This window comes from Melozone crissalis, unplaced genomic scaffold (genome assembly GCF_028551555.1).
Source record: "Melozone crissalis strain CALT ecotype California unplaced genomic scaffold, PUWL_Pcris_2 ptg000019l_1, whole genome shotgun sequence".
Taxonomy (NCBI): Eukaryota; Metazoa; Chordata; class Aves; order Passeriformes; family Passerellidae; genus Melozone; species Melozone crissalis.
In genome coordinates this window covers 26,448,389-26,513,161 of record NW_026535797.1, presented here as the reverse complement: position 1 = coordinate 26,513,161, position 64,773 = coordinate 26,448,389, and the positions used below count along the sequence as shown (strand labels likewise).

Here is a 64,773-nt window from a genome sequence, read left to right as displayed (position 1 = left end):
CCTGCATGGAGTAGCATACAGATCTAACTGTGCTTACACTGAAGTGGAACCTTAGAGAATATTTAAAATAACAGTGGTCCTAGACATCCATATTGTCACTGTTACCGTTATCACTGTAAAACTGCAGAAATGAACCACTGACAATCAGGATAAAGCTCTTGACCTGGGACTCTAAATAAGCAATTAGCCTAAATGCTTCAAAAGGTAATTTCAGGGTGTAGAAGGAAAGTGTCCGAAGGAACAGAAGACTCTAACTGGAAGAGTACTGAGCTAAAAGCCAAGGCTGCTGAACTTGGCTGCACGGAGTCAAGTCACTTGTCACCTGTGAGACTGATTTAGTTGGAAAAAATCAAAAGTAAACACAACAAAGTCCATCCTCCTCTGATTCCTCAAACAGACCCTGGGGTAGCTTCTTGAGAACATGTTTCTGCACAGGACTGTGAGCATGGGAGGAGCAGCTACCCAGATGATGAGGAAATGGCTGAAGGATGCTCCTCCTGTTTGGGATGGATATCACGTTGCGGTAGGCGGTAATGGGTTGGGGGCAGATGTGACTTTGGGTCGTTGCTGTGCTGCAGTCAGGAGTATTGGAATCTTGGCTCTCGCTTGATGAGGCACTTTATTTGATTAAAGTTTCCCTTTTAATCAGAGATATGGTCATTTCCTGTCTCTAAAATGGAATCTGGCTCTGGGGGTCATGTCTGGATAATAAAAGAACTGGTTCTCTTGTCTCATGGGAGTTGATATCGAATTTATTACCATCAAGAGAAAGCAGAATTATACTTGTAAAATGTTGCATAATAAATTTAGCTTCCTTAGTAAATCAAATCAGCGGATACCCTTATCTGCAAGAGATGCGTCATCGCTACGTGAGCTTCTTTGACTAGACAGAACTAATGGGGAGAAAATGTACCTTCAAGTGTGGTCAAAGTTGATGGACCCACAGTAAATTAAAGTTAAAAATGTCTCCTTGGTGTTTGGCTTAGAAATGTATAATTATATTTGGGAAGGGACTTTAAGGTGAAATGAGATGACTTTTAAAATTTTGTGCTTTTATGCCAAAGCCCAGAGATGTGACAATTATTTAGTTTGAGAGGAGGAATGCGGAGAAGGTGATGTACTTCATTTGTCCTCCAGTGCAGACCAGGCGGGTTTGGAAAGCCACTGTAATATCAAGGAGATAGATTAGAGAAGATTTTGGGTCTGTGTAAAGAACAGGGATGACTGCACCAGGGCTTCTACCTCTTCCTTTGTTCTAGAGGCTGTAGATGAAGGAAAAATAGCTCAGGATGACTGGCAATAAAAAGGAATTTATTATTGAATCTAAAAGAGCCCATGGCTCAGGAAGAGAAATAATACTCAGGATCTTCAAGATTTCAGAAAATATCCTAGAAAATATATGACATATATGAGTATACAAACCTTTATATCTGATTATGGTACCAGTTTAAATTGAATGTAAGGGTAAAGTGGGGTTTAGTGTGACCAGTTGATCGCATTTCTAACACTCAGCTTAAAAAGGAGACCTACCTACATTGGGAATTTTGGAAAAATGAGAGAGGTTTCTCTCTAAAGATCAAAATAAATATATAAGTAGTTTAACAGATAAAAGTACTTGTGTACAGTCTGCTCTTGCTTGTCCTGCTACCTGCTGAATTGATAGTCCTTGTGCTTTGAAATGACAGTTGTTTTTGATGCTATACCAGGGCAATTTTACAGAGAGAGAGAGAGAAGCAACAACTGCTGTGATGCACTCTGCTGTCAGGAATGGAACTGAGTTAATTGTGCATCCTTAGGAGCCTTTCTTTCACAGGAGAAAAAGTTTTTGCTATGAGGTGTCCAAACACAATGAGTCAGAGAGTTAAGAGTCCTCCAGTTCTGCAAAATATTAATACTCCTAATAGCCTGAGTACTTAATGTCTGCAGTGGAGAGCTTGGCCTCTTCAGGATATGGCAATACTTTTTAACACTTAGGACTGAACTAATTATGTGTTTCTTTTTTGATTAGAAGACCTGCTAATCTGATTCTGCCGAATAGGAGAGGCTCACCTACTTTGACAAGTATGTGACAATCTTCAGAAGTGTAGTAGAGGAAAATGGAAGAGATAGAAGGTAAGGTCCATTTTCAACAACTTAATTTCAAATGTATTTTTGTTCAGAAAGTGGTCAGGCTGTCAAATAGCAGCCAATAAATTCTTGTCATGAATGTAATTTTTGAGAAAACAACAGGTATTCTGCATGATCCATTAACATACTCCTGTATGTCAGTAGTAGCTGAGGTTCCTGCTCTTCCTGTTGAGCTCTAAAACCTTTGTTGCCAAGGCAGATGGACACACAGTACAGACAGAAGCCCATGAAGCACACAGAGGAGCTTTGGAGAGCAGAGAAAAGAGGGGAGTCCTGCCAGTGGCTGGTGGTGCCATGAGGTGGCACTGGGCAAAGGCATGCCAAGCAGGGCTTGGTGCCCCTGGCCCTGCTTTGGATTCCAGATGGGCTCGTTGGCAGTTCTGGCTGGACAAGCCTTAGCCCCTCCAAGCATTGGTACTTTTGTGGTTAGCAGGATTAGCCACCAGGCACAGCCTGCTGGGGAGACCACGTGTCTTGTAACTCTGTCAGAAGTTCTTGTGCAATACAGGTGAAATGTGGGATGGAGGCTGTACATGAAAGTGTGCCCTTCCACTTCTGTAAAAGCTGTGTTCAATAGGAAAACTGATTTTTATTAATGGTTGTCATTCTTTGAGGAGTGGTAAAATGATCAGGGTGGGTTTTTTAAATTAATGTTACACCCATACTTCATGCTGCTTCACTCTTTGGAAATAGGGCTTAGAGAGAAAAGAAAATAGCTGAAAATAGGGAAAATAAGAGAAAAAGCAATTCAAGGATTTGTGTCTAAACTTACGTCAGTTCTAGCAATAGTTGATATTCTTGATAGTTTTTCATTTAGAATTTAAAGAAAGCTAGTAAATGATGGTGTATCTTCCAGCTCTAAAAGTACAGGGTATTCCCTATGACAAAGTAATTTCTGAACGTGTAAATAGCTCAGTGAATGGAATTTCCACTTTCCCTCTTAGAGAATACTTATCTGTCCCATAAAATTCAGGGACGGAATAGTCTCCTGATGTTCACTCTGAAATTTCTTTTCCTGTTTTGTTTCTGCTAAGCCTATGTCTACCATGTGCATCACCTGAAACCACTTTTTCTCTTCTTTATATCCTTCAAACATTTGTTGTGTTAGTCCCAGACTACATGGGGATGACAAGTGGCCTTGGTCTTTGAGATGCAAGAAGAAGCTATAAAATCTGGGAAGATGCTGTTTCTCCCAATGACTGCTTCTCTTCCTAGTCCTTGTTCACCATTTTTGTCCTGTCATGTATTTATCTGCTCTTTTGTGGAAGGCTGTCAAAATGTTCTCAACCAACCAAGAACAAAAGTCTATTTTCCTCCAAACTTATCCTGGTTTTTGTCTTTTCAGTTGTAAAAATACAGAATCTATCCTTGCTCCAAGATTCCTCAAGTTCATTTCTGATCCAATTTTGCAGGGAACAGGAGCTGAAAGAATGTTTGGATGCTCCTGATTCTTAACATCCTTCTCCACCTGCTCAACTTTTGGGGCTTTGCTGCAGTCCAAATCAAATTTCTCATTGCTTAACAGCCTTTCAGAACTGTGATAGCAGGAAACATATCTTCCACATGCTCACAAATAGTTTATTGGGCTTTAAAAGTGCTGTCAGATTGGCAATTTGGTTTGCTGACTGTTCAAATGTGCATTTCCATCATGCTGGACATTCGCCTCGTGCTGACTACAGAAGAAAGATATATCAAAAAACCTGTCAGATATTTTGGATTGGTAATCTGCAAAGACATTCATTTGTCCAAAGCAGAATGAATTGAATGTGAATGTTTTACTTAAATGGGGAGGCAGATATCTTGGAAAATAATTAAATATATGTTTAAAAGATGTATTGTAAGTGACATATCCCAGTGACAGGATACAAGTCAGCTTGTATCTTCTAACTATTTGAGTCAAATTTCACTGTCAGGAAAAGCTCAGGCATCTGACAATTTTATAATGCCTTTCTACAAAATTATTGTGAAGGAGAAAAATCTAAGTATGAACTAGCCATTGGTGTCAGGAGACAAACAACATAAAGTTGTAATGGGTCCTACTTTCCCATGTGACCTTAGGAAATCAGAAAAAATAAACCTAGATAATTACTCATGTACATCTAATGCATCTAAATATCTAAACCTTAGCTATTTACTCATGTCCATATCTTGTATGTTAGGTTTGTCTGTGGCAGTGTTTGCCACCAGACTTGCCCATGTCCACTGTTTAGTTCATAAGAAGTTATATTTCTGTACCTTTCATCCTGTGCCTTAACATTTTGAATAGCTGTGGCATTTCAAAGTATTGAAAAGTGGTTGTAAAGAAGTGGAAATAATGCTCCATTTTCTACAGCATAGATAAAGCCAGTGGAGACTGAAGCTGCCTTGAAGGTCCTTCTAGGTGTGTGGGATTAGTGTTCACACAAACTGAGGAAGGGAAATCAGGGGTGCATCATGCTTTCCACCTCAGGAGGTTACAAGCCTGATACTTAGCCTGCTAGCCTGAGGCCGGTCTTGGGATGGCATGAGTCACTGGTGTCACTGTGAAGCTGCTGTTGGACTGAAGGCTTGCAACTGGTTGTCAGTAGAGGCAGAAGAGTGAAGTTGGTGATTTTGTGGTGCTTTTTTTCACTGGGACTATCTGCTGAAGTCTCTGTTTCCACTGCAGCTTCAGAGCAGTGTATAGTCCATATGTGGCCTTTGTCAGCTGGGGGCTCTTCTTTGCAAGGTACAAAGGGCAGTGACTCCTGCTGGTGCTTTTAGATCTGTCAAAGCAGCCTTTGGTATTTTTGAATAAAGTTGAATAATAGTCTGTACTTAATAATACATTAGGCTTTTTTTTTTCTTTCTTCTTTTTATTCACGAACCATCTGAAGGTACTTGTGTGCAGGTGTACAGTTTGTGGTAATGGGCTACAGCTGTGAGCAGCAGGTGAGCAGCACTGACAGCAATGAGCCATGGAGTGCCCAGGGGCACTGACCAACCACCAAAGGGAGCAGAGAGCACACAGGTGCAGTGCATCAACAGGAGAGGATAAAAGGTTGGGCTCAAGAACAAGAAGGTTCTTTACTTGCAGCCTTCTGAAGTGAAATGATGTTACTCTGTATGGGCAGACCCCTGAAGCCCTCTGATGTGGTAAGGTGTGACTGTGTATGGGTGAATGGCTGAAGCCTTCTGAAATTGTATGGTGACACTGTATGTATGGTGACTGTCTCAACTGTGGTGTGTGCTGAGACACTTATACAGTTGTCTCTTATTTTGTTTGAAAACATTGTAAGTTGCTCTTAGCATGAAGGTTGTTCTCAGACAAGTTGCTGCAAGAATGAGGTGCCTGATATTAGAAATCTGGACTGCACTGACTGGCTCTCAGGGGTGGAACACCTCCTATTGCTCCCCTGCTTTGGCTGGAAGCACATGGAATTAGTGTTAGTTTCTCAGCCTGAGCATGTCTGTGCTCCCCAAACTGAGACAAGTAGATCATAAGTGGAATAAATTTCATAAAAATTGGTGAGATTTGACAGCACATCTAGTAAGTTTGTGTTTAGAAATTGTACTGAGAGCTCTCTGGAGGATTTAAAAATCCAAGGAGATGAAGTCCATTTACTACTAACCTAGACAGTTCCCACTGGGGAACCGGAGGGAAAACAGTTACAGTTTACCTGGGAGAAACAGTTGAGAGAGCTCCTGTTTGGAGCCCTCCTGGAGGTGGGAAAATGCATGGGATTTGCTGTCAAAATGTGATGGGACTGGTGGTGTCCCAGTTGTAATCCCAAAGAATGCTTGGTTATGTAGGTTAGATTCAGAAGCAGAATTTCAGTTTTCTTAAGCAGTTTGGCACAATGTGTGGGAGGTTTTTTGTTTGGTTGTGTTATTTCTTTGGGGTTTTTTGTCCTAGAAGCACAAAATTATGGGGCAAGTTTTCTTTGACTTTCAGTTAGATGGTGGCATCTGCAGATGTACTTAATTCTTTTTTAATATACCCAATTGTTTTAATTGGGAACATGGTAACCGAATGGAAAAGTACTTTGGTTCTGTGGGAGATCCTATTTTTTTTTCCCAAAGCTTTACAAATTTTTATTGGTACTGTTGCGAACTTTGTTTTTCAACTCATACTATATAGGTATTCTGTGTATTTCATGACCTAAACTGTATGTATGGAACAGAAGGCTGCTCTGTGCAGGTTTCTGCACTATGTGCACATCCCCTGAGTAAAAGGGAAATGCAGGGAGCATGCAGCAATGAGCTAAAGGATGTTGAACATACACTGTGAAGGAAACTGATTCTAATTGGAGACAAATGAGGTTGCATTTGAAGGGAACTCTTTACCTCCTGACAAGATTTTAGGAATTCAATGGGCTCCAGTAATTTCCTAACAGTGAACTTTTAAAGAGATTTTCCATTTCCTTGATTGCTGCTATATTTAAAGAAGATGGCACTCGAGAATTGAGAGTAGGACACAGTGACCTTGCCTTACCTATAAGGGCAGTGGAAAGCACTGTTGTTGGAGTGCTGTAATTCTGCTCTCACTGGGAGGCTGCCTTTGATTTCAAGGCAAAGGGCTGGAGCTCCCATATGGGAGACTGCTGTCCTGCATCTCTCACCGTGCATTAGCTGGAGAGCAGGCATCAGATTAACATCCCTGGTGCTGTCATAAATCAATCTGTGTATGCTTAAACAAGTTACATCAGCCTAATGGGAAAAGATGTGGTGAGACAATTAAAAGAATTAACCCAGAGCAGGGGGGTCGATAGCATGGGATAATCTGTTGCTGGAGTGTGGCGCCATGGCAGCTCTGGCAGCCAGTCCCTGCAGGAATTGAACCCCAGCCTCTCTCAAGGGAAGGCTGATGCATTTTCAGAGGATCTGGCAATGGGGCTCTGGGGTTTCCAAATGTTTGAAGGCTGATGAGGTTTAATTATTTTTATTATTAATTTTTATTGCTCTGAGGTGGAAAGCAGCTGTGTGTGAACGAGTTCACTAGTGCATGTGTAAATAAGCCAGCTCAGAGCCTTCCTGCCAGTGGAATCAGAGCATAAGCAATAGGGTGCAATCAATTTTAGAGATTTAATACTGTCTAGGTAAGCTTTTCTTCTTACTTACTGACTCAAGAAGGTTGCCTTACAATACCGTTCTTATGCTTTAGTGAGTTGCCTAAATTGAGCTGTGCTAATGACTGCCAATGGAAACCAGAAACTCAGACTTATTAGATTTAGTACAGTGGTCATTATGGTGAATTTAATTATGAAAAAGGCAGAGGAGAGTTGCTAAAAAAAGAGATGGGTTTGTTTTCTTTACTCCTCCCCACCTCGTGAAAAGTCAAATTGACAATGCGTATCTATCAGGCTTACAGTCTTGGAGCAAGCATTGCAAGCTCCTAGTCAAGTTCAAGACAGTTGCACAGGGGTCTTTTAAAAATGAGCTTCTATCTTCCCCAGCCAATATTCAGTACCTGGATTCAGTTCAGCCCCACCCTGTGTGAGTTAATGGAAGCCTCTGCTCCTCCATTTCCCTTGGGTCTGCTTGTTGTTTCCTTGGAAGGTTTCTTTTCCATGGGGCTACTTGTGCCTGGAAAACACAGTCAATGTCATGTACCTGGGACCAATGTGAATCTCCTCTTTTCCTGCCAGTAAAATGCAAAGAAAGTCAAACTGTGTGCTGAAACTCAGGGAGTTGTGAGACTTTGTCACACAGATGTGTTTCAGTGAAAGGCAAGGGAGTCAAGAAGGAATGGAGAGCTGATGGAAAGGGGCACTTGTGGCATTGTGTTCATGTTCATGTACTTGACCCTCTTTTTATTTTTTTTTTTTTTTTTTTTACTGTAGCTTTATCTTCATTCAGAGAAACCTGTGGTTGCAAACAGTTTTCCACTTATCCCCAGATAGCCCTGAGAAGTGTTACTGGGGACCATGAGGGGCAGCATAAGGAGGTCATGGAGTTCTCTGGAGGTGGGGGAAACTCCACTGTGTATCTTAGAGCATGTGATGTTGACACTTGAGCCCACCAGACCACCAAAACCTGAAGAGTGAGGCTAAATGCCAGTGGTGTCTCCAAGAAATTAAGTTATTGGCTGTCCAACCCTTTGCTTGCTAAGTGTGTCTTGGCTCAAGGCTCATCAGGTGGTGCTGGGACTGACTCTGCTGCTGCATCGCAACAAAGCCAGCAGTGAGCAGCTCATGGGCAGTGTCCTCCATTGCCAGAGGGCTGTGGCAATGGTTGTTTGAGGGAGCTGCTCCCCCAGCTCGTGTGTGTGTGGGACGTGATTTTTGTGTGTGTTGTGCTTAGACATGCTTTTGGTGTACATGCTGAAGAGGGTCAGGAGCACAGAAAGGCTCTTGCTGGCCCAGGAGACAGCAGCATGGGAATGCTATTGAGAGATGCAAAAGGAATGTAGCCCTAGTTGCTCTGCTTTCTGCTTGCTGTTTTGGAGCATCCTGGCAGCGTGGTACCATGCAAGATAAACTTTGTGGTCATTTTTCAATGTGCCAGTTGCATATATACTGGATCTCAGTTGGGGAACCCCACCAGGACAGAGCAGGGGTAAGGGTTAGTGCAGACCTGGCTTTTACCCTCCCCTAGCAGCTCTCCAGCTGCATCTTCTAGCACAATGCCTTTAGCTATCATCGAACTTTTGACCCCAGTCTCTGAAGTAATGCCAAGTATGTTTAGCACACATACAAATGAAGTGGAAATCATTATTGGCTTGCTCATGACCTGCTGAAAAATGGGTCCCCTCCGGGGGCTCTGTTTGCATTTTCCTCAGTCTCTCTGAGCACTCAATCTTTCAGCAGTTGCATGTGCTACAAACTGAGCATCACTGTGCTTTTGATTGGATCGACCTGCCACTGCCTATTCACTCCAAACCTTCCCCTGCCTTATGTTTTCCAAGGCAGCAGTAACAGGACTCACACCTAAGCACCCCCAGAACTCATGTTTATATTGTACCACGTTTGTCTTGTACATCCAGGTGTGACTCAGGACCACATCTAGCTCATGTCACGCTGGGAGCTGCTCTCAGTCTGTCCTTCAACTAGCAAGCCCCAGGAAAAGGAAATGCAGATTTGTAGGCTGCCAGGAGGCTCTGCTGAGCCAGATGACTGGCAGCCCAAATGGCAAGGTTTCTTCCAACCCTGAATTTCATTTCTCTGCTTTCCCTCTGCATGCATATATTCATTTTGTCTAAGCTGCCATGAGGATTGACAAAGCTGATCTCTTCTTTAAATGTCCATCATTGGGGCCCCTTCTCTTCAAAACAAATGTCCAAAAACTCAGAAACCTCTGAATTATTTATCTGAAATATAGGAATAAAATATATTATTTTTATCTTTATTTATTTTCTAAGCAAAGCTATACATAAAGTTTGAGATAAGGTCAAAGCTCATTGAGATAATTGCTACTTACTCTTTGTAGATACAGAGTGATTCCAACAACTGGGTTGTTCCTTGCAAGAGTCTCCTTTTGCATTTGCATGTAAATGATTACAGAAACAAGGAAATCCCAGTGTTCACCTTGTCACCTTATCCTGCATTTCAGTTGAAATATTATCAATTTCAATCAAGGATCAATTAATTAATTGATCCTTTCATTTTGCAGTTTTGGATGCTTGCTTTTTTATCCCTTTGTTTTTTTTCTTCCCTGTTTATTGTTTTAGTAAATGGTGTTTTCTTCTCTCAAATGTGTTCTTTTTGATGGGCTGGGGATAACACTAGAATAAATAAGAGAAGTCTTCACTGAAAAGGAGTAATAATCAACTCATTTAAAAGGGTAAATTTTACAGCCATACTAAGCTGTCTTAGTAAAAAACAAAAACTTCATTTTTAAATTTTGTTTCTAAGTTCTTTTCTGTCGGTATACCACAGCCTGTGTTGAGACAGCAACTGTTCCTGGCAGAGCATCGTGTGTTTGCATGCTGTTAGTGTGACTGATTGGCAGCTGTGACAGCAAAGCCCTTTCCTTCAAAGAGCTGGCAGAACTGCCACTTGATGAGGGGATGTGGCAGACCAAGGGGAGCAGGGCCCTGCCTCTTCTGTCCCTGCTCTGCTGTTTGCTGCAGCCCTCTTGGAGCTCCTGCCATTGTGCCTGGGGGCAGCTGGAGCTGTGCCTGTCCCCAGCGCTGCTCGCTCTGCGTGCGGGGCAGGGCTCAGGGAGCTCTGCTCTCCGGAGCAGCGCATGTGCCGGCCGCTCCGGGCCCCGTGTGGGGGCCGCTCCGGGCCCCGTGTGCCGGCCGCTCCGGGCCCCGTGTGCTGGCCGGTCTCAGCAGCCCCTGAACCTCGCTTTTTCCATGTCACGGGCCAGCTCCTCTGCAGCCGTGACAGCCGGAGCAGCGCCGGCCCCAGGGTGGGAGGGGAGCGGAGCAGCTCCGGAGCGGTGCGGAGGGACTCGGGCTCCTGCTGCGCGGAACCACCTGCAGGAAAGCCGGACTCGGAGGCTCTCTCTGCTATAGGTGTGCAGGGGTGGATTTTTTTTTCCCAAGAATACAACTGTGCGAGAGATGCTTTCGATGGGCAGCTTTCCCTTGCACTCGGGCAGGGCTCCCGTCTGTGCACCAGCTCCTGAGAGGACTTTGTCCAGAGTAAAACCTGCCGAGCTGCTGCCTGGGCTGCCGATAGAAGGGCATCCCTGGAGTGGCACAGAAACGCTGTAGCAGAGGCAAGGTGGCAGCGTGCCTTTCAGAATTGATGGAAACCAGCTGAGGATTCAGCCACACCCCGGTTTCTCTAATGTCACCTTCATCCTTGGAGATGATGTGAATAAGTGGTAAGGATCATGGGAACCCGTTCTTCTGAAATTCTGCCGAGATTTTGAGATCCTGCTCCCCTGCTCCACATGGCAGTATTGCACGTACTGCACACACTAGCGGGTATGGGGTCCTTCTGAGTCCTATGGCTTCAGTGGGCTCCAAAAAACCCAGAGCAGCTATGCCATGAGTTGGTTGCACAAAGGGAAGAGACAGGAGAGAAGAAATAAGTTATTTTCTTTTTTTTCTCTTTTTCCCTTTCCCCCCCCTTTTTCCCCCCCCTTTTTCCCCCCCCTTTTTCCCCCCCCTTTTTCCCCCCCCTTTTTCCCCCCCCTTTCCCCCCCCCTTTTCCCCTCCCTTTTCCCCCCTTTTTTCCCTTTTTTCTCTTCTCTTTTTTCCCCTTTTTTCTTTTTTTTCTTTTTTTTCTCTTCTCTTTTTCCCCTTTTTTCTTCTTTTTCCTTTTTTCCTTTCTTTTTTCCTTTTTTTCCCCCCTCTTTCCCCCCCCCCCCTTTTTTTTCCCTCTCCTTTTTTTCCCCCCTTTTTCTTTTTTTTTGCTACTATAACAGGATTAGTTATTGACTGCATCGCTCTAGTTCTAGAGAGTTTACGCGAGTGATAACCTAAATTTCAGGTTTTCGCTGCAGGAATCGCCCAGGACCCTTCCCTGCTCGGCTCCGGCAGGCAGCACTTAAGGACACTGGGAGCAAATTCGTGGCCATTCATTGCCACCTTCTGGTTGTAAATGTAACAGCAGAGCTGCTCCTTAAGGGTTTATTGCTGTCTTTGATAAACTGGGATAACAAATACCCAACTTCTTTGGTGGCTTTCTTGGATAATTTTATTTAAACACGTTTTTATACCAAGCAACATGAAAATTTTCACTTGGGTTACTGTTTATATTAGTGAAAATATAATGAAGATAAGAACAAAAATATTATATTGTGATCTGCTGCTTACCTTAGAGAGTGAAGGTTCTGGAAAAGGACTTGCCTCATTACAGAAAATCTGCCACAGCCAATTCTGTGTATCAATAGCAAAGGTCCGATTTTCCCGATTTTCAGTAGCTAGCGACTGTTTGTCCTCTGGACATGTTATTTAGTGATATATTGCTACTAGAGGGTATTTTTTTTGTATTTAAATGGTCTTTCTACTCAGCACAAGGGGACTCCTTCCTTACAAAAAAACCCCAAATGAACCACGAAAAAGAACCACACAAAACTACACCCCAAAAAGCCCACAAACAAAAAAAAAACCCCACAAATAAACAAAACTGGGTCACCTTGAAAGAATGTGGTAAATAAAGGATTTTCATGAGCTTCTCTTACTATACGGTCCTATCTGTAAACTTTTTGCTGGCTTCAACTAAAGTCAGTAAAGATTCTGACTAGAATCCAGTGGATATGACTGGGTTAGAAGAAATGGCCGGTTTAAGATGAAAACTGTGTTTACATTTGGGTGATGGGGAAGATCTCCCTGGTGAGACTGTGCAGGCTGTGTGCTCGTGGCTGTTTCCCCGGCAGGGGGTGCAAAGGTAGCGTGTGTTTTGGGGGAAAAGCCCTTTTCTTTTTCAGCTCAGCCCCGCATCTCTTCATCTAGTGCCTAGCCTTTATGGAAGTTTTTAATGACAAAAGAGAAAGAACACAGAAGATGCAGAGTGTTAGCAGATGGAGAAGCATTATTAGATAAAATCTAATTTCACTTTACACATATGCCAGTTGCTACAGGAGTTGCAGCCTGGCAGGGAATGGAGTTACCTCTATTTACTGTAACTCATTTCTATTTTCTAGAGAGTATTTTTATTATTATTGACAACACAACATTTTTGCATGCCTTTTTTGTGGGAAAAGTATTTTCATGTTTGAGCTATGGAACAACTTCTGCCTTTTCATTCCTTTCACAAAGATCTGATGGCACCTTTTGCATGTAAAAAACATGTTTTCCTGAAATGAGAAGGAACTTAGTTATTGGGGCATACCAAAAAATTAATGCCACCTTCAGGATGACAGAGTACACTTATTTAATATTTCCTCTTGTTTCTTAGAAGGTTTGATATATAAACTTCATTCTCTATTACTTACCACTATAAACCCTGATTTGCTGCTTTAGCAAACGTTGTTCTTGGCTGGTGTATGCTGACACTGAATTCTGCATACAAACATTAGCTGTGTGATTTGATCTCTCTGAGACTCTGATAGCAGTTTTATATGTTTAAAAGTTTTTAAAATTAATATCATATATTTTCACTAGATTATGTATAGATAGTGGCATGTATGTAGTGGTAGAAGTATTTGAAAGAATTAAGAAGTACAAGGCAATGTTTTTAACATAAAAAGTAAAACATTCCTTGACAAATGCTGATATCTTCATGCTTGATAGAACATTTAGCAACTTAGGAGCTACCTTAAAGTTATTGGCTTCAACAGGCATTTTGCAGGAGGAAGTCCTAGTTTTGTATTCTCTAAACACTTCATGAGGATCCTGATAAAAGCTTCCTCTCTCTGAGGATATGTGCACTGTGGTTTATGATCAGTGGGTCAAATATAAATTTAATTCACTTGTGACATTGCCTTCAGGTTTTTTTTTTTTTTATTTCTTGCCATTGTAATGCATTCCAGTAATGCATTAAGATTATGTCAGTGAAGATTGGTTACAATGTTCAAATTATTTGTTTGGTGAACAGCAAACAAAGGCATAAATCTTCAAAAATATAAGAAACTAATTTCTTCCAGGCAGAGTTGTCTTCCATTAAGGGTAGTCTGCTCAGATGCCTGGGTATCAGCTATCTTTATTTGTTCCTGGTTTGTCAAATCCAGATTTCAGAGTAAAATCCTCAGCATTATGCAAGAGCACAAAGCAAGTGGCAGCTGCTGTCTGGGCTGCTCAGAGCTGATTAGGCTGCAGTGAGGTGTGTGCTGCCAGTGGCCACTGGCCCGAAGAGACCGGATCATGAACGTTCCTCCAGCTTGTCACACTCAGCTCTGTCCTGCAAGTCTAAAATAAATCACAAGCTGAGCTGTGGCCACGCTCCTTACACAAGGTGCTGAATGCAGGAGCCAGCCAGGCTTTTAGAGGTTTGCACTGTTTGTAACTACAGCCTGAATGCACTTGTGTGTCTTTGCTTTCTTCCAAGGAATATTTTCTGTGTTTTCAGGCACCCCTTTGGTTCTGTTCTTACTTCTGTCTTTTCATACAGTCTGAATGAGTGCTGAGGGAGGGCACCCTGGTTTCTGCAGGAAATCGTACAGTCCACTTCCAATTAAAAATCCTACAGAAACAGCCAATGTTTCCACTAAAGCTTCAGCAAAGACTGAAGGAAATAGAAGCTATCCCCTGTTGAGAGAACATCAAAGCAATTTCTGAAACTGAAGATATAATTATGACAGGGTCCTGTGGCTTTCCCTTCTCATTGCTGGGCTTTCTGCCATGTTGTGCTGTCAGTCTGGACTGATGGTCTACGTTCAACAGCTTTCTGTTTTTTGAGGGGAGGCACAGTGCTGAATGACCTTCCATTTCCCAGCTGTGAATCCAAGTATCTAGTCAGCAAACACTCGATGAGCTGTGTTTGGAGATGACCTTGTGGCATGCCTTTGAGCTGGCAGTGGTGAGAGAGGCGATTTCCACACTTGACCCAGCAGAGGGCATGAGCTGGCTCCTGGGATTCATGCCAGACCCACGCTCATATGGAAAGCACAACTCATTGCTCATGCATTGCTGTGATTTCTGCCATAGATAAGACACGCTAGGGCATGTGTTTTTGGGATTATCACACTTCTTAGGTGACTGAAGTCCAGGAACAGGCCGAGGTATGTGATAACCACTCAGAAATCCACTGCCAGGTGGATATTGCGCTTTAAGGAGATCATGCCATTTCCTTCAGTAGTTTTGGATGCTGCAGCAAAATCAGGTGCTGCCATTGCTGTGGAGAGGTGAGATACCCAGAAAAGGGGAAAACCCTGCTCAGAGCATGGCTTCAACCATGCAGGAGTGAGGTTGGCTTTCACACACAGCTGGGCTGGCCACATCATGCTGCATCTGCTCCTCCTGCTCTCAGATCTGCAGCAGCTGTCAGGAGGAGTTAACATGATTATCCCCAGGATGAGATTACCCAAAGGTGACTTCTCTTACTGTGACAGGTGATGGGAACTGACTCTTCACCTTTGGAGTCGCACTGATGGAATAGGGTTTCCTTCAGGAAACTAAAGATGGGAACCATAATTGTGTTGTGTCCCTTCTCATCTCATTTTCCTATATCTTGAATCACCAGCCCTCTGCTCTGAGCAGAGTTGTGAGTGCAGTGGGACAGTAACCTGGGATTTGTGATTGTGAGAGCAGCCCCAGCTCCTGGCTCTGTGGGGGCACCTGCAGGAGGAGATGTTTGATGGGACAGGCACCAATCCTCTTGAAGGAGTTTTGGTTTTGTTGTCTGTAATTTTGAAGCAATATTTGTACCAAGTGTGGGTAAGGATAGATCAGTGTCAGAATAGCAGGTTTAGACAAGAGTCATTTTTAAATGAATATTATGTCACTTTATTGGTCATATTTAAAACAGCAGTGGCAATGCCTACAAGAGGGCCTGTGAAGAAGTTATGGGTTATCTAGAATGCCTAGACTTGGTCCTGTGTTGTCTGCAGGGCTGCAGTGCAAATCAGAAGATCATGTGCAAGGAATTAGGAGAAGTAAATCTAATTATTACTCTTGCAAAGAGGGTTTTCTGTCCCTTGATTCACTTTTTCCATCATATGCCGAACAAGATGAGTTGTCTGACATATTGGGGGGGTCAGTATGATTTTGCTCAGATTTGATTTTTGATGTAGCATGCTTAATTATTATAAAAAGGTTTGGAAGACTTTGAAAAGGAAAATAGTATGATACATATAAATTTCTTAACAGATCTCAGTGTTTTGTAAGAGATCAACATTATGTTCTCTAAGGGAAAATGGCACAAAGAGACATCCACCATACAATGACACATAATATTATACCTGCTCAACAAATCAGGTAATCTGTGATCAGAGCTAGTCTCTGTACATTGTAGCAGGTCCTTGAAACCATCTTTTAGTCACCAGTGGTCCTTCAGCCTCAGTGCTTAATGACAGTCACACAGAATTATCTGTGGCAACTTTTGAGGTTCACTGTAATTCACACAGAATCCTACAGACAATTGTGTGAATCATAAAATCAGCTAGGTTGGAAAAGATCTTTGAGATCATTAAGTCAAAACCTTTGAGAGCACAGGGGAATGAGGCACCCAGTTGGGCTTCTCTTAACTGGTCATATTCTCTACCAGCCCCTTTCCTCGGGGAGAAAGAGGAATTTGTATTTTCTGCTTCAGAGGATGAAATTAATTTTGTAAAGTGCAGGCTGTCCAGGCTTGCCTGAGGTCTGCTCACAGGGAGCAGGCTGTGCCTCTGGTCAGCTGGCTTGTAGAAAAGCTCAGCTGTGGGAAACAGTCTGATGGGAATGAATGAGCCACAAATCTGCCTGTGTAACTGCTCTGGCCACATCGTCCCATTTTCAGTGTCTGTCAGCGTAAGTTTTGCCCCAGTTTCTTGTCTGTTTCCCTGTCAAACAGTCATTCCACAAATGACTGTATGGAAAAGCTAGATTAAAAAGTCACATAAGCTGCTTTAGCAGCCATTAGTTTAAATACACTCAGCAGTGTAAACATTCATTTGCCAAATCAATTCAGTAAATGGAGACAGGTCACTGCATTAAATGGACTGGTGTGTATCAGGACACCAGATCCCCTCAGCAAGAGATGCAGGGACTGTTCCCTCCCTCCAACACTACTCTTACTAGAAACAGTGTATTGGAGAAATTTTGTCATTACTTGGAAGTAGTGACAGAGACCTGGTTAGGGAGGTCCCTAAGAGGTTTAATACATCTCCAGGACTGGGAGGATGATGCTTGCTAGCAAATGGAGGTAATTCCTATCTTTGGCTCCTATCCCTACATGCATGTTCTTCTGGAGTGAGAGACAGCCTGGACAACTAACAGCAGTACAGACTGCCTGTGCCTTTGCCTCCCATGGGAGCCATGGTAGGAGAAAAGGGCTTTTCTCTTGGAGTACTTGGACACTTGCACTAAAGAAACAATGATGGTCTCAAACAGCACCATGGGCACTGGATGCCCTGCAGTTGTTGAGATAAATATGCGCCTGTGCTGTGCCTTAGAGACCCTAGTCCCAAATCCTGCCACCAAGTGTGGTGTCCCTGTCCTGGTGGGCTGTGGGAAAGGGCTTGCTAACACCTTTGGCAGTTCACATCTGAGTATGTACCCTCGAGTGCTCTGAGCATGTGCTGGGTGAACAGAGGCTGTGGGCTTTGTATTTCTCTTTCTGTAACAAGAGAGAAAATATATGGTAGTAATACTGACTTTTCAGAAAAAGCAGAACCAAGAGATGCCCTGTGATTTTTGTTTTCCTGGCTGTGAGATTGTCACAGGCTGAGCAAATCAAATGGTCACACATCCTTTTGCCTCTGATGTGTGTCTCCTGCCTGAAGTGTCTGTGAACCCCCAGCAGAACCTGGCAGCCTCTTGCAGAAGTTAACAAGTCACTCACATATTTGTACATGAGTATATATTTATATATGAGGAATAGCACTCAATACTCCCAAACACACAGACCTGTTGTTTCATGACAAATAAAATCAATTTGACATGAGTCTGATTTCAATGCTGTCTTGAGGGGAAGGTGAGGAAAAGTCTAATGTGAAGTTGATTAATCCCTATTCATTCCATGGTAAAAAAACCCCAAGCAAACAACAAAACACAAAACTAAACCAAAATGAAAAAATATAATAAAAATAAACCAAAGCCCAAACCAAAACCCAAAAAAACCCGAAGAGAACCCAGTGCTCTTGTCAGGGGACTTGCAGCACTAGTGACATTAGGAAATGCTTGGGCATTGGCTAAGCCTAAAATCTTAGTGCAGTATTAAAGAAATAATTTTTTCATTACACTTTCAGTTTTGAAGTCTTTTTTTCTGACAGAAAAAGAGCTAACTAAGAAAAAAAAAAGGACTGGCTGAGGCTTCCTTGGGGCCCACTGAGGCTGCTGCAGTGATGGAAAATGTCATTAGGCAACCTCAGGTGTGCACCAGCTGTGAATCCTCTCTGGCTGTGGGCATGGGATGCGGTGACTTGGCATAGAGCCACTTATTTTTCCCCTCTGGTGGAAGTTTTCCCTTTCAGTGTATTTTGGTGATGGAAACACAGGACTGAATAAAGACAAAATATGCTGACTCTTCACTATTACAGGCCATGGACCCACTAGTATAACATTAATCTCTTTCTTCTAATTTCTATAACACTGGGCTTTCCTATGTTATAATGAGGTTTTGGCTTTTGTTTTTAAGAATAAAAAGGGAGAGCAAAACCTTAACAGCCTCCTTCATCTGGAGTGATTGGTACTGTAACTGTGTGCCATAGTACCATTGCAGACCCTAAGAAGATTTAACTAACCTGTATTTCAGGAGGAAATGGTAGCTTAGATATTTGCTCAACTTGCTAATCACTTTAAAAGTACCAGTGATCAAGTTTTGAAAATTCTGCAGAATGAAAGTAATCAGAAAGATTTTATTCCCAAGGACTCAGTTTATGAAAGCCAGATAACTTATTGTGTAACCTGATTGGGATCTTTGTCCATCACCTACTGTAGGGGTTTGGTCCAGAGTGAAAGAGATTGCTGAAGTCAGGAGTTGAATAGGTTTGCAAGTGGAATATTGCAAAACTGAATACATTTCCCCTCTAAATATGTGGTTTTACCACTGTGTCCTTGTCTTTCACCTTTGTGTCCCCCCTGCTCTCTATGGGGCTGTTGCTCCCCTCAGGTCTCAGTGAGACTGAGTGTTCCTCAGGCAGTGAAACTCCTGCTGTGGTCCATGAGGTGCTCAGTCCAGCCTCAGGAGGCTCAAAATAAATACCTGGAGTTTATATTTCCTCCAGATATGGCCTATACTGGTTACTGTCTTATTGCTCCTTGGTTGTGTAGCCAGGTGTAGTTGAAAATGTGTTGTTTACACTTCTACTATACCACCAAAAAATAAAAGAAATTTGATGCATGAGGATCCTGTAGGCTCTGGAGTTCCTGCCTACAGCCAGTTTGATTCTGCTTTTGATGTAGAACCCAATTCCATTTCATCAATGTGTTTGTTTATTTTGCTGAGATTTCATAGCTTTTTAAACAGAAGCTTACCACATGTTTTGGTAGTGGCTGTGACAGTACACACGAACATTTCCCAATTCATTATTTCTCCTTTGACCAGCTCTGCCTATCCTCTCCTTCTAATCTGTGTTTAACAGATGAGTGTGTCTCAATAATGAACGTTTGAGAATGTCGCAATCTGTGTACGTGGCAGTCCTCCAAGTGAAGGAGGAAAACTGTGGGAAGAGTTCCTGGGTACTCATTTTACTGCTCAGCATTAGGCATCTGTTTGATTGTTCCTAACAAGCTGAAGCAAAATGGACAGGCAGACACAATCAGATATATTTTAATTTGCATCTCTATGACGTTTCCCATGCCAGAGAAGGGTTTGGCAGCCATTCTGACTCTAGAGTATGAAAAAATGCCAGGCTGGCCGAGGGTGGGCTTCCCTTGTCTCCATGTGGTGCTTGAAAAGGGCAAAAGTAACAAGTGGAGAAACTTGCAGCCTTATTAAATCTAACATTAAGTTTTGAGATGAACCTCTAACTTTAATGACGTGTGGTTGTTTACTTCAGGATGATTTGGTTTTGGGATTCATTTGCTGTTATGCTCCTTAGGCAAACTGGCTAAAACAGCTGGTCAGAGTGTGTTGTTGCAGAGGCAGAAAGAGAGGATACAGGCCAACAAGTATGTAACCTATCGATGTCCCAGGTGAAATGCATGGAGTGATCTGGCCCTGGCAGCTGTAAGGCTGGCTGTGCTCAGCAGGAGCTGGGACCCCTCAGGGGTGTCCCTCTCTGAGACCTGGAACCCCTGCTTTGGTTCAGAGGACTTCTTCCTGAAGCAATTGCCAGGCAAAAGGCAGGGTTCTCTATTACAGCGACCTGATGAGGTCTTCCAGGGTGAGAGAAGGACGAGAATCTTGTTTTATGATCAGAAGGCTGGATTTATTGATATATAAGACATTATAACTATACTAAAAAGAATAAGGAGAGAAGTTGCAGAGGCTGCTAAGCTAAGAATAGTATAGAAAAGAATGAATAACAAAGTTCTGTGTCCAGCAGAAAGCAAGGACAAAACCCTCCTGTGAGTGGTCAGCAAATCCAAACACTCACAGAAGCCCAATCACCGCTGCACCTGTTGCATTCCACACCAGCCGATAACAATTGTTTACATTCTTCTTCTGGGGCCTCAGCTTCCCAGATGATGAACAAATCCCAAAGAAAGGATTTCTATGAAAAAATGTCTGCGATAGTTCTCTGCAGTTCTTTCACTAAATTCATTCCTGTTCTAGGTTTTGAGCCTGATTTAGCTCTTCTCACTACTGACTTATGATGGTAATCCTCCCCTAATGAGGGGGAGGATTTCCTTGTGAAAGTCTCATGGTGCCTGCAAAGGGTTGTCCTGGAAAAACTAGTGGGAGTCTTATTCACAGAAATGTCTCCATGTTCAGTGTTAATGATTTGTAAATATAGCCAGGAATAAGAAACTGCAGGAGCAGCCCCAAATTCTTGTTGTACATTTTGGGATGGCTGTTTGCAAGGGTGAGTATTGTGATCAATCTACTCGTGTGGCAGACTAAGGGCTCACAAGCCCCAATGTTTTCAAAAAGGTGTTGACAATTCACCACTACTGCAGTCATCTGTTAATATGCACTGAACAGCTTGCTACATTTTTTTTTTAAGTGTGGGAATATTTTTACCTCTTTCTACTTTTCTTTAGGGTGTGGTTTGTTTTTGGTTTTCTTTTTCTTTTCTTCTGACTGTTCCTTCATGGTTAACTGGAGTCAACTTGAGGTTAAAGCTAATTTAAACTGTATGCTATATTTAGCATTTATGGTGCTAAAAGGATTATAGGAAAATAGATACTGCATAAGTGACCATAATCTTCTCACTGCTTGTGTTACTTGAGTGGCAGAGAATGGGGTGCCAATCTGAGATTAAAAATCTAATTTTAGGGAGTTAACAAGAGTCACATTGAAGCATAAAGGTACAGAGGGATTAAATTTTGTGCACTTAATTTTTTTAATTGAGCCCCTGACCTGCTAAAAACCTTGCAATCATATCTTTAACCAAAGCCTATGATTCTAAATTCTGTACTATTTCCATACACCAATTTAATAAAATCAAACTAGACACTTCAGTTTTACGCTTGATGGAACAGCCAGGATACATTTTCAGAGGTCATTTTTTTTCCACTGCCTGAAGCTTGGCAAGCCAGCTCTGTGCCATAATTTTTGATTGCTGGAGGCAGCAGTTAGCCAACTCCTTGTCTGTATTCCTTCCTCCATGCCAGTGACAAGAAAGCCCAGCCTGGGACATGAGGAACCAGTGCAGATGGCAGCTCTGCAGCTCCAGTACTGCCCCTTGGTCACAGTACAGCCACCTCACCTGGAAAGACCTCCCAGTTAATTTATTTTCCATCACCTGGAGAGAAAAATAAGAAGAAACAGACTAGTGACAAATAATGCTGTTTGGAGCCAGGGCTTATGGCTCTGGTAGGAGGGTGGGCTGCTTCTGAAAAGAGACACAAAAAACTTTAAACCATGGAATTCCCATCATGCATTATAGATGAACCAGCTTCTCTGAGTTAAATTGTCAGTGCAGCAGAGGAAGGACTGGCTGTGAGCCCCAAGGCACTGCAGGACCCTGGTGACTTGGTGAGATACAGTGCCCAGCACAGGCTTACTGGGGGTTGGTTATTCCACATTATTCCAGTCATATTTAATGGCTCCCTGCAGGAGGAGGGAGGGATCTTGCATTCTGACTGCAGCCAAAATGGAAGCAAAATCATCATCCAGAGAATGTCTGAACTGGTCTCCCTTTTATTCCTGCTTGCCTGTAGGCTTTTAAATAACAATTAAACCCTCTTAATGGGATTTGTGTACCATATGGCACCTTTCTCAGAGGATGACACTTTCTTATTGCTATCCTGTCATTTGTCCATATCTACAAATAGTTTTTAGCCAGAAAAACAACAGGCACCATTTAGAGACATTCAAGGAGGGAGCACCATCCCTTTGTATAGTTATTTGTACATCTTTATCTGAGGCATTGTGTTCTCTTGTGGCGGTAAATCAATGGAGTAGATTTCAGTGGTGTCCTGGTTTAACCCCCAGTCTGCAACTAAGCCCCAGGCAGCTGCCCACTCACTCCCCCCACAGTGTATGGGGAGGAGCTGGAAGAGTAAAAGTGAGGAAACTCGTGGGTGGAGATAAAGACACTTTAATAGGTAAGACAAAAGCCACGTCCATAAGCTGAGCAAAACAAGGAATTCATTCAGCACATCCCATGGGCAGGCAGGTGTTCAGCCATCCCCAGGAATGCTGAGCTTCCTCACATGTAACAGTTACTTGGGAAGTACTTCCTTCTTCTCCCAGCTTTATATACTGAGCATGATGTAATAGAGTCTGGAATATCCCTTAGGTCAGCTGAGGGCAGCTGTCCTGGTTGTGTCCTCTCCCAGCTCCTTGTGCACCCCCAGCCTCCTCACTGGTGGGGTGAGGAGCAGAAATGGGCTTGGCTCTGTGTAAATGCTGATCAGCCATAAGAACAACATCACCGTATTATAAACACCAAATCCAAAATATTGCTGTACACCAGCTGCTATGAAGATAATCAATTCTGACCCAGCCAAAACCAGAACAAGTGGTTAAGTTCAGGCCTCTGAAATATTATAGCAAAAAGAAGTTAATAAATGCTCATTGTAAACAGAGACTGTTGAGTGATAGGATTCTGACCTGCCTCTAGTCCTGAATCTCTTAGTTTTGTTTGTAATACTCTCATTTTTGCTGGTAATGAATTCTGAGAAAGAGTAACTGCAAAAGAACACCAATTTTATAATTTGGTCCATGTAACACAACGGTATTGCTTGTCCTACTGATGCTTGCAATGCTTGATTCACTTTTAATTTCCTCCTAATCCTATTTCAAAGCACTGAGGTTCAGCCAGCAGTAGTTACACAGCTGTTTGGTGCTAGATGGAGTCTTTAATTATGGGCAATGCCATGGGATTAATGTTTCTAATTTCAGCTGCTGGGTGGGGTTTCTCTGAAGTCAAGAACCATGTTTTTTTGCTGATGCTTCAGGTTGAAATTCATTGCTGCTTCATGTGTTGTATTTATAGGTATGGCAGCTATATCCACGTGATTTCAAAAGCCATCTTTAGGAAGCTGTGTCAGAGGTGCTGATACTCTGCTCTTCCCACCTGTCTATCCCACAGCAGGTGTGTCTATCTGTCTGCAATGCTCTCCAGTGTACAGTTTCCCCTGGAGGATCCTGCCTCTGAATAAGCACCTGGTGTCTTCTAAACTTTTAGACTAGTGAAGTTGGCTAGTGTGACTCCCTTCAACAAGCACACTGGGATCAGATCTCACTGTATCTGTGATGTGCCCCACTTTCCAAGTGCTCTGTGGATGAGTTTGGAGAAACTAGGGGAATGTTTCAAAATAGTTTTGGCCTTAATGTAAAAGAAAGCATTAGTTGCTTCACAAGGGTTGATCACTCTCCACTGCTACTCAAAAAGGTACTACACTTGATTTGCATCCTTAGGAATGGATTATGATCTCTCAAACACCTGCTATCTGAACCTGACTGTTCATGTCAGAACAGGACATAAGGTTACCCCTTCTCTCTGAGCATGAGGCCAGTGTGGCCCCACAATGCTAACCCTTCATCCTTGCCAGTCACAGCCCCTGGAGCATCATTTGAGCCATCATGGAAGCATTGCAAGAACAATCATTACAGTTTAGGCAGTCCTGTTTCACCAAGGGCTGAGGGAATAAAGCTGTGCACAGGGAAACTAAGGGGTCAGGGCTTACTGAGCCAGGAAGGACAACCATAATCATCTAGTCTGAAACCAGGCCAAAAGTGTATCTTCAGAACTATCTGTCTTTGTCTAAAAGATTGCAAGTGATGGTGGTTTCACTAGTTTCCCTGAAAAGCTGTTTTTGTCTTTCATTACTTTGCTGCTGGGAAATTTCCCCTTATTTCAAGGCTGAGTTTTTCTGACTTCAACTTTTATTCATTGGATCTTTGTCAGCAGGATTGGAAAGCTCCTCACGTGTGTCTTCCCCAAGAGCAATTACCTACACAGTGTGATGAAGGTATGTCTACACTTTCTCCTCAGTGAGCTCAATATGCTGAGCTTCCGACCCATCATGTCAGAAGGCATGGGCTTTTCTTTAAAGCAGAGAATTCATTTGTGACACTCACTTGAACTCTGTCCAATGTCTTCAAATCCTCTTAAAATGCAGACACTAGGACAGCATTCAGTAACCTAGTAATGGTCTTGGCAGTCCTGCCAAATGATGCTGAAATCCTTCATTATTTCTGCTTCATATTATTCTCCCCCACCCATATTCAAGAATCTCATTAGTCCTTTTTGCAACAGCATTGCCCAGACAGCTTACAGTGAGGCGATTATCTAAAATGACCCCTAAATCCTTTTCTGAGCTCTGTTTTTCAAAGCAAAGTCTTCTATCATGTAAATATAAGCAACGTCCATTCTTGGGTCTCAAACATTTGATCTTACCAACATGCATTTTTGCAGGTTACAACTATTTGTCCTGGTGGCTCACTTACCCATCTCTCTGTTAATCACTACTCCACACAGTTTTATGCCACCTGAAGATGGGACTGTAGCGTAGAGAAGCAGAACAAAAGAGTCCAAAAAAAGTCTCTGGTTTTAAAATGTCCCTATTCAGTGGTATCTACCTATGAACTGTATTTTAAGAGCTACCAGTAGCCTAGTATTCAGTTCATCACACTATTATGTGGTAATTCTGTAAAAGGTGTGATTGGCTGTATTTTACTTATCCTTACAAGTATCCTGGAGAAATTAAGGTTTTCACAAGGAACATGAGTCTTTGCATTTTATCCTGGAAAAAATATCATGATCTAAATTTCTTCACATCTAGTCAAGTCAAATAAATTCCAAATTGTTCAGTTGTCAAAAGCAGATCCAATTATTAATTAAAAATAATTATTCCTAATTGGTAGTACAAGAATGTGATTCTAGGAAGGTCTTTTCTGGCTTAAACAATTCAATGATGTTAAGTTGCCTAGTCCCAGGTTTTGAATCCTTGCTGAAAACAGGCTGCAGGAAAGTGGCTCAATGTGCAGACAAAGGACATGAAACAAAAATTCCCCCTCTTTTCAGATCTATAGTCTGTTTAAGGTGCTTTTCCTTACTTCCTGTATGGATTCCACTTTGGCAGAGAGCTTATGTACCAAACTCTGGCTTGGGGACCATCCTCCAGGAGCTGATGTATCACATGGTGATGCCAAGGATGTCAATACTTAGATTCTTTGTAGATAAAGGGCTAACAGTGAATCAGTCCACTGTCTTGTCTCCATTAAGATTTTTGTTTGCTATCTATTTCAAGAAAGTTGAACCTTCCTAGTAAAGGAAAGGCTTCAGAGTTCTCTGGGAAATGCAGCATTTAATCCATGCCTCAGAGGCACCATTCCATGTGATACCCAGGACATGCTCCACTCAATGAGCTGCTGAGACAGAAGCACAACTGCAGGGTGCTGATCAGCTTTGAAGTTTGAACTGGCTCTGGTTCAGTAGTGAAAGAGCTGACAAATATTACCACCAAAGCACTGGGTTTGCCTTCCTTCTGTTTGTTTGATGACATTTTCCCTGCCCCATCTGTACCTAATAGCATCCTTAACCTGCTGCTTCTACAGCTGATTTCAGCATAATGGTTTCTCATCCAATGGGATATAATTTGCTTGCAAACTGCTTGTCTTTGAATGATGGGTCAGCTTATTGATAGAGAAATCAAGAATATTGCTGTAGCACCTCAGGGTGTAGTTCAGTGGAAGAAATATTGGGACAGTGGACATGAATCAATGAACACTATGAAAAAAGCTGTTTTCTCACTGTTCACCAAGAAGATTAAAAGAGTGGCTTCTCCAGCAATTTGAGCCTCCAACTGTTCCCTGTCAAAATACAGTTTGTTTTCACTGTCAAGATCTAAAGCACATTGAAAGCTTAGCACTCTGGTTGTAGCTCTTGCAAGTTTGCTCTCTGTTTCCACTTGCATAGTATTCTTTGCTGGTTTTTATAACATAGAATCATAGAATGGCTTGATTTGTTTGGAAAGGATCCTAAAGATTACCTAGTTCCAGCCCCTCTGCCTTAAGCAATGACACCTTTAACTAGACCAGGTTATTCAGAACCCTATCCAACTTGGCCTATATGTAAGTGAACTACTACTGTCTCCATTTAAAAAAAGATATATGTTTGTAGGATACAAATGTTTGTCTTCCTAGAGTCATATTTTTGTGCTATAGTAATTAGAATTATTTTTCAAACTTGACTTTTGACAGAATTATAAAAAAGTATTAGGCCTTGATTTATAGCTACACAATTATTTTTCTAAATCCCAAGAATAAATTGTTAGTAAAGAAAACACATTTTCTACCATTAGAGACCTACTGAACTAGGTATTTTCTTCTGAAACATAGTTCTAAACAATGTTTAATTAGTTTACATTAATTTGAGACCTGGGTTAATTAAAATTAGATTCCTTTAAAACAGGTAATTGAATTTGCATCTGAAATACATTAAACTGGCATTTAGTCAAAAATGCCAAATCTGCAAATGTCAAAATGCCAGAAGTGCAAAATCTTAATTGTCTTGATGATTTCTGTGGGTCAGAGTCTCAAGGGAGGTATCGGCTCTCTGCAGCTCCCTTTGCTTCACCTCTCTGGCACTGCTCAGGGGTGTTATTCCTAACCAGTGAGCCCTGTGCTTGTCTCCTGCTTCTTCTGAGCCAAGGAAAACCTGTAACCCAGCACAGCCCCTTTACACAGCACTAGCTCTCCTCTTCTGACAGTTCTGTGATCTGATGTTCTGCTCTGAACAAAACTTGCTTTGGAAAATTTCATACATGGTGAACACTGGAAGAAATTTCAGTCTGCAGAAATCCAAGGGTCTCAAAGTGTTAAAAAAATTCTTAAAACTTGCATGTACAATTTCAATTGTATTAATAATCATTCAGACTTGCATCTCATTGAGAATCATTTTTGTGCTTCTCAGTGCTGTCACTGCATCCGTTTGTCTTTTAATGATATACACAAAAGATTACTTTACATTAGTAAGCTTCCAAACAACACCTAATGTGTAGGCATGCGTGCTCACCATTTGAAAACTCTTATTATTTTACATAATAATAATGCACCAGGCCCACCCTCCTTTTTTACTCTGCAGAGTGGAATGCCTGCTTTCATAACAAAGTCTTGTGAGTAGTTACAGTGTTAGTCTGGCCAGGGCCCCTCATAGAAACCATTGACTGTAATCCTCTGATGAACAATCTCAAATGTGAGTATGTATAAAAAGGCAGATGGTACCAAATATTTTTGCAGTTTAACTCAAACATGGAAGCTCGCACTATCATGGGCTGGGGTGTGAGCCTCTACTTTGTCATCCTTGCAGGTGGAACATGAACAGCATTTAGGTGAGCTGTAACAGAAAGGATGAGTACTTGTGACTAACACTTGCCATTCATGATGCCAAAAGGATCTTATATTTCACTTTTTGTCTTTGTATCCCATCTTGTTGAACCAAACCAATCACTAGCACTTGGGTCCATGCTTAAGATTTTGGCAGTTCTTTTTTCTCTGTGATGACAAAACCAGCTCACTGCGCTGTTTTACAGTAATGCAGTTCCAAGAGGCATGATGATAGACTGGGAACAGTGCAGATTCCTCCTCTGACCCTATTGCTGAGTTGTGTAATGCTCCCATCATCTGTACTGCAGGTGCTGGGAAAAACACATCACAAAGTGTGTGAGGCACATGAGGAATGTGCACCGCAGAAAAGCCTGACTCCTTTTATTGAACTCTAGAGTGTTTGTAAGTGTGGGCAGTGCAGGAAAGCTGAGTCAGCCAGATCTGGATTTGCAGCATTATTGAGGACACAGTAACTTCATTTGGAGTTGTGGGCGTTTAATAACCTTGGAAGTACAACTGTGTGAAATGCTATTTGAGGTGTGAGGCTTTTATGTCTGCTGAAAGAAAACCTGAAGAAATTACACTTTGTATCTGGAGATAAGGAGAAAAAATTGCCTTCTGTTTTTTCTTTGAAAGTCTGTTTTTCATCAGTGTGTCAGAGTGCGCACTCTGAGCAGAATTAGTTTGCCTGTGAGAGGCATGGGAGGGTGTTTAAGCGATATTGGATATGATGCTGCAGATCACTGGGTGCTAAAAGGGGTTGGATACTGAATCAAGTAATTGAAGCCTAAGGAGAGGCCCACCTTCCACTTCTATTTGGGTTGTGTTCAAAATCTTCCCAACAAGGGATTGCAGTGGCTAATGTGACATAACCTGAGGTATCATTTAATTACTTTTAACAGTGGACACACAGTTTTTGTTGTCACTTTCCTCTTTAGTGACAGGACAGGTATTAATCACTGCTGTTCATGTTGGCTGTACTGGCTTAAGGTGAGTCTCCATTTTTTTGTTCATATGCAGTTTGCTTTAGGGAAAGGTGGAATACTACATGTACAGGAGTGTCTTGCATCCCCTGTATAACCCCCTGGCCTTACTTTGGTTAGGGTAATGTAAATCCTGTTCCTAGACATCTGAGACTCTCCAGAGTGCAAAAACATGATGGGATTTTGAATGCTTCAGCCTAAACTACTCAAGATAACACCTTGTTGTGACAGGTCTTATCAGGATGGTAAGAGATATCCATTGGCAAGACCTGGACAACCCGCAGTGCCATTGGGCACTGGGCCAGCACATTGTGCTAAGGGTAAACTGTGTAATTAAATGGAAGTATGTGTTGGGCTTCTTGATGCACTGCAGTTTGCTTTCAGGCATTTTCCTGAAGCACAGCACACTTGTGTGGGCCATTGTTAGTGGTCATCAGCCACTTCTTAATGTGGATGAACCCATGGTGAGAACTAGTCACAGCCAGAAGAGTGACCAGTTATCAGGTACTGCTAGATTTTGGTGACTAGTCCTTGGAAACTCTCATGTTTATTTCCATGTCTCTTTTTGTTTCAACTTATTTTGTGGAGAGAAAGTATCCATAATGCAATAAATGAGCCATGAGCAACCTCAATTCTTCCCCTTTTTGGCAGGAAGTCAGCAGCCAAGGTTATAAACTAGAGTTGGAACAGTTTGTTCAAATGCTTTGTTTGCCTCTTTTCACTCAGCAGCTTTTTGTAACTTGTATGAAGGATCCCTCAGGCTGGGACAGCTTTGGGCCTGAGTGGCTGAGAAGAATTTGTTGAAGATATTTAGGGGGGAGATAAATGACAGGAGAAATGACTCAAGTTTTGTGGACATCTTTAGGTTTAGAGGTGCAGAGTGAAACCAGGAGGGATTTCTGACCCCATGGGAGAACACAGGGAGCCATCTCAAGTGAGTGTCTCTCTCTCTTGGGTGGGACAGGCTGTTCTCATCTCATTGTAATGCACTCTGCTGCCTCTGCTTAGTCCCAGGCTTATAGCACTATGCTGGGCCATAGGAACACGCCCTGTGTTCTTCACAGTCCAGTCTTCTTACTCTTCTGTAAATTTTGCACCATCTGAAAGGTTTCAGTGACTTTGTTAACTTGCATTTCTTCAGGGGAGCTCTAGAGGACAGCTCTGGTTGCTGCTCAGGACAGAGGCCCCATTTGTCTCAAGGCTTGAATGCCATTTACCAATGTTATGCTAAGTCATGATATTCAGCTTTACCCATCACTACTTCTCAGTAATCACTATGAAAAAGCATGCACAAACCTAAGCAGAGGCATATTTAAATTTGTAGCTGTCCAACAAAGAAACAGCTCTGCTGCTTTCTACTTGCACATTAAAAAGTTTGTAGAGCAAAAGTCAATCTGCAAATAGCTTAAGAGCCAAAGTCTGAGGTGAGTTCCTGATGTATGTTTCCTTTAAGCCAAAGGGACTCAGTCCCCAGCCAAATGTTTTTAGCTGTTATTTATTAGGTTATTACAGTCTTTTTATGTAAGCCATGTGTTTCAGTAGGCAGACATGAAGAACACTCCTCAAACCATGAACTTCAGAAAATGCACATCTCAAACTAATTTTACTGTATGCCCCATCATTCTGCTGCTGGGGGCAGCAAACAATCATTCCATCCCTCATGCCCTGTATCCCTGGTTCAATAAGGCTGTCTCTGTTCTCACCAGCCACCTCTTCTGAGCCAACTCTTGCCTTCATTTCCTCCCTACTGTGTTCAAGCTTCTCCCTGTGTTTGATCATCTCTGTGTCCCTATTCTAGTTCATCCTCTCTGAGTTGGAATGACTCAAACCATGCACCCTGTTCACTGAATAAATGGTTTTCAAATGGTGTGACCATGTCCTATTTTGATACCTACTCCTTTTTAGTGCTTTTTTAGCATTCTGCTGGGATTTGTCTTTGTGACCCTGCTGACAATGGAGTTGGTGATTGCAAGACCTACCCAGGCCTCTTTCCTGATAAAGAGATAATTGCACATTCAGAGCCTGTCACTGTAGATACATACTTAGAGATAATTTTGTGCCCAGACACATTATTTTGCACTTATCAGTGCAAACATTTTGTCATCTTCTCACTTTATATTATGTGTACCTGAGATGTGTCTTAGCTGTTGACATTAAAAGTTATTATTCTGCATAATTCTGTCATGGCATAATTCAGTGCTCTGTCAGGTAGTTTGTGACCAGATTGAACCTCATGAAGTCCCAAAGCACATCTCTGAATGGGATCCTGCTGGTTAACTGCTGACAAAATGACATTTATTCCCCATCTCTAGACATGAGAGGAATGTTCCTTCTACCCACTGATTGTTTAGCTTGCAGGATTGTACCATTTACCCTTTTGTATCTCATAAACAACTGCTTTCCCTTTTAGTATGTTGGAAGGCATCAAAAGGATGGATCAGCTTTTTCTTTGGTTAGTTTCAAAAACCCTTTCACTGTCAGTGCTTGGAAATGAACCATATGATCCCTGTAAGTATCAATTAGGTTTGTTTTTTGTGCACAAAATCTCTCCTAATCCATGTTGTGCACATATTTTTTTACAAATGGGCAATTGTGAGACACATCTTGTAATAATAGGCAATATCTGAAAACTGACAGTTTTTCATCCCATAGGCAATATGAGCAACACGAGCAAATACAAATGTTTAAAATGGACATTTATGAGACTTTAAAATACATTTAAATTCTGATAATTATGAAAGTGACTTTTTAATTGCTCAGACTCTTTAATCACCATTGATTCAGGGATTGCTCTCTTATGTAGAACATAGGGGAATTTAATGGAAAATGTGAAGTTAATTTTTATTCTTATGACATTTTTGAACAGAATCTGACTCATACCTCCCTTTAGTTTTTGCTCAATGTTCAACAAAAAGATGAATGTTTTTTATGAGGGACTATAAGCCTTTGATTGTCCTGCTAAGCAGCAGCTGCAAAATCCAATGCAGTTTAGTGTGTGACAAAGCTGAATGTCATGCAGTAACTCATTTGAATAGGAGCCAAGGCAATATTCCTTACTGGGGAAACATGCTCACTAAAATGTTTTAATGGAACTAGGATGTCAGAGTCATGATGGAAATTTGGAAATGCCTGTTTTGGGTGCACTGAAAATGAGTTGTTCAGATGAACAAGCTATTTATACAGACATGTGGTCAATACTGGATACCGGTTTAATCTTCTGGTAATCCAGACATTACCATATGGACAACCTGCACAGATTGATCTGATGAGGCCTCACTGGGTAAATGAATATCCTGCCTCAGTTAATTTGCTGAGATTTTTTGTTAGCTTTTATCAGGAGAAAAAAAATGCTTTCCAGCACATAGTTTATTCACAGTGACATATAAAATGAGACTGATGACAATCGACACAGGTTTAAGGCAGCTTGTTTGACAAGCAGCTCATGATGGTTTGGACAGTTATCTCAAGGGCTTTCTTTCCATATTTCATTGTTTGCAGCCAATGCACAGCCTTTCCAATGTGGAACCACCTTTGCACATACATATCAGAGAATGCATTCAGTTTTCTCTTGAATTTTGCTTTCAGTGATGTACCTGCAGTAATTTTGTTTAATACCATAATGGGTTATTTAGTTTTATTATCAACCTCTGCTTTCTCAATCTTCTGTCCTGTGAGGAACTGCCATATTCCTCCTCTGTAGTTCTCATTTCCCAGGGCATATACAAAGGCATCCACTGTTGGCACAGTCTTGGCAACAAGAGCAGGAATCTGTCATGAGACACAATATTTATTACTAGGAAAATTGAGAAGCCAGTGGGCTGATGTCAGCCTATGTTTAGTTTCCATTTACCAAAAAAAAGCCTGTTTCCAATAGCATTAGCTTGCTACTCCCAGACAGGGGAGAAGTAAAATCAATTTAGCTGGTGGGAAGTCCTACTCAGGAAATTATAGCTTCCAGGAGAAAGAGTTTAGGTTGGCATTTCCTGAAACAGGGCTCATTCAGTTGAGAGTGAATACCAGCACTTAGGAGGAGTGAAAGGTGTGCCGTGGACACCTTTGGATGGATAAACACGCTGATGTTGGTAACACATTTAATGTGGGATACTGAATACAGTAATGCATTTGGTGACTTGAAACTGGGTTGATTTGGGGGCATGGAATCAAAGTTGAAAGGTTTGATGTGATATTACTGAGTCCCAGCAGTGGCTTTGGAGCCAAGACTCATGGAAGAAAGGGGGAAAAGGAGGCAGCAGAGCCTTAGGAGTGATCAATTATAGCTTCCCTGAGGGGAGAGAAGTATTAGAAATATGAATGAGACAACCAGTCTCTTTAAAACTGAAAATTCTGAGCTAGTACCTCACTCTGAGAAGGACACAAAAAGCTCCTACATGGCACAGAACAGTACAGTTCAGTACAGGTTACACACCCCTAACTAACTGCTGAAGAAAAATACCCCTGACTTCCTAAATTTTTGCTTGATCAAAGCAGTAATGCAATGCCTTTTATATCACTGTGCTTGCCTGTTTTCACTAAAAATGGTAGATGAACAGAATGCTTTGAGGAAAAGGACTACTTTTTATATATGTTTTTACAAATAAACCCAGTAGTGAGTAAACTGGCAATGTTCCACAGTGACAGAGAGAGGGGAGGGAGGAAATGTCACTTTGGGGTGGGGGGCACCCACATACCATGCGGTATTTTGGTGGAATGAACATCACATTTTCCACTGCTGCATAGGAGCACAGGAGGCAGTAGGGACCCCAGCAAATGACCAGTGTCTTCAGTGGCAAACCAGTGTTAAACTGGAAAACAAGAGCAATAGGTTTGTGTTTCACAATCACACACTGCGACAAAAGGATGAGAGAGGTCCTGTGGGATTGTGGTTTGTGTTCAGCAGCAGAGGAGGATCAGCCAACAGGATATGGGACAGAACAGTGCAGCAGCCCCAAAGCCCTGATCCTGTGCGTGGGTGGGGAGTGACAGACGTGGCAAAACACCTTATGGTAGATCAGATAAATCTGTGTGTGCTAGATATAGAAGCCATGGCCAGTAACTTCTGAGAGGAGAGAGCAATTGAAAATTTAAGTGAAAATTTAAAAGCAGATTATAAGGAATGATATTTTGCTGACTTCCTACATGGTCTTGCAGACAAACTGTGTGAAGCCACTGCTATGCTGGTACAGATGCAGTAGCTGTGTTGTGGTGGGAGGATTTCTCTGTCCTTTGTGCTAGGGCCTATCCATGGTGTTCATGGCCAGCTGTTTCCAAGTATCTTATAAATATTAAAGACTAAGGAAGAGATAATCTCATCCCTAAATTTTCTGCATTGTAAATTTTCTGCACAGCCTCAGAGAATTGTGAGAAAGAAATCACATGCTAGTGCATACAAACTCACTGGAAAAAAGTAATAGACATAATGAACAAGAAATATATAGAGGGCACAAGTATTTATTCCATTCAGCTACAAACAAGTCTGCCTGACTGTCAGTATAACATTTCTCTTGAGATCTGACTGTCTTGACTGAGTGCAGGGGTTGGGCTATGCCCACCAGCCATGCATAGTGCCCCCGACTGTACAGCCTGCACCTCAGCAAACAACTCATATAATCACCACATTAGATTCCCATAAACCTGCCACACTGGAGCAATTCCTTTGTTTCTAGCTCATAAAGATTTCTGACTTTCCTCAGCCAAGTGTTAACACATGTATGGGAAGGCCCTTCTCTCCCCATGGGGTGCCTGTGTGTTTCCTTGCAGAGCTGTACTTCTGTCTGACTTCCTCAGCCATAAGCCAAAGGCCTGTAGTAAAGCAAGAAATAACAATCCTTCCTGAGATAAATTTCCCTGGATAAAAATTGATGTGCTATTGATAAATATTCTGTATGCTCTGTAGTTTTTTTTGAGGAGAGTTGGACCAGTGTTGATGGAGGGAAATCTTCAGAAACACTGGTCCAAGTTCCTCTTTGATGGGGAAATGTTTACAGCACTAGGTTGGGGCAAATGTGGCCATCTGGTAAAATGCTGACATTTCCAAGGATGGTGTTTCCATGAGCTTTCTGAATGGCCCCATCCTGTGTTGCACTGGGGAGAAGGAGCTGAGTCAAAGTCTTTGTGAAAGAAATTGGTTTTTTTCAAAGACTTTGTCTCTACTGAAGGCAGCCCTATTTTGTCACAGTGATTGTAGGGGTTCAGGGAGCTTTCTTACCTTAAAGTTCCCAGTTTTCCTGAACTTTTGGTGTATGGACTGATAGGCTGTCAGCATGATGAAGCCTGGGATCATGAAATTGAAAGTGGACAGAGCAAAAAGGAATGTGACATAGTTTCTGGGAAAGGTGAGGAGGGAAGAAAAAAAGAGTGTGTTAATTCAAGTCTAGTGCATTTATGCAAACTTGCTGTAAGTATTTACCAAATTGTAATTTTAAAATTGCTAAAATCACTTTTGTCAATGTGCTTCAGGTGCAGCATTTCCTGAAGGCCAGGTAAGCTGTGCCATGCTATTGTGTGTGGGATGGAAAGTCTTGTAGAAAATCACAACAGGTATTTGTATTCTATACCCAAACACCACTACTCAGACATCTCTGCTGGCCTGCATAAAGCTAAAAGCTTCATGAAAATATTCTGAAACTATAATGAAAATATTATGAAACTATTCTGAAAGAGTTTTAAGCCCTAAACCCAGAAAGGATGCAGGGTATAGATGAGTGAGGGAGTGGCAGAAAGCTGAGCACCAGGCTGTCCCACAGAGGAAGCTGACTGGGGTGATGCCTTGCCCCAGCTACTGGGGAGGGATATCTGCCCCAGGAACAGTGCTGGGCACAGCTGGGGGGGTTTGTGTGCCACCAAGACCGTCCTAGGGGATGGCAGTCTCCACTCTGCTCCTGTGGGAGCTGGCCCTGGCCCTCACCTGTCCCCTTTGCTGTAGTCCAGGGTGCAGCAGGTTCGGAGGGGTTCGTAGTCGTATTCTCCCCACCCCAGCAAGGGCATCACGGACCAGAAGGCAGCAAACAGCCATGCAAACACCATCATGGAGGCAGCTGTGCTCCACTGCAGCCTGCTCCCTGTGGGAAGAGGAAAGGAGGTCTCCATGCCCTGACAAAACCACTGGAAACAGCTGTCAGGCCCTTGGGCCTCAGGCAGAAACAAGCAGTTGTTTGTGCTTTGTATCCTGAAGCTGACCTGAGTCTGGAGGAATCAGTCTTCCATAAAATATGAAGGAAGCTTTTAGGAAACAGCAAACTGTACTTCCCTTTTGTGTGTTTTACTTAGACAAATGCTGTACTGCTGCTCAGCTTTGTACCACACTGGAGATACAGCTGCTGTTACAAACATTATATTCTTGTGTTTTGGGAATGTGTTCAAGGACACAGATGAGGCAGCGAGTACAATCAACAGGGTGATGCAATAAACAGTGTTTGAAGAAACTGAGTGTGGGGCAGGTCAGAAATGTGACTCTGCACACACTCCCCAGCCCCTGTCCTCTTCCTTCCTGCCAGGCCAGGAGGGTGTGGATATCTCATACACCCTGTTCTAAAATTACTGGTCATCAATATACATATGTGATTATATATACACAACCTGAGAACAGAGCTTGTTCTAAAAATACTACTGGACAAGTAATTTTGCCCTTAAGATCATCACTTATAACAGGAAATGTGAAGCTCAGCATTAGTAATTTTAAATAATTTTATAATAAAGTGTTCCCTTGTGCCTATCGCATCCGTTTCCATCAAATACTATTGGAATGTAATGGAAGATTGGAAACTTGAGAAGACACAGGGAGTATTTCTTCATGGAGAAGGCAGGCAGCCTTCCCTGCTGCTGAAGGATGTTGTGCTAGCCTCACTGCTGCATGTAGAAAGGTCTGGATAATTTTGTTACTGAGGCCAGTGTCTGTCATCATGCCCATGCTGGGCAGCCTGTGACGCCAGCAGCACCAGCAAGAACAGTGACTTTCCCCAGCACTCCTTCCTAATCCAATCTCTCATTAGGGACAAGAAATAATGTAATTTTCACTGAGGTTGGGAAGCAATCTTTTTGTCTGCCCTTAGACAGCAGCATCATGACAGCAGGCAGGAAGATTCAGGCCAATACTGATCTATCCCTGAGAGGTGAAGGACTGGGGAAGAGGTGCATTTATTTTTAGACCTGGTGAAATCAGCTGCTGGTTGACCCTTCAGAAATATTTACACACATATCAGAAGTAGCTAAATATGTAGGAATGTAAAATTAAACAAGCTTGAGATTATTTTAGTTTTACTCAGAAAAACCACTTTCAGTAGAACAAAGGTGAAAGAATTGTGCTGTCCTCATGTGGCAAAAATGTCCTCCCCTGAGAAGGCTGAAAGCAAGAGCAGAAGTTGAGAGCAGTTCAGTTGTTTTTGTGCACAGCAGGCCATTGCTTCACCTTAGATGCCTTTTCTTGGCCTGATAAAATTTGATGTAATAGCCATGTAGGTCCTAATTCAATTAAATGCACGTGCATGGGGTTCAGCATATGCTTACAGATATAATTCTTAATTAGGGCCCCGTGCTGGCAGTTTGGTCCTATTAAGTCCAATCATTCTTGTGCTTTGGTTTTCTCTCTTTGAAAAGCAAAAGCCAAGCCTCTCTTTTCCACACAGTGAAATAGTAGTACAGGGAATTTTAAATGATTTCTCTAATTGCTTTGGAACAGAAAGACTGCTCCCTCATCATTCAAAGTTTACTAAAATTGTGATGCCAAAAGATGAACTTTTAGCAAGTGCTAGATAGAGCATGGAACCTTAATCCTTTTGATCATGAAAGCCAGTTTTTAGTGATATAATCATAACTACATCTCAGGGTTTAGTTTTTGGAAACATTTATGAATGTATTTTTGTAAGATTTATGATTTATTCAAACATTTAGCTGATACATCTCTGAAAGATACATCTCTGACACTGGGCTGCCTTTCAGCTAGATTTCAGTCTGCTGTTCAAAAGGAGCATCTGAAATAAAAGGTCAACAGGATTTTCTATGATGAAGGGGAAAAATAGTCCCTTTTTCTCATTCCTGCAAATGGTTAAGTTATAATAGCTGTATAATATTAAGTTACAATATATACATACCAGGACAGTATAGGGCTTGTACCAAACTTAATGGCATGCATAATTTAAAATTAGCTAAGTTTGTCAAAGACAGAAATATCTGAAAATCAGACAAGGAAAAATATATATCAGTCATAAATTAAAGAGGTGTTAGCACCTACTTCATCCGCAGTGCAAAAAGCACCAGTCACTGGTGGTCACAAGTATTCAACTTTTGTAGGAATAAGAAAGCTGTAATATGTAATAGCTTATTTTGTGCATATCATTATAAAAAGCTCTTTAAAATAACCTAATTAAGGGGTTTTTTGTTGGTTTTTTTTTTTTTTTTTTTTTTTTTTTTCTCTGGTTCACCATCATCTTAGACTGTCTTGGTGATTACCTACTGCTTCAGTGAAAAACACAAGATGTGTAAAAACATCAACATTTTGTCAGGGAAAACTGATAAAGGTGCAAAGCTAGATGAAGGGAATGCAGGCAGTTTGACAGGAGTTTAGGACTTTTAATTTGACAGAGCTGACAGCTGCAATTTTAGCAAATGGTAGTTTGGTAATCTTTGAATACCGAAATAACAACCCAGGTTACCTTGGTTGTTAAGGATTAGATAAAAGTCACTGTAATTCTACTTTTAGAAATTGAATGCTGCTGTGAAATCCCTGCTGGATTTGCTTGTCTTCTCTTTTATAATATTGAGAGAAATACTGATATAAAACACTTCAGATTTTCTGTTTCCCCCTGATTCTGAAATGCAAGTTAAAAATTTATATTTTTTTCTTTCATTTTAAATCTATAACATTATACTATGCTTATGAACTGACCAGGATCCTTCCCCTCTTCCCAAACTTCTAATGGCAGTGTGAGTGGCCAGAGAGGAACTGACAATGTCAGTCTTGATCTAAACTGGCACCTTCTGTCCTGAATACCTGGCTGCTGAGACAGAGCTTCCTCAGAATCTGCCCTTTTCTTCTTCACTGTCAGGCACTAACATATACCTACTTCTGCTTTCTCCTTTTCCCCCTAATGATCAAATTTTCAAATCTTTTTTTCCCATCTTGCTAGGGATTGACATTGATACCCTTCAGACTCCCCTGCTATCTCTCCTCTTATTGCATACTTTTAGGTTATTTCTCTAGTTCTCTCCTCTTTGCTGTGAAAGTTGCATCTCACAGAGCCCAGAGCCACACTAAGGGGATGAAAAGAGTTGCCCAGTGTGCTTACCTAGAAGTAAAAAAAAAAACAAGAGAGGGGAGAGTAAAATATCCTGACCTTCTCTGTCCTGTGGGGTAATAATACTATTTTCTTCCATATGCCAAGCAACACCAACCTGATTTCTGCTGAGTGGCTTGTCTAGTTATCAATACACTGTAAAGGTAATGCTTTATCACTTAGGGCTGTGCTGACTTCCAAATTTAAAAACCTGGTCAATTTTCAGAATGTTAGTGAAGAAATTTGTGATATTAGCATCCAGAATGGTTGTAAAGTCCCAAGTTATCCCATCATCATAGTAATCTCTTACATTTTCATCAGCTCTTTCTTCCCAGAAATAGAGATAGTAAATAATCAAGTGCCAAGCTGAGGAATGCCACAATGAAGGTTTTCTTGGGAAACTGTTAGGATGTAACAAAAAACTGGGGATGATGTAATTGAGCTTGGAAGGAGTACCAGATCCTGGGGAGTGAAGATAAAAGGTTGATAGCTTTGTATTTTAGGTAAAGGTATTTTGTACCTTCTGTACAGGCATGCAGCTTGCACCAGTGTCAACAGGAGTTTAATGTATGGATTGAGAACACAGCATAGCCTGTGGGCTTGCTGTAGCACATCTATGAAATATGACTTACTCTTCCTTGCAATCAGCATGTCAAGAATTGAACTAGAAGGGGCTGGTTTTCCTGGAATACCCACAGGGCATGAGCACCTTCTGGGTTTTTAGTTTTGTTGTTCAAAATGTTTGCTTTAGGAGCCATGTTTGGCCATCAGTAAGTAACAATCTGAGCAAAGTAAAGAAGCTTGTGCCCTTAGGGTCCTTCTGTCCTCTTAATGTAGTGTATGTTCTTGACTGGAGGAGTTCATGACACAAAAGCATTAAAGTCAGTGTGGCAGAGAGTAAAATGTCTTTCCCAGAGATGCTTATTTTCAGGCTCTCTCTTGTAAAATACAGATGCTCCTCTTCCAGCTCCAAATGCATTTCAGTGTCCAAGGGGTGTTAGTATGGATTTAGCTCACAGCCTGCATTATTTGGGGCCTTTGTCTAGACATGAAAAAAATATATTTCTTTGCCTGAGCTGGATTCCTGCAAAAATTGCAGAACAAAGACGTTGGCAGCCTTTCCTCAACAGGATCATCAGACTGACCATATTCCCTGTGTGTTTGGGTGTGTTTTGCCATTTGCTGCTGGAATCATATGGAGGCTCTGTGGGCAAAAAAAAGTCTCTTGCACCCCAAAATGGCTGTATGTTGCACAAAGGGGCTGCTGAGCTCTGTCTGCCCAGTCATGCCTCTGCATGGGCTCTGTTCCAGCCCCTGTCTGCAGAGGCGGCTCTCTGCTTACACCACACTCATCTGTCATTAGTAAACTCTGCATGGACATGATGATCTGTTGGGTACACAGAAGGGTGTTGGATGAAAGGCTAAGATGAATAGATTTTTGTTCAATATGAGGAATTGGATTTTATGTGGGATTTTGTTTTAAAGTCTACTTATGGATTTAAAGAAAGTATGGCAAGAGGGTCACAAATTGGATGTGATCAGGACAAGGAAATATCTCCTGAAGGTGATTGATAATTTCCCCCTTGTGGGAAAAGGTCCTTTGGAGAAACTGTTTATATTTTCTGTATCTAGTGTGTAAGAAAAACAAACTTATATATAAAATACACAAATAATAAGTATGTGCTTGCTTTGATTCTCAGAAACCTGAGCCAGCTGCCTTTTGCAGCACATGGGTAAGGTTGGAGGGAAACTGCAGCCCTTACTTGTACAGTAGTGATGGTATCGGTCCCAGGCCACGGCAGCGCTGGAGCTAATGCTGGCCAGGGCTGTCAGGAAGCCATGGAATCCATGGATTTGACAGCCATCAGAGCCATAGGGCCAGTATCTGTCAACAAACAAGGAATATGTTAAGGAAATGACAGAGAAAGGTGAAGGCGTGTTTGGAAATTGCATTAACAGGGAGGGTAAAATGATAGCCTGTGCACATCCTGGGGCTCTGTCTGAGAAACACTGTGAAAAATGTTACTGTGCTCGCTTTTAGGCATTTGCCAGCATTTTTCCTGCTGTGGTGTCTCTTACAGTACAACAGCTATTTGTACTCTTAATACTGAGAAGAAAATATAATCCTGCATCTGTGTCTTAAAAAGGTGGAGTTTTAAAATTTGAAATCTACATTTCATCCAATTATCCATATCTTCAAGATGCGCCTCCTTTGTGAGGAGCCAATTTGTCAATGTGTGCAAGTCAGTGCAACACAACAAACAGATAAAGACTTGCAGACAAATTTAGGGTCAATCTAGAGGTTTAGTGAAGTGATATTTTGATATTCAAGTAGTTTCTATAACCCTGGTAAAGCTGTCTGGCTAAATGTCTTCTCTAGTCAGTCTTATAATCAGTCAGTGATGATCTGCAGTAAAATCTGCTTTTCTACTTGCCATAGAACCATGTAGGGTTTTGTTTTGTTTCGGATTGAGGGAATGAGAAGTTTGGCTATGACTTATGGTAGAAAGAGAGCCATTTAATTAGTTAGACTTCTTAGAACTGAAGGTGCTGATTTTCATGTGGCTCTCCCAAGGATGCTTTAGGAAAACCTCTGTGCCATACCTGAGGAAGCTGGAGAAGGCAGCGATGAAGGCGTTGATGCAAATCCCGCAGTCGGCCAGGGCGATGCTGAGCACCAGCAGATTGCTCGGCGTCCGCAGCTCTTTGATTTTGCGGAAAGAAATAATTGTCAAGCCATTCAGACAGAAACCAAGCAGGGCTGAAAGACAGAATTGTTTGGTGTGATTCAACTGGAAATTGAAAATAACTACAATGATACTGCAGTTTTCTTTGATGAGAGAACAATAATTACAGTAGAATCTTATGCATGGGGAATAGATCTGTAGTGGTCAGTCTGCACGCAAGTTTCAAAGGCTTTCAGAAGAGAACTCATAGGTGACAGGCTCAAGCCAGTGCTTCAGACTTCTTCAGTCATGTGGAGCAGATGCAGTTTGATTTTATTTGTAATTCTGCCTTTTGTTTTAATAAGAGAAACTGGATTGTCAGGCTCCATGCAGGGACACATGGTTCAGGTTCAGAGCAAGCGAGGTGCAGAGGAGGCAGTTTCAGGACAGCCAGCATATGCTGCTGGTGTACACGTCAGGCCTGACTTTGCTAGAAAAATGTTCTGCATTTAATATCCATTGTAGCATTCCTTTTTGTTTAAGCACAGAAGTCCCTCAGCCATGTTTCAGTCAGCCTGCCTCCCTTTGGGCTTCTGTCTCAGGGTAGCCTACACAGTGCTTGAATTACACCAGCTCAATCTTATTACTGTCCCTCGTCAACAGACTATACATGGAAAGGAATAATCTAATTATGAAAAGCAGTCACTGATAGATTTAAAAAAATAAGTTTATGTTGTTCTTCAGGGAGGGATCCAAGCAACCCAAGCTATTCACCCAGCACAGAGCTGTTCCACTCTGAAGCCCATCCTTCACTGGTTTAAAGTCAAGCTTTGTCCTTTAATGCCCTTTTCAAGGCGACCTGAATTAATTTAGCTCTGATGAGGATCTGACTCAACATCCAGTCTCTAAGTCTCAGTTAGATGAGAGGCACTATGTCTTTGTGTTCTTCTTGGAAAAAGAAATGCTGCAGCACAGAAAAAATCCATATCCCCTAATTCTGTAAAGTAGTGTAGTTACTTATGCTTATTGTCTTAATTCTGCAGTTACATAAGATGGATGATTTTTTTCTAGCCAGAAATCCTGCTTCTACCTTAATTGCATTAATGGCTGATGGCATAACCATAGAAAGAGCTGATGTGTGTCTATCATTGCACAACATATAACAAAATATATTTCCAGGAGAAATATTTGGAGCCATTTGAGATCTGCTGTTTTTATTTCCTCCCTGCCAGATTACCTCCCACCCACAGGGTAAAACTGCTGTCAACTCTCTCAAATGCAGAGAAGCCTTTAGGAGAGATGTGTTCTGAGCATATTTAGAGTAGAGCTGAAGAGTTATTACTATATCAGATTTTTTCTATCTTTTCCCTCTTTTTGGAAGCCTCAGGCTTTACCAGATTCTGCTTTCTTGAAGGTCAGCATGAGTGTACAAATAGAGAACTTACTAATTTTTTTAAAAAAACATTGAATTTTCATTTTTAGATCAGCAAATATGTTCACTTAATAAAGTGAATGCAACTGTTCACCACAACCTTTCTTTGCTAACTGCACTTAGAAGCTGCCATAAGAAAAGGAGAGGTTTTTGTTGCCTTTGTCTCAAAGTGTTTCAGAAAGTGAATTAATCCTTGTTTAGTTTGGTCTTCTAACCCAGGTGTCAATAACAAAGTTTTACTGCCAATCTACTGGGCACATTCTGCCTAAAACCCTATGGAAAATACTTATGTTTAGTAAACCATAAATGTATTAGACTGCACCTAGTTTTAACTGAAGGTTACCACAGGGCTCTTTGCTGGAGCTTCCACAGCTGCAGGACCCTGGCAGGCTGCAGCCCCAGCACAGGACAGGGCTGGCAGGGCCGCGGTGCCACAAGCAGGTCCCCAGCAGGACCCAGCTGTGGGGCTCTGCCAGCCCCCAGCACTGTCCCTGTCCTGCTGCTGCTTCCCACCCCTCGGGATGGGAGTGCAGGTCCTGCCAGGCTGTGCTCATGGCTCAGGGACTGTCAGCCAGGCTTAGCCCTGTTCGGGCAGCAACCTGCCCCTGGGCAAGATGTAGAAGCTTTTTCCCCTCTCTTCCAAGAAAGAGTGTCTGACAGCATTTCCAGCTTTCCTTTGCAGCCAGATACGAGCTGAGGTGCAAGGCAAAGGTGAGCTCCCCATGGGGTGAGCTAAGGAGCATTTATCCCACTCTGAGGGTGCTCACAGCTTCTCCTCCTCTGCTGCTGGGCCCCAAAATTCCCACATCCCCCTCTGATCAGCACTGTGCAGGAATGGCATCCCAGGCTGTGGGATTGACACCAACATTATCCTAGCTATGAGCCTTTGCTAACTGCCAGGTAGATACAAATTCACAGTTTTGTTGCAGTCTCTCAATAAGTGGAATATGCCTTAAGAAAAGATCACATTGGCTAAATTAAATTGATATGGTTTGTTACTTTTACCCAGCAGCCATTAATTGTAGTGCAGTCTGCAACCAATGCAGTCTAAACAAAACAGTTTGCAGGTTTTTTTGAGCAAACATGTTTAATTGTAAGACAGCCATCACAACCCACAAAACAAGCAGTCCAATTTTATTGAGAGATTATCAGTCATTTCAACTTTCCCCAGAGGAAGATAAAATTGCCTTTAAAAGTCAGCAACAAAATATTAAATCCCAAATTCCTGAGAAGAGAGCTGAGTAGCGATTACTTCAGTGCCACAGCTATGCATAGAGTGCAGATCTTCACAGCAAAGAGCTTGCAGCTCACCCTGATTTACTCCCCAGAAGTACTGGTGAAGTAGCCACAGTAACTAGGGTCAGCATACCACAAATGCTGCTGTTCACTTCAGTTTTCCTTCCCCCTCTTACCAGAAATAATAGGAGGAAAGAAATCTTGCTGCCGAGGTCCCAGACCAAACTTACCTTCTACCAGCAGGGCAGTGCCAATGGCAAACACTTCTATTTCAGTGAAGCCTTCAGGGAGAGGGTGTGCAGTGACCATTCTTATGGTAAATATGCCAAAAGATTTAACCTCTGCCCTCTGTTATAGCTGTGGGGCTGCCTTTTCTCTGGATCTCTCTACTTCCAGTAGCCCCAGGCTTCTTAAAGGAGCAGCTCACGTGCAAACACATGCTGTTATTATATAAAAGCTTTGGGGTTTTTACTCCCACCACTACAATCCCTGCAGGAATGTTATTAATGATGGGACTAGCATCAGCCCGCACTCCCCCTTCCCCTGCAAATCGTATTTCAGACACCAGCAAAATGAAAGCATTCATGGCAATTACAACAAGTTCTTTGTAGACACAAGATTAAGAAACCTGTCCAGTTAATTTTGCAACACTGGAAAAGAATTAAATGTTGTGGAACAAAGGAAACATGTAATTGGGGAGTGACCTGAAAAACAAAGGGGCACTCATTGAGTTGATAATTAGAGGAAAAGTATGAACGAATAATTTCTGCAGCTTGTAGATCTTCCCCTCATCCACTTTTTTAGAAAGTGTATTTTTCTGGCAATGACTGTTCTCTATATTAACATACTTCCTTTTTGTAACTGAGGCTTAAATTAATATGCACACTGGCACAGCTTGATTGAAGACAAACACAAATTACTGATTTGTGGCCCTAAACATACAAGGACATGAGTGCGTTGCTCAGTGGTAAGCACTGACAGGAATCACCTTAGTGTCCTTTTGGAGATGTTTGGGGACAGGAGTCTGGTGCACAGTGGCTCTGGAGTACCTGCAGCTTGTCCAACCTCCAGCTCACTGCCTTAACAAAGTGCCACTAGCATGGCAGTTGTTTCTTTGATACGTAACTTTCTTCATCCTGATAATCCTACTGCAAAATGGGAGCAGAAAGGGATATGAGCACAGGGGATATGAACTTCCCCCAGCTCAGGCCCCACACTGTGCTGACCTGGCTCCCTGTTGATTGAGGTCTCCGGCAGAGTGAATTCACTCCAGATGCCACCAGAGCTTGCTCGGCTCTCCTGACTACATGGTGAAGTCTCCATTTCAGGGGTGCATTTACAATCAGGGGTGTTGGTTGAAGAGGGTGGATGTTTTTCAGTTTTCACGAAATCTGTGCTTAAAGGCTGTGATGCCCAGGAGAACTGATTAGAGCTTCAAGACTGTTGTGAAACCATCTTGCTGAGTTTTTTTGATCTCTGGTATTCAATTTACAGCTCTTTTTGATGCAGGTAATTGCCTTGATGGATATGCTCTTAGATTTTGAAGTAGAATTCAGGGGGGGATGATATTTGTTAGGCTATACAGATATTTGGTTTAAGCAGAGTAAAATTACATTGCACCACATAAATCCATTGTTATGTTTGCCTTTCACTCACCTACATGTCTTGATGACAAAGAAGGTGACAGTCCTGCCTCCTAGCATGGCAAATGAATGATATAAACCTGTGTTTTAATAGTGATCCATTGTATGTTCTTGCAAAAAAATTAGTGCTAGATCTTGTAAATGTGCTGTAAATCTTCCTAGTGTGATAGTTCTGAAAATGGATGGCTCATTGTGATGCTTGTCAACATAAAGCTGCACAGCTCTTCTAGACTGGGGATAAAGGACACACATATTTGAACTGCCCTCCTGAGGCCTGTCAGGTACTTTTGGTTGCCTGCCACTGTACTTCACTCTCAAGCACACCTCCCAGATGTGTTGCACTGCTGGGAGTTTTGGTGGAGTGTTTCAAAGCCTGTGGGGCAAACTTCGCTCATTCCAATACTATTTTTATTTTAGGCTACTACCCCAGTCCCCTTGGATTTAACAGACCTTTATTAGAATTATTAACTTGACCGCTTTTCTTTAAGTATCTTAACAATTTCCATGTCTAAATCTCATTTAATTTATCAGTGCAGAGTCTAATTACACAAGTCAGTCATAGGCAAACTTTGCAGTGGCAGTTCAGCATCTGACTCACGTGAAATTCATGTCAACAGAAACCTCCTGCACCAGTCTCTTAACTCCTTTGCTGATGCTGTGTTAAGCTGACTTTCTTAGGGTATGTTGAGATAGTATGGAATGATGTATGGTCCAATATGGCTGCTAACTTCAGTTATAAGTTCAGGTTGTAAATGGTTTTCTTCAAGCAAAGAGGAGGTGCAAATAAGGAATAAATGACCGACTTTGATAGGATCTTCAAATGATAGTTCTTTTTCCAGTTGGTAAAACAAAGCTGCATTCATTTCCTTTCTGAACTTTTTATGTAAGAGGTAACCTCACATCGTGTATTCCTGTGAAGTCAGGGAAAACACGCAAATGATAACAGCTTTGGAAAGACACTCATTAACTCCGTAGTGATGAAGTTTTTTGTGATGCCTTTCTATTTTATGCACTCTTTCAATAGCTACTTGCTCTTTCCAAATTGAGGGGGAAAGGTTTTGCTCAACCTGATGTTATCCTAGAACTTCATAATTTGAATTCCACTGATCTCCTTTCTGCATCAATAACAGATCCATTTCCTTTTACCCTCTTGCTGAAGAATATTTCACTGGTTACTAATCTGTTTGCAAAGAATACACAGAAAAAATATATGATAGGTTCTTGCCAGATGTCCCTGTGGATTTCGTAGAACTGTATATATTTGGTGGGAGCATATTAATCTTTGTAAAATATGCATTGGTACAAGCACAACAAAAAAAGGTGCAGTGCAAAGATAACAGAGTGCTCATGCACTCTGAATTTTCTTGAAGCAATCAATGCAGATTACTGACACAGTATTTTGTATTCACAGCAAGAACTTTGCTAAATTGATGTGTTATTATTCCTCTGCCTTCCTAATCCTTTCTTCTGATTCAGGTTTAGCCAAATTTGACTTTTTATGTTGAAATATGCCTTTAAATGAAAAATGGCAGCATTTCAGCAGAAGCAGGCTGGGAATGCAGTCACCCAGAACTGCAGTTTGGTATCACTGAAATGAGTGGTAATCTTGGTCCTCATGGGAAAGGCTTCTTGCCAAAGAAAGGAAACAGAAAGTGTATTGTCTGGAGACCTTCTAGTTGCAGTTGTGTAAATTTGTTTCAGTTTGGTAGGGGTGGTAGGGAATATGACCCAGATTGTAAATAGGCACCTGGTGCTGGCCCTAGGAGGGATGATGCAGGGAAAAAGGCACCACACCAGTGTATGGATGGGCATCAGCCCTTTGGAAATGCCTGCAGCCACACAATAACCCTTCTCCTCAACTGTGTGACACAGTACAGCAGCACTCTGCTCAATCTGACTTTCTCTGCAGCTGTCTCAGAGCTGTTGGAGGAAGCTGCAGTGGTGAAGGCCTGGGCAGGGCCAAGGGTGCTGGGGGCAGGCAGGAGCCAGGGGCTGTGCTTTGGGGAGCGAGCATGGCAGCCCAGGTGTGGTGGGGAGGGTGGGAGGGACCCAGGGCAGCATGGGGCCAGGGGTGGAGGTGCTGTCTGTGCAGAGCAAGGTGGAGGAAAGGGCTCACTTGCAAGTACAGAGAAAGCATCAAGGTCAGGGATAATATCTGGGGAAAGCTCCTTGGCCATGCTGAGCACAAATGAAGGAGCTGTAAACTTGGTGGGAAGTAAGAAAGCAGGGGGACAGCTTCAGAGTCAGAGCCAGAGCAGTGCTGTGTGAAAGTCTCTTCAGAAAAGGACACAGATCCATCGCCTGGGACCAGGCAGCACTGGGACTGGCTTTCCTGCCTGCTGCTGCACCTCAGTGTTTCGAGTCAGAGCTTCCTGCTGAGCTGGAAAGCATTGCCTCTACTGTTTGAGTTACCTCTCCAGAGACAGGTAGCTTAATTCACTGTAAATGGAATATGTAATTCATAAATATATGTATATCCACCCAGGCTAGAAAATTAATAAAGTTACTAGAATATTGTAGCTTCCAAGAAGTTTAGTAGAACTGCCACACAGGTACTCAGCCTGCAAAATCTCAGAGCTGTGTTCAGGTAAATCAGAGTAGGAAAGCTGGTGACTGTCAGACTGGCAAGGGGGCAGAGGGTTGCTGTGTAAAACACTGTGCTCCATCTGCATTCAGGAGCCAGATAAACAATGCTGGAAATTCTTGCATGCCTGAAGAAGGAAAATAAAACAGCCACTGTTTCCTAAGCAGAGGTGACTCAGCTGGGCTTAGACTAATACTATTAAGGTCCAAATCAGAATAGGTAGTTGCAGTCAGCAATATTACTGCATGGGCCCCTCTGTCATGCAGCTGAGGATGCTAAGCCCAAAGTTAGCTGATTTTGTGGAACTGAGGGAACTGCACTGGATTTTAGGCAATAAAGGTACAATAGAGATATGGGACAAGGAATACCTAAGAAAGCTTCATTCATTTAAAATGCATCAGATATGACCATGGTATGTGCAGTCATTAAACTAGACTATTGTGGATGTGTCTGTGGCTGAGGCAATTCAGAGAATAGTACTTTTTTCAGTGAGAATGATGCTGCTGGACAGACATTTATGCTGTTCTAGGTGTATGTTTTGGTAATCCCTGATAGTCAGTTCTTCTGCTGCTTTCCCTCTGTAGAGGAGTTCACAAAGGGTTTGTCCCAGAGAATTTTGCTCTGGAGCCCTGAATGTCCCATTCTGGTGGAATTTTCCTGTCACTGTGGAGTCTTTGTAGAAGAAGAGTAGAAGAGCTATGGCCATGGTGGCTGGCCACTCCTCCCCTAAGGTGAGGTCCCATTCTGGTGGAATTTTCTTGTCACTGTGGAGCCTTTGTAGAAGAAGAGTAGAAGAGCTATGCCCATGGTGACTGGCCACTCCTCCCCTAAGGTGAGGCAAGAGTTTGTGTCCAGCTTATCTCTCTGGCTGCTGAGGGGCTCATTCTCCACTGGACCTGGAGGCTCTGCCCAGCCCTTCACATCTGCCTCACATCTGCCTCAGCCAAGGTGAGGTCTCTGTCGGTGCCTGAGCACAGAGGGAGCAGACAGGGAGACACTGGGGGGTTGGGTTACACCCCTCCATCCTCTGCCAGGCTCTGCCCTGAGGGCACTGCTGGCCCTGGTAGGGCCTCGTGGTGGCTTCTGCTGCATGGACACAAATGGGTGCAGTGAGGGAGGTGTGTGAGTTTATCTCCCCACAGGCCAGAGGTCTGCCCTCACTTCTACTCTTCTGCACTGGCTGTAACAACCACGGTTAATATGCACAAAACAACTACCACTGATAGACCTGTAATGTGCCATGCCAAAAGCTGTGTGGGTTTGTTTTATTTCTACAGCATGTCCAGAGCTCTGTTAATGACTTTGGTCCTACAGGTCTGGAGGAGCTGCCTTCATCAGCATTAAGTGCAAGATCCAATTTACAATGACGTCATGCATTAGCGTGCGCTCGCTTGCATCAGTGGCAAGGATTTTCCACTTTACATGTGCCCTGCCAGAAGCCTCTTGGAGGTGCATTTACCTAATGAAATTGATTTAGTGTCTGGCCTGTGTTGCCTGCTAATAAAATCTTTCATACAAAATCATGATAATAAGGAATTTTATAGCTTTCATTTATAGCTTTCATTATATATTTTCATTTCAGCTAATATATGCTGTTTTATTTGCTTTAGGCTATATTTTTCTAAGTATATGGAGAAAAGAAATAAAAATAAATTCTGTCCAATTGCCATATTAAAAATGAGCAACTTAGTGGAGCATGCTGTGTTTGTCACTCAGGTTTAGCTGTAGAGTTTGTGAGGAGAATCTTCTGATAAAAGATTTCAGGCTTTTCTGGGAAAAAATTTGAAACTATGATGTCAAATAATTAACTTAATCTTATTAAATACAAAGCATTTTTTTCCTCTGAATTATAACCCCACCTAAGAAAGATAAGAAAGATTGCCATGGCTGAACACAGTTGAACTTTGCTGACAGTAGACTTTCACCTCATTTGCTTTGCATTTATTTGCACCAAAAATATAAACAAGAGATCTGGTTCTTCTCAGAGAATGCAAAACAAATTCTTACACTTCAGATGAGTGACACTTTCTGACTGTTTCTTTGTATGTTTTTTCCTACAACTGTTATTTTTAGTTTGGTGCAGAGAAGAAACTGTTTTACTTCCTAAGTAAACAGCAAGGAGCACAATTTTTATGATTGGGAGTGCAGAACTGTAAGTAAAGAGCTCAACTCCCACCAGTTTCATTATGGAATGGAATTGTCTGTCATGAAAAAAAATGTTTTTACTCTGCACTGCAAAATGTGGTATTGATTTTAAAGTCTCAAATAAATATTACTTGCACTTACAGGGAAATTATCTAATGAGTGTTCATTTTACATTAGATAGCATAATGATTGAAAAACTGTTCAGTAGTAGGGAGGAGATAATACACTTAAGCCTTAAAAATACCATGAAAATCTAGAAAGCTGTTGTACTGCAAACAGTGCTTCAGGATAAACCAGAATTTTGTTTGGAAGCAAATTCATAGTCTGTTGAACACAGCAATCAGATTTTGCTTCCAGTTTTATTTCTTCCATCTGCCTGAATTAGGGAGAGAGCATGAATGTAAGCAGAAGCAGCATCTTGTTGCAGCCCACTCGTCAATGCTGCCTCATGCAGTCTCTGAAGTGCAGGTACTGGCACCTACTCTTGCAGTTTTAAGGATCTCTTTTCATTGTCTTTGTTTCACTGATTCTCTCTGTTCTCTTCTGCTTGCTCCAGTCTGAGACTCCACCTCGAGTACTGCATCAAGTTCAGGGAAATCCCAACAAAAGAAGGACCTGGACCTGCTGGAACAAATCCAGAGGGTCATGAAGACGAAGGGAGGCTGGAGCATGTCTCCTATGAAGACAAGCTGAGAAAATTGATGTTGTTCAGCCTGGAGAACAGAAGGTTCTGGAGAGGCCTTGGAGCAGCCTTTCAGTACCTAAAAGAAGCCTAGAAGAAAACTGTAGAGACTTTTTGCTCAAGGGCATGCACAAGAGGGAATCACTTTAAATTGGCAGAGGACAGGTTCAGATTATATATTAGGAAGAAATTGTTTACTGTTTATGAAGCAGTGAAGCACTGGAACAGAATGGCCACAGAAAGTGTGGATGCCCCATCCCTGAAAGTGTTCAAGGCCAGGTTGGATGGGGTTTTGAGCAACTGGTTGTAGTGGAAGTTGTCTCTGCCCACTGCAGCAAGTTTGGAACTAGGTGATCTTTAAGGTCCCTTCCAAACCAAATCAAACCATTGTGTGATGCTATGATCTATGCAGCCTGTGAATCAGGGGAATATATCTGTCCCCTGTGCACCAAGGCCTGCCTCCTCCACTTCTTTCTCCTCCAGTTCCTTATGTCCAAAGCACACCTGAGCTGGTTTCCACCCCTCCTGAGGAACCTCTTGTTGAGTTTCTGCAGGGTGAGGGCAGACTCTCTTGAGCATTCAGATCAAGCCTAACATGGTGCCTTGATGGTTAACCCATCATTTGGTGGTGGTGTGTCAATGAAGGATTATAAAATAATCCAGTCAACAGGGAGGGAAAACTCCAACATGTAAGTGCCGATAAAACATAACTGGCTTAATAGTTGACTGGTCCTTCTCCCTTCCTTTTCCTCCTTCCAGAGACACACTTGTGAATACACTCCAAGATGTGAAACCTGTTAATGTTTAACTTCTTTTATTTATCTGGTTTTATTAATCTCTCAGCCTTCCTCCAGGTGTTTCTCTTTCTTGTTCAGAAGTGACTCTGTCATGTTGAGTAAATAGCAGCTTTCTTGACAAAGTGCAGAGCACTAGCTGCTGCTAAGGTATGCTTTATTGATTGCTGTTGATTTTTACAAATTAAGTTTACTTCTACTGCTCCTGACATTTAGTGGTAACTTAAATGTTTCATTAGTGAGGCAAAATTGAGGTTCATGAAAGCAAACCTTACAATACAGTTCTGCTTTCTACAAGTTTATTATCCAAGAGCTCCAATGGAGGGAAACTACTTTATCAGATGCATTGAAAAGAAAACAGATGCAAGAGGTTAATTATGTTGCATTGCCTTTTCAAGTAGAATTTAACTTCAGATGTTTCAGTCAATGTTGTAAGTATTGAGCTGAGGCAGACTCTGGGCAGCAAGGCAAGCTGACCAATGAGTACACAAAAAAAACCCAATAAGCTTGGTCTTAGCTTGGAGATCATTAAGGGAACTGAGAAATCGTTAAATCTAGAAATGGGACCTAATGGAAGTCAATGAGAGAACAACTATGGACAGTTAATGAGCAGCACTGCATTATGTTCTCATCTCTTCAGAAATAAATAATAAGATACTTGAATTTCTCTTTGAACAACAGTAAATGTAGAATGTGAAAACAGCAGGGGGAAAAGTAATCCCTTGGGCCATCATCTCAATAAATTATTTCTGCACGCCTTAATTAATTATCGGAGTAACTTGTGAAACAAGCTCATGTGAAACAAGCTCATGTGAAACTATGGCACCATAAAATGTCTGTTTAATAGTTAGCCCCAAACCACATCTAGATTACCTTGAAACTGAAAGTTCATTACCCAGAATTACTGAAAAATCAGCAGCATAATTTCATAGTGAAGAACACAGGTTGAACTCTGCATGAGAAGAGCTCCACTCCAGAAATCCTGGTGAGCAATCTTCATTAGGAACAACAGTGTTGTAAGCAGAGTCATTAACCCTCAGGTAGTCTGTACATAGACAGGTGTGTTATTGCTGCACTTCTGAGAGGTAACTTCTCATTATGTATTCCAAAAGGAAAGCAACAGGACCACAACAGAGAGGAGTGCTGGAAAAGTGAGGTGTCTCTGGCTGACCTTAAGAGAGAGCTGAGCTTTTCTGAGCATTCCTGAATTCCTGCCACTCAGCCCTGCATCAGGTGGCACTCCCCAAAAGGGTCCCTTACCTGAGCTTAGCTGTGTCAGTGAGTCAGAGCCAGTGGCCAGTCCTGCAGGTGTGTGCTAGCCCCGGTAGAAACTGAAATATGTAAATATTTACTGGGTTATCAACTGTTTATCAGTAACAGGCTTGTTGCCAACGGTTCAATAACTGCTTTATCAAACTAGTTGTCTTTAAAAGAAAATAAAGCCTTTTAATAGCATCACTATATGTATATATTAGTGTTCTTAGATAGAAGGCTTACATTCCATTAGCACAAATAACTGTTTTAAATCTTACCAGTACCTCTGCGAGGAAGTAAATTATTGCTAATTCCTGGTCAGATTACGGTTATTTTGCCTGTGATGTATGTCCCCCAAAAATACATTTGCTTTTTCCTTGCATGAGAGCCCCAGGCTGCCAGAGGAGGGTGTTTTGAAGGGGCTGCTGAAGGAAGAAATGCCGTTAGTGGTTCCGGGAAGCAATAAGCACCTTCATGAAAATAACTCAAGTCCCCATCCTTAATCCCTGCCTATCCTTTTTTATCTGATGGACTCAGCGAGGGCTGGAAGATCACAGTGTGGCTGAAAACAAAAGGGAGTTAACAAGATGTGACCGGCCGATGGACAGAACAATAGGCGAAGCCCTGCACGCAGCCTAGAGCCAGGTGTGCCCATGCCCAGGTGCCATGCGGCTGGCGGTGACTCTGCTGTGCTGCTGGGCGCTGGCGGGGCTGCCCCGGGCCGCCGGCTCCTGCCCCTCGCAGTGCAGCTGCGCCTTCCACAGCCTCGGCGACGGCACCAAGGCCAGGTACGCCGGGCGCTCCCGCGGCGGGCTCGGGGGTGGGTCTGCTCCTCTCCGAGGATGCTCGCAGCAGAAAATATTGTCTCGGCACTATGTGGCCATTATTTTTCCAGTTGCTCCCCGCTCTAGCTATATTTGCCGAGGATTAGCTTCTGAAAACACAGTAAGCTGATTTCAGAGAAAGCGTTTGGGCATCTCCTCTGTGAGAACAGGAGTGACATAATTATTGCTGGTGTAATGGCAAAAAGGGAATAAAATTCAAACTATATGTATATATTTAACCTTTCTGCTGAAAATTCTGGCTCTAAAAGGTTTTATTCTGCTCTGCTGGTTCGTTGTTAAAGTGTGACTAGATTTGATTCCAGTTGTGGTACAAACCCAACAATTTACTTTAAAAATCCTTCGGCTGGTGATTTTAGGCATAGCAATAGACTTTAGACAAAAATGAACTAAAAAACCACAGTAACAGCAAAAAAAAAAAAAAAAAATCAAAAGGAGTAAATTCACAGACTGGAAACTTTCCGTTAAAAAAGAAGGCAAGACCAGAAGGACACCCATCTTTGAATGCAAAGCCATTGAGCATACATTTCTCTGGAGGACTGTTATTAAAGAGTCCTTCTGAAGGGTAGGCACAAAGTATCTGACTTAAAGAAAATAGAGCCCATATTTTCATAAGGTGTGGTTCACAGCAGAGGAGGTTTTGTGACAGAGATACAGGATTTGCAAAATCCTTTGTAATAAACTTTTTCTAGATTGAAATATTTTTTCATTACTGAAATGAGATATTTTGGAACCCCATGAAATAGCTCTTTCTTATCATTTTTATGGTGCTATAGATTTAATACTAGAAACTTTCACAGTAAGAAGAAGCATGGTAGAGACACAAGTAGCCTGAAATTGCTAAAAGGAAGTGTAACAGCGTGAGAGCCAATTATTTTTCCATAAATGTCACAGTTCCCAGGGGAACTTCCTTTCAGTGACTGGAAAAAGCTGTTGTACATTTTAGTAAGATACATAATGAAGCAAATATCCATTAGTCCCTTAAGGAGCATAATGCCACCCTTTTTTTCTGCATTATGATTCATATTTCTCACCAGAAGGAGATTATCCCATAGATTAAATGTTTAGTGCTCACTGACATAATTTAGGGACACTGTGAGAAGAATTCTGCTTTACTGCCATGGTCTTTCTGTTAGTAACATTTTGTGATGTGACTACACAAAGTGAAATATTTTATTTAAAGTGGATTTCTGGATTTTTCTTATTTGGTAGATTTTTATCTTACTCAACTCTCAGCCTTCAGCAGAGGGTGGGCAGGATTTAATGCCACAATAAAAGTGTTGAGTGAGAGTAATGAACTGTGTTTTGATTATAAACTAACAATTTAACTGTAGGCTCAAATAGCATTTAAATCTGGCAAGTCTGCCTGAGCAGTTCAGCAATGTTATACATTTTTGTTGATAGTAGAGGAATAATTGCTTTCAGCCAAAACCAGCCTGGTTTTGACAGCTTTGTAATATTCTGTTTATGGAGGCAGTGTGATAGGAACACGTTACCTGACTGATCACATTCCATTTCTTGTGGTGTCTTGTTCAGTGAGTAGACTGGAACACATCCATCCAACCGCTTACCTTTTGCAGGTGGCTTGGTGCTTTGTTAAAGAACTTGCCCTCCCCTACTTGCTGATAGGCAAATTAAAATTCAGTCTGAGAGACCTGTTTTGTCTCCTTTTGTTTCTCATGGCTTTCTACAATCCCAAGTCACAATTTTTTGTATGAAGGCTGCAAAATGCAGCACAGGCTTTTTATGCTTTGACCTTTAGAGATTAGAAATGGGGAGAAATGATTAAAACACATAAATCTGTCTTGCTTTCAGTATAGCATTTTCCAGAGAGTTAATTTTCTGTGCTTTCACTCTCAAGACTAGATGAGCCTGCAGTGCAGTGACTGCCACCATCTTTACACACCCTCCATAGTAACACAGAACTTACTCCAGAGTTCTTCCAAGGAGTTGTTAGCTGGCTTTCTTATCCTCATTTCTCAAACCAGAGTTCCTGTGTCATATTTAATCTATATAACTTCTTGCCCTCCCACATGTCAATAAGTCTTCTTTTTGTAGGGCTTTTGTAGTTCAATTTTATGGATCCTTTTGTTTTAACTTGCACTAGAATCCTCTGTTGTGCATGAATGTCGTCATTGCTATCATAAGTACTCTAAAAAAACAGGTAGCAAAACCCAACAGGAACATTAAATGGGGCAGATTCGGACTCACACCACTCCAGGGGAGGCACAACACTGTGATCTCTGCAGTCAGAAGGTACATATTAATTACTGCAGGTTGATGTATTTACAGTGATGATGCAGAGATCAGCAGCAAGAAAGAAATGACAAGAAGAAATCATGTGAAAAAAGGCAGATCAAAATCTTGCATTAAAATAAGGTGTCAAATCTTTTCATAATAAAAGAAAGTCACATCTTTGCTTGTCCTTGTCTTTCCCCACCAGGACAGTGCTGTGTAATGACCCAGAGATGACCCTCCCTCCTGTGAACATCCCTGTTGATACAAGCAAGCTTCGGATAGAAAAGACAGCCATCCGCAGGGTGCCAGGAGAGGCTTTCCACCTGCTCCACAACCTGGAGTACCTCTGGATGCCCTATAACTCCCTGGGCAGCCTCAGCAGCATCACCTTCAAGGGCCTTCGTCGTCTGCAGGAGCTGAGGCTGGATGGGAACAACCTGATCTCGTTCCCCTGGGAGAGCCTGGCTGGCATGCCCCAGCTGAGGCTCCTGGATTTGCACAACAACGAACTCACCTCAGTCCCTCCAGATGCTGCTCGTTATGTCAGGAACATCACATACCTGGATCTGTCCAGCAATAAGCTGATGACTCTTCCTCAGGCTCTCATTGCCACCTGGGCCAACCTCCAGGCTGTTCCCTACTTCCCCAATGACAACTCCAAGATCATCCTAGGTAAGAGAAGTGCCTGCCATTTTGCAGGGGGCACAAATGTCAAGAGTTCCTCATCTCCTTGCAGCATTTTCACCCACTGTGGTTACCATAGCAAGTACCCTGCTATTATATGTATACAATTTCATACCCTAAATAATATGTGTACATTCATTTGCATATTAACAAACTCACCTCAGGCTCATCACACCCATCTTATAATGGCATAAATTTGATTATTTGCTTGAATCTTTGCAGCACAAAACTGGTGACTCTTGCTTAAGGCTTTTTTAGTTATTTCCACTGCCATTTTGGATAGCAATACAAAGATGTTTACAGCTCTTCATCATTTGTGTGCTCTTTTCTAATAGCACTGCGTTTGCAATTGACCCATTTTAAGCAGAACTAAAGAAAAGGATGGATAATTTATTATGCCTAAATCAAAGAGGAATAATGCCACGACTGAGCATAAAATCTGGGTCAGAGTTGCCAATTTGTCTCTTCCCAGAGCCTTGTTTATCTGTTCACACAGAATTAAACCCTAGTCTACCCAAACACACCAGGACAGTGCTGCCTTGCAGGACAGCCGTGAAGGTCCTTTCTGGTGGCAGCTCTAGGCTCCCCAGAGGTATGGCTTTGGGGCAGTTATCCATTTCTGTCAGGGTGTCTCACAGCTGACTCTCAGTTGCAGGATGCCCAGGAGAGGCTTTGAGCACATTTCCCAGTTCAGGGCACTATTACATGGTCTTTTAGCTCTTGTTCACTGTTCAAATCCACGGCAGGTTGATGATGGCTCACAGCTGTTGCCATCTGCTCGTACAGCCTCTGCAGCCAGGGGTGTGAGCTCAGGCACCTGCTGATCATCTCAGCAGAGGTACTGCAAGTTTCCTCTCACTCTGGCAAGTACCTGCTGCTCTTGGTTCCCTAGATAAATTTAGGGAGGTGAAGTTTTTAAAGCGAGATTGCAGTGGAAAGAGATACAAGACTTAAAAAAAGATACAAAATACCACCTACAAAGCTTTTAGTGTCCTTAGCAGATGTTGCTGAAGGTTTCACTAGCATCAGGAGAGGAGCAGGTGTTTCATGATCCTGTTTTGCCAGATGCAGTAACAAGTTCTTTAAGCCAAAACTGGCAGTTTGGGATTGCCCATTTCATTCATGGCAAGACTGCCTAGATCATACTTTCCCTTTTTATTTTTAGAGTCAAGATATGTGTAAAAATGTTATTCCATTCAATATAGATTAGGAGAGTGTTTTATCAAAAACAGATCATGCTTCGATGCACGTGGCCAAACTGAGTAGTATCCAGCTATGCTCGGGTTGATTGTGCCAGGATCCTAAAAAATTCATGTTGCCATATGAGTACAATGCTAAAATTAATGCAGTAATGTACAGACACTCCAGCTTCTAGGTCCTGTGGACACCCATAGGAACCATGCAGATAAAATGCATGCCTCTCACAGGAGTAGGCTGGAAAAACACAGCTGCATGCTTCTGTTTCACTCTGCCCATGACTGTTTCTCATGGAGGCATAAAAAAATCATGAATTATAAAAAGAGTCAGCCCAATCCATTCCTTGTCTGCAGTGCACCACTGTGACTCCAGAGCCACTGCTTGCAGACTCCCTCAAGAAGAAGTAATTCCTCTGCTAAGTTGCTGGCTGACAGTCTGTGCCAAGGGTGCAAGCTTTTGCACATGAGGCCTGCCCACGTGAGCCCATGGAGCTGTGCTGGGCAGGGCAGCAAAGGCCTCACTGCCTCTGTGGTGCTGCTGCTGCTCCAGCTGGAGCTGGGGCACCTGCCAGGGAACCTGGGCTCAATTGCTGTCTAGTGCATGAACTGGAAACTGCTAGAAAAATGCCACAAAACAAAGCCAAGCTGAATGTTCATTATTTACTTAGTCCCCCTTCACTTTAACATATTAATTTACAAGAACTGACCTCCTGCCAAAACCCATCACTTCCAGATCCTCTTCTAAGCCCAGGGAAGAAGATATGGAATGCACTCAGGAGAATTTTTCCACAGCATCTTTAAAACACTGTGAGCGAGTATCAGTACTGTTCCCTTCCAGGCAGGTGCCAGCCCCAGGCATGTCCTTGGGCTGTGCATGGAAAAGAGGAGGCGCAGCCCCCTCAGAGGGAGCAGAGCTCACTCCTGTGGCAGGCAGGAGGCCTGGGAGCCATGCTCCTGGTGTAGGCTTCAAATGTGTGCCTGGGGTTGGATGGCATTCATATCCCTAGTGCCAGTTCTGCTAGCTAAAATCATTAGAGACCACAGCCTGGCCACAGCACAGCTGGATGCGAACATTTGTAAATGGGATGACACAGATTTCATCAGATGCAGCAACTTCTGTTCATGGATATGCATTGCTCCAGTTCCAAATTTGCTTTTTCAGTACTATCTTCACAGGTCTATTTTTAATAATGCATAATTTTTTCAGAATTGGAATTCAATAGGTGCAAACTAGGAGAGCAGAATAAAGAAGAGAAACATTCCAAGAGTCTGAAACAGGAGTGTGTTTTTCAATATATCTCTTTCTGTGTGTATAGCCTAAATATAGTTATGGTCTATCTACATTTTTTTATATACCATAACAGGCAGAGCCTTCAATTTAATCCTTAAAACATTTCTTTCATATGATCCAGTATAAATTAGCATTTCAGGAAAAGCAACTGATTACCAAAATAATGAAAATAACTTAAGAGTAACAGGGCTGGAAGAGAACTATGACAGGCAAGTAGGATCAGCCACAGCTATTGCAGGTGTGAAAAGTGGCATGACAATCTGGCTAGTATTTTAAAAAGGTCCAGTGAGAATTTTCTGGCCTGTCAGAGATTTCATAGTCTCCTCATGCCAAAAGAATCCACATGAGTACTTCTCCCAGGAGTACTTTTTTTTTCATCCTGGAACAAAATGTATTTATAAGAAATTCTTGTTTTGCTTCTTTATGTGCACAAATCACAATGTTTCCATGATATGAAAAATCCTGCTTTGAACTTAAAGAATATGATTTCAGATGCAGATTTGGAGATACTTTAGCAAGTCACATTTATTCCATTCTGGTAACTGTGGGATCCATCAGACTCAGCTAGCAGCAGTGGGGGGACACTCCTCTCCCCACCCCACATCCTCCTGCACAGGCAGCTCTTGTAGAGCAAACTGGGAGCCTATCACACTGTGTCCTGCTGAACAATAGAAACAAAAGGTGCTATTGGAGTGACTTAGTGCCCTAATTTCTTTTTGACAGGCTTGCAAGACAATCCTTGGGTGTGTGACTGCAGTCTGTATGAAATGGTGCATTTCCTAAATTTCCAGTCTCCTAACATAGCCTTCATTGAGCCCAGGCTGAAATGCTTCACCCCCAGGAGCCTTGCAGGAGTCTTCTTCAGCCAGGTAGAGCTGAGGAAGTGCCAGAGCCCCGTGGTGCACACGTCTGTGGCCAAGGTGAAGACCATCCTGGGCAGCACGGTGCTGCTGCGCTGCGGCACCACGGGCGTGCCCATCCCCGAGCTCAGCTGGAGGAGAGCTGATGGGGCTCAGCTGAATGGCACAGGTGGGTTTGGTTTGTGCTTTCCTGCACACGTGCAATGAGTGAGGCAGGCCTGGACCAGCTGCAATCCACTCTTGCACTGTGATTTTCTATAGACTGTACAATGGTCTATAGAAAATAGACTATACAATAGTCTATTTGTAGATTTTCTATAGACTATACAATAATCTATTTCTAGATTTTCTATAGACTATACAATAGTCTATATACTATACTTATATGTTGATCTTAATATTATCAGATAAATGATCTTAATATTATCAGATAAATGCCTTTTATCAGGCATAGGAAGTTGGTTTTGCTTTGTTTCATAGCAATTATAGTGGTGAGACAAGTCAAGGGATTTTCTGGAAATCTGTTGGAGCTGAAGAAATGAAATATTTCCAACAGTAGTAATTAGCTGTCTTCAGTTAGTTATTCAGTCACTGAAAAGGATTCTCACTGAATTGTTCTATATTCTATTGTATTGCTAATCCATTAGCAAACATTTCTGGCAAAGAGATGTCTGATGTGAATTCAACTGGGATTCAGATCAGCTGTAGAAGAAAGAAAAGGATGCAAACATACAGCATTACAAAAATATTAAAAGACAAAAAAACCCCACTAAAGTGCTGAAGGATACAATACTTCAGTGGGAATGTCCCCAAGGAATCATTCCCTCTGATAGATTCCTCCTGGGGAAAAAGGTCTGTGGAAGAAACTCTGACCACCTGGTCTGAGCACTTCTCCTGGGGGAAGCCTTCAGACAGACACTGGTTTTGTGACTGATCATGATTTCATTTCCATTCACAAGGAAGTCTGGAGCTGTAATTGCAACACAGGTCCTTCAATTTGTGGGGAATTTAGGGAAGAAACCTTTGCTCTGCTGAAGACAGTTATCCTTAGCTTTTTGTGCTAGAAGTTTTCAGTCAGGACCTGAACCTTCTTGCCTCCAACCTGCCCTGAATACTCCTGTATGCTAGTCCTGCCCTGACTTTCATAGAGGATCTAAACCCAGCAGATAAATTGCTAAGTATTGGGTCTGATCTTCAAAGGGTTACAGGGCTCCTCGGTGCATAGAACAGGGAAGAGAGCAATTCTCTTTCACAGCAGTGGAACCATTTGTAACAAGTATCATTTCCTGGGATCTGCACAAGTCATTGCTCTGCTGTGCAGGATGCGCAGGATGCAGCAGAGCTGCTCCTCATAATGATAATGTGTACCCACCATGCTGCCAACATCCCTCCTACACCTGAAACAGAGCCACCACAAAAAATAGAATGGGGAGATTTCCTGAAAGCCTGTGTTGAGTTTACCTTGAGCTACAACTGAGAATGATGTATTTTGTGCCCCATTAAATCAGACACTAGCACCTTTCAATAAAAAGCTGGCTGGAAAGATAGGTTATTTCTCAGCACTGGCAGCTTCTGTGCCAATGCTATAATTTGAAATGCTGGTGTTCTGAGCAGAAGGGAGTGAGAAACAGCACAGTCTGTATGTACAGGTAATTGTCATAGGTAGACCCACAGCTTCATGTTTTTTAAAATACTCATTCAGTAAATAATTAAACTGAAAAAGTAACTTCTGTTACCTTTATATTTTGCTGCCATTGGAAGAGACCCTGCTTGCCAAGGCTGGATCCTGACCCCAAGAGGGGTTGGAAGAAGTTTGCATCCTCTTATCTTTGGCTTTCAGACATCTCCCTGGTTTACCTTTCAGCAGGAAAGGGCTGAGACAGCATGTGCCTATCCTAAGGAGGCTGGTTAAATGATGAGGGTGCTTTACCCTTCCACAAAATCCCAACTCTTTTTTTTTTTGCGCCAATAGGAAAAGGCAAAAAAAGCTAGTTTTGGTCTGCAGGTAAATCACATGAGCAAATCAACACTCAGCTATGTACATATCCTTTGGTGGTAACCAAATGTACACCTGTGTAAGGATAAACACCTGCAGTAATTGAGCAGTAGAAGGGATCTTATCTTTCAACCATTTTTCCATATACTCTAGGCTAGTCCATGTGTGTTTGTTACAATAAAATCTCCACTGTTCGTATTTTCTTTGCCTCCACAGTCTGCATCTAATGCTCGAATAGATCATGTTGCTGCCTGCTCCTTCCACTCTTTTAAGTATTGCACCTATATAAGCATTTTCAAGCTTTTATTTTTAATGGAAGAACCTTTCCTGTTATGTTTTCTAGCTGTACATCAGTTTGGAAGAAATAGCATCAACTTTTTCCTGTATATTCATTCTGAAGTAGTTCAAATCCTGATGTAATCTAATTATAGTCTTTTTCTTAGGTTTATTTTGATTTTGTAATGTTCTTGGTAGCAAGCAGAAATGATGATTCTTTATCATATACTTTATCAAGCAGATATTTGGTGATAGAGTCTTAATATTTTACAAATATGGAATTAATTCAATTTACTATTGCCTGTTCATTTAACATCGTTCCTGCCTTGCAGTTCACCAAGAGATTTCCAGTGATGGGATGAGCTGGTCTATCCTGGGCCTGCCTGTAGTCTCTTACCTTGACTCCGGAGAGTACATCTGTAAAGCAAAGAATTTCCTGGGGGCAACAGAGGCCTTCATCTCGCTCATCATCACAGACTCAGAAAGCACGGATGACCCTAACTCTAGTGCCAAAGGCACGTGGAATGGCAAGGCCAGCGGGATGGAGGCAGCTGCCTACAATGACAAACTGGTGGCCAGGTACGTTATCACCACCTCCACCGTGCCCACGCTGGGGGCTGTGGCGGGCACCGGAGACAGCGTCCTCATCCCGGACACGGCTCAGGACAGCAACCCCCAGAACCTGCTGGTGAGCCCCACCACGGGCCAGCAAGAGCCAGAGAGGATGGTGAGGTCTGTCAGGGTCATAGGGGACACCGACCAGAGCATCACCCTGGCCTGGAAGGCGCCTATGGCAAAGAACACCACGGTGTTCAGCGTCCTTTACGCCGTCTTTGGGGAGAGGGACATGCGACGGATCAACGTGGAGCCAGGGAAGACCAAGGTCACTCTGTACGGGCTGCTGCCAAAGACCAAGTACATCGTGTGCGTCTGTGTGAAAGGGCTGATCCCCAGGAAGGAGCAGTGCATCATATTTTCCACAGACGAAGTGGTCAGTGCAGGAGGGACGCAGAAGCTCATCAATGTGGTTGTCATCAGCGTGGCCTGTGTCATTGCTGTTCCTCTGACCCTGGTGGTCTGCTGCGGAGCCCTGAAACGGCGCTGCAAGAAATGCTTTGTGCGCAAGCCCAAGGACGCGCAGGAATCGTACGTCACCTTCGAGAGCCTGTCCCCCGGGGCCAAGGCCAAGGGCGTGGAGGGAGAGTACCTGACCAGGCACACGCCTGACGAGTCCAACAGGCTGCTCTCCGCCCGCTCCAGCGTGGACTCGGAAGCCATACCAAAGATAGAGGGACAGCCCAATGAATACTTCTGCTGACAGTACCTAGGCTGGCTGTCAGCTCGCCCAGGGGGAAGTGGGTGGCTGTTCTGTGACTCTGCTCCAGCACTGCACGCCACCCTGTCCATGCTTCTGTCTCTGACACGTTCTGGAAGAGGATGCAAGAAGACAGACAGTGCCCAAGCTTTACAGAAACATGTTGCTCACATCACTTGGGGTTGGCTGCTTTGTGCACAGTCAAAAGCTTCTCCGATAATGGCCTCATTGTCCTGGACCACTTTTTATTAGGTTTTTTTTTTCTTTTTCCTGTCAAACGAAGTGTGCACACTAAGTGTAAGGACATTAAGAAACATTTCTGAGTGTGCTCTGCTTGGTATTGTTTAGGACCTGCTCTGCAATATGCTACATATTTTATTCTCAGCTCTTTTGATGTTCTTTTGGTTGACAACCCAAGGGAGTATTTAGTAATTTTAATAAAAACACTTATGAAGGTGAAGATTGAGAGTCTCACCTTTTACATCCCCCATGTTTGCATGAAACATGCAGCTTGATGCTTAATAGATCACTAAATAGAGATGTACAGCGACCCTTTTTAATATGTCCAACATAATTACAACTCTATGCTCTGAATTCAGAGAAGTGTGCAAAGGAGATAGAAATGAAGAGACAAAACCCAATCCACTCCAAAAACTGCATAATAGAGAGCATTTGCTGATTGCATTTTGGGCCTAAACTCTGTTCTAAAGATATGGAACAACAGCAAAGGTCTTTCAGTATCAGTCCTAGCTGGCATTCTATGTCTGTATTGTAATTAGTAGAATATGTTTTATACCAGGTGTGCTAGATTACAATCATACAGCAACCTACTTTGCACATTGTGTGTGGTGGTGTAATGCTTTGCAATCATACTGGAAAACCTACATTAGACAGTATTGCAAAAATCTCCAGCTCTGTCACTGCTGCCTGTGCTCCTGGCAA

At 42.4% G+C, this 64,773-nt stretch overlaps 2 protein-coding genes across 2 annotated transcripts; one reads left to right on the top strand and one right to left on the bottom strand.

Annotated features, from left to right (window-relative positions):
- Positions 1-31,844: 31,844 nt before the first annotated feature.
- Positions 31,845-44,340, bottom strand: RGR (retinal G protein coupled receptor). Its single transcript, XM_054277201.1, has 7 exons — positions 44,262-44,340; positions 41,302-41,458; positions 40,461-40,582; positions 35,334-35,487; positions 34,635-34,752; positions 33,118-33,231; positions 31,845-32,197 (listed from the first exon to the last, which is right to left on the bottom strand). The coding sequence occupies exons 1-7, from the start codon at positions 44,338-44,340 to the stop codon at positions 32,054-32,056; spliced, it is 888 nt and encodes a 295-aa protein (XP_054133176.1). The 3' UTR covers positions 31,845-32,053.
- Positions 44,341-53,799: 9,459 nt separating this feature from the next.
- LRIT1 (leucine rich repeat, Ig-like and transmembrane domains 1) lies at positions 53,800-63,842 on the top strand. Its single transcript, XM_054277344.1, has 4 exons — positions 53,800-53,921; positions 56,419-56,885; positions 60,108-60,413; positions 62,849-63,842. The coding sequence occupies exons 1-4, from the start codon at positions 53,800-53,802 to the stop codon at positions 63,832-63,834; spliced, it is 1,881 nt and encodes a 626-aa protein (XP_054133319.1). The 3' UTR covers positions 63,835-63,842.
- Positions 63,843-64,773: the final 931 nt, after the last annotated feature.

Excerpts from the sequence above, each read along its gene's own strand:
- RGR (XM_054277201.1), bottom strand. The coding sequence starts at position 44,340 with ATGGTCACTGCACACCCTCTCCCTGAAGGCTTCACTGAAATAGAAGTG. Across the intron at positions 40,583-41,301 it reads GCCTTCTCCAGCTTCCTCAG|ATACTGGCCCTATGGCTCTG; the intron begins GTATGGCACAGA and ends GTTTGTTGACAG. Across the intron at positions 32,198-33,117 it reads TTCCACCAAAATACCGCATG|ATTCCTGCTCTTGTTGCCAA; the intron begins GTATGTGGGTGC and ends GTCTCATGACAG.
- LRIT1 (XM_054277344.1), top strand. The coding sequence starts at position 53,800 with ATGCGGCTGGCGGTGACTCTGCTGTGCTGCTGGGCGCTGGCGGGGCTG. Across the intron at positions 53,922-56,418 it reads GGCGACGGCACCAAGGCCAG|GACAGTGCTGTGTAATGACC; the intron begins GTACGCCGGGCG and ends TTTCCCCACCAG. Across the intron at positions 60,414-62,848 it reads GGCTCAGCTGAATGGCACAG|TTCACCAAGAGATTTCCAGT; the intron begins GTGGGTTTGGTT and ends CCTGCCTTGCAG.